Source organism: Pinus tabuliformis, chromosome 4_1 (assembly GCF_031772625.1).
Source record: "Pinus tabuliformis cultivar Carrire ecotype Pingquan chromosome 4_1, CPIR1, whole genome shotgun sequence".
Lineage (NCBI taxonomy): Eukaryota > Viridiplantae > Streptophyta > Pinopsida > Pinales > Pinaceae > Pinus > Pinus tabuliformis.
This window is the reverse complement of record NC_142303.1, coordinates 588,234,241-588,306,329: the sequence shown is the minus strand read 5'-3', so window position 1 is coordinate 588,306,329 and position 72,089 is coordinate 588,234,241. Positions and strand designations below refer to the sequence as shown.

The window sequence follows — 72,089 nt, the reverse complement described above, 5'->3', positions numbered from 1 at the left end:
ATTCCCATAAATCCCATCCAGAAGAGAACAGAAGCTTCGGCGACGAATGGTTCTGCTATCCCGCAGAAAAAAGGGAAAGAAATAAGCGATCCTCTAGCAGGCCAATCATTATCAGCAAGCAAAATAGACCAGCCATCAAATGCACCAAGAGATAGAGGTGAAAAAAGAGATAATCCAGCCAAAGAAGGTGAGAAGGTTTCAACTTTTAGTTTGGAGAATGAGATTGCAAAGTTGAAGGTGTCTCTTCCCTTGACGGAAATCATGAAGAACAGCACTTACCGAGGCCAAATCTCCAAGATGCTGAATTTCGATCCGATGCTAGACACGGTGAATGTAGAAGATGATTAGCCGGAGCTGATCTTTGGGCCCGCTTTGAATGGTGAGTCTCCCGAGAGTGACGTTCCTCCGTTCTATATCAGTTTGCGGTTACATGAATATGTGCTACACAATGCCATGTTTGATTCGGGAGCTTCACATAATTTGATGCCCAAAGCGATTATGGAGAAGTTGGGACTTGACCTCACAAGGAAGTATCATGATTTGTATTCGTTTGATTCCAGCCGGGTGAAATGTATTGGTTTGATCAAGGACTTGGTGGTGAGTCTAGATCAAATTCCAGCAAAGAATGTTTTGATGGACGTGGTGGTGGCGGATATTCCTCCGCGATTTGGCATGTTGCTTTCGAGGTCATGGGGAGCCAAGCTCAAAGGTACACTTCAGCTCGATTTTTCCTATGCTACAATTCCCGTTTTTGGTCAGATGAGGAAGTTGTATCGGGAACAAAAGATGAAATACATGATCACTAGTAAGGAAAAGCCCGTCAATCATCCTGTAAATTATGTACAAACAGATTTAGAATCTTTTGTTTTGTTTGCGGATAATTTCAATGAGATAGATAGTCAGTTAGTTCAAGCAGAAGATATACCAGCTATTACAGAGAATTTTAGAGAAGTTTTGAGAAAGGAAAGTGAAGAAAGGTTTGCTGTCATAAAGCCAACAGCTGAAATAAATGGGCAGCAAACAGAGAATGCATCGACATCACATTTTCAGCACTTAGAAGACGATGAGGATGGTCTTTGGACCATGGATTTTGATGGCGCGGTGGGCAGCGATGGTGCTGGTATAGGTGTGTGGATTCGAAGCCCATTTTCAGTCCAAAACCAAGTCCCTAGCAAGGTACGGGTATGTTCATATAAATTGGCATTTGATTGTTCAAATAATGAGGCGGAATACGAGGCTCTTATTGCTGGTCTGAAACTCCTTCAGAAGTTGAAGGCAAAGAAGATAACAGTATATGGCGACTCCGAGTTGGTTATAAAGCAAGTGAAAGGTGAATTTCAGGCCAAACATCCTCGTATGCGAGCATATCGGAATGATGTCCTAGATATCTTAAAACTGTTTTCAGAACATACTTTGACATGTATACCCCGGATTCAAAATGGTGTTGCGGATGCATTGGCTAAGGCAGCAAGTAATCTGAAAATACCCATGAATTCTAGCAATATGTTTGAGATATATGTGAAGCATCGTTCTACAGTTCCAGATAATCAAAGGTGTTGGCAAGTTTTCCAAGATGACGAAGAAATCAAAGATTTTCTGCAAATTGAGGGTAAATTTGAAGACATCTCAATAGACAGGGAAGCTGAAGGAGTAAATCAGATGGATGTGTTGCAGCTCAAGGACAATTACATTCCTAAATGGTTAATTCCTTTGGAAGAATTGTTCGATCAAGATGATGTGGCCCACAAACCAACTTTGAGGCCAACAGAAGAAGGTGTCGAAGAAATGAATCTCGGGACAGCTGAGAATCCAAAGATGGTGAAGCTATCAAAAGCATTGTCACCCAAGGTAAAGAAAGAATATATCGGATTTTTGTCTTCGTTTTCTAATGTTTTTGCATGGGACTATTCAGATTTGAAAACTTATGACACAAGTATCATTCAGCATACCATTCCCATAAAGCCAAATCAAAAGCCTTTCCGACAAAAGTTGAGAAGAATTAATCCTAAATTGCTGCCATTGATCGAGAAGGAGGTCAACAGGTTATATAAGTCTGGAATCATAGTGCCAATCCGATTTTCTGATTGGATTTCCAACTTGGTGCCCGTGAGAAAGAAGACCGGCGAGATTCGCTTGTGTATAGACTTTAGAAATCTGAATAAGGTGTCACTAAAGGACAATTATCCGCTGCCCAAAATGGATCATATATTGCAGCGGGTAGTTGGGGCATCAAGGATGTCATTGCTTGATGGTTATTCCGGGTATAATCAGATTTTGGTACATGAAGATGACCGTGACAAGACTGCATTTACTACTCCATGGGGTACATTTCATTATGCCAAGATGCCGTTTGGATTGAAGAACGTTGGTGCCACATTTCAGCGGGCAATGGACATGGCCTTTGCTAATGAGAAAGATGTCTTTTTGGTCGTTTATCTTGATGATTTGACTGTGTTTTCTAAATCTGATGAAGAGCATTTGTTTCATTTGACTAAGGTGTTTCAAAAGTGCAGAAAGTATGGTATCTCGTTGAATCCGAAGAAGAGCCTTTTTGCTATGAGCGAAGGCAAGCTGCTGGGCCATATTATTTCTAAAGATGGCATTCGTATCGATCCTGCACGGGTGGAAGCAATTCAGCGATTAGAGCAGCCCCGAAGCAAGAAGGAGATTCAGTCCTTCAATGGAAAATTGAATTTTCTGCGTCGCTTTATTGCCAATCTTGCCGAACATCTTAGAGAAATAACCAACATGCTAAAAAAGGACAGCGAGCTCAAATGGACCGAAGAGGCGGTAAAGTCTTTCAACTTGGTAAAGTTAATTTTATCTTCAGCCCCAACTTTGATCAACCCAGATTATACACAAGATTTTATTTTATTTTCATTTGCTTCTGAGCATACGTTGGCAGTCGTGTTGATGCAAAAGAGAGATGGAGTCGAGAGGCCCATAGCTTTCTTCAGCCGCATCATAAGGGATGGAGCGCTGAATTATAATATCATTGAGAAGAAAGCATTGGCGTTGATAAACACTTTGAAATATTTCCGGGTATACATACTGAATTCTCATATTTTGGCATATGTTCCCAATGCAGCTGTTAAGGATGTTTTAGTACAAACGGAACCGGAAGGAAGAAGGGGTAAGTGGATCGCTGCACTATTAGAGTATGATGTGGAAATTAAGCCTACCAAGTTGATCAAGGGTCAGGGACTTGCTAAGTTGATGGCTGAAACAAATCTTCATGTCTTAGACATCAATTTGATTGTTGCCTTATCCGATGAAGACGAAGAGAATTCAGCTCTACAGGTATCAGATATCTTTGTTTCTTCTTCTTGGTATGCTGATATTGTATATGTGCTTCAAAATGTGTCTTCACCCCCTGGGATACCTAGAAGCAAAGGTAGAACATTGAAGTTAAAGGCTACCAAATTTTGTATCATTAAATCTGCACTTTATTGGAAAGACCCCGGTGGCATATTGCTGAATTGTTTAGTCGAAGATGAAGCTAAGACAGTAGTAGAGGATTTTCATAAAGGTGATTGTGGGGGTCACTTGTTTTGGAAGACCACAGCCAATAAGATCTTAAGAGCTGGTTTCTATTGGCCTTCTTTAATTTCTGATGTATATAAAGCAGTCAAGAGTTGTCATGAATGTCACATTTTTCAAGGAAAGCAGAAATTACAGTCGTTGCCTCTCAAGCCCATTGAAATCAACGCACCATTTCAGCAATGGGGCTTGGATTTTATTGGCGAAATCCACCCAGCATCTTCCGGGCAGCATCGATGGATCTTAACCGCCACAGATTACTTCACGAAGTGGATTGAAGCCATTCCCACTCGGTAGGCCACGAACTCGGTAATTATTTATTTTCTTGAGAATAACATATTGTCACGTTTCGGTTGTCCACATAAGTTGATTACAGATAATGCAGCAGCCTTTAAGTCGAAGAAAATGGTTGATTTTTGCTACAAATATAACATCAGCTTGGGGCATTCGACCGCTTACCATCTGCAAGGAAATGGGCTGGCCGAATCTTCGAACAAATCTCTGGTGAACATCATAAAGAAATTTTTGGAAATCAAAAAGTTAGTAAATGCATTATGGGTTGATCGGGTAAGTCAAAAGAAGTCAATTGGTATGTCACCCTTTGAACTGGTTTACGGGATAGATGCAGTGTTTCCTACTTCTCTTAGTATTCCGGTAGCAAAGTTGCTCCAAGAAGCTGGTGGCGAGGAGGATCCTATGCAATGGCGGATTAGTCAAATGATTCATTTACAGCAGACACGAGAGGAGGTTCTTCAAAATTCCCTTAAGTTGCAGGAGCGCATAAAGAAAATCTATGACAAAAAGGCCAAACCAGATGATTTTCAGATAGATGATGTTGTTTTGAGATGGGATGCCCGAAATGAAGACAAAGGGAAACATGGAAAATTCGACAACTTGTGGAAAGGTCCCTACAAAATTGCAGCATACCGTGGTCCAAATGCTTTTCTTCTCAAAGAAATGAATAGTGATGATTGTCTTGGTGGGTCGGTAAATGGCTGGCTGCTCAAAAGGTATCATGATTGAGCATTTTCTGCTCTAATCACTCTCATTGTAATTACCATTTTACTTTCATTCTGCAGCAAGTGTGAACTGATCTTCCATCTTTAGTCTGGGGCCCGCGGTGAAGGCTATATTTCTGAAGATGGTGATTAGTTGGTGTGAGTTTTTCAGGTTGTTTTAGTCAGTCTTTTTTCTGCATAAAGTGAGTTGGTTTGTGTCAAAGTTAGTTCAAATTTCAGTCAATTGTCAAAGTCAATAAAGTTGTCCAACTTTGGGTCACATGTGTAAATATTGACTCCATTGCCCAATGATGATAAAGCACTGGTCTGCTCTCCCAGAGGTCTAAGGTTCTTGGTACCTCCAAGGAGCTACCATCCCCATTGGAGCCAATGTTAGAGTCGGTCTTGTAGCCCTCCATCAGCGATCAAAGCTCTTTGCATTTGCATAAGTAGGTGTCTCATCAGTGTCAATTTTTGCATTCCATTAGGCATGCCATAACCCTGATGGAGGAGATGGTGTCCTTGTCCCCCTCTTGGCATTGCTGGATCAAAGTCATTTCAGTCCTTAATCTCTTTCAAGCTTGTCTTGTCTTGTCTTGAGGTCAAATTCCTAGGTATAGGGTTCTGGTCAAGTTTGTCTTAAGGTCATGTCTATGAAGGTCAATAAGTGCTCAGCAAGCCAGAGGGATGATTTTCAAAGTGTTTCTTCAAAAATTTCTATCTTGTACAGTTAAATTTCACCTTGGATTTAAAACCCCTGTTTTTAAAGCCAAGGTCATTTTTCAAAATTTTGTAAAAAATGGTAAAATTTCAAAAGGCTTCAAAGGACAGCATGTAACCTTGGCTCCCTTGCCAAGATCCCTCAGATGTTATCCCTGCAAAAAGTATCGCGCAAAAACATCAAATTAGTCAATTTCAGGACAAAAGGAAACCAAGAAAAAGTCAAGTTTATAAAGTGTCAAAGGAAAACATTATAAAGTGGGTTTGGGCATGAAATTAATTCAAATCAAAGTTATAAAAGCCCAATCTCCCTCCATCGACCCTCATTGTGCATCCAAGTCGTTGAGCAAGAGCTTGCAAGTGATTTCGAGCTGAGTTTGTGAGCTTGACAGGCGCGCGACCCGTCAGACCAGGTGCGTGACCCGTCAGAGGCGCGTGACCCGTCAAGTGCCTTCCAGCAGTGTTAATTTCTAATAGGCGTGACCCGTCAGTGGCGCGTGACCCGTTGGGTGAGGTGCGCGACCAGTCAGCGCCCTCCTTATAAAATCGCCTGCAAATTCATCCAAGGAGCCAACAAAATCACCAAATTGCCTAAGGTAGGCCCTCCAACTTATAAATTGCTGCTTGTTATGGTTAAAGACATCATGAATACATTTTTAAAGATCTCATTGTGCAAGAGAAAAAACTCTATGTGGCTGTGGTTTAAAATTGTAAAATATGCCTAGGGTATTATGATGTTTTAGGGTATTCCCTTGTAATCATTTTTCCCCATTTCCCATTTCATTTTCCTTGTCTTCCTATGTAAATTTCCCTTTTAAATTTGTAAAGAAAAACTAAAACCTACCCCTCTTCCCTAAAAAATAAAAAATCAAGCCCTAATCCTACCTCTCATAATACCCATGTAAGCAAATGTATATAATGATGCATATGCAATGATTTTGCAATGTTTTTTCCCTAAAATCCCTGTTTTATATATTTACTCCCATTTTCCCTTTAACAGTATCCCTCCCCTAACATTCCCCTCGTGCTCCTTGTCCCCTTGAAACAGCATATAGATCAGCATTTTGCAAGGCAGAAACAGCAGTACATTTTGGCCACTTTGCTCCTTAAACAATGTCAGAAACTGAAACCTATGAGCAGAGTGATGACCAGGCATCAGCTTCAGAGACTGAGGTACAGAGGAGGCCTCATAAGGGTGGAAAGGGTGGTCATCATAAGAGAGAGGAGCCCACTTCCTTGACAGATTTACAGGCTTGTCCTATGGCAGTTTCATGTTTCTAGTATATGTCTTGTTATGAGTTTTGTGAGAGGATCTCTCGGATTCAGCATCACAAAGAGTTGGCTCGCTTATTTGTTTTACATTTGCATGATGGACATGTCAACCTTGCCGGGGTGGACTTTACATTGACACCCGAGATGATTTCACAGGCCACAGGGATACCTAATGTCGGAGAGGTATGGAATAAGCGCAAGGTGTTGGACAGTGTTCATTTTGAGCCTTTCGTTAGACCAGCACTCATGAGACACTTGACAGGAGTGTTTCCCTTCAGATTTCTCAGGAATGAGTATGCTCCCATGATGAGGCTCATCATGCTCTATTTTACCTGTGAGGGCAGATTTTCACAGGTATATTCGTACCATATTCACCTCTTGATGCACTTCACACGGGTACGGATGATGAACATCCATGTTTTCTTCTATCAGAACATTGAGAGGATGGTGTCCATGATGCAGAGGAAGAGCCCGGCACAGCAGTATAGGAGCCTTTACCATTATGGTTTGATTCAGCTTGTGGTATTACATCAGTTTGCTCAGCAGGGCATCTCATGGGAGGAGTTCATCTCTCGTGAGCTTTTCACAGCACCACCACCGCCACATCCTGAGGTTATTCACGAGGAGGGAGGACCATCACAGCAGCATGACATCCCCGTCACTAGACATGTTAGCTCCTCACCTTTGGTTACTTATCAGAGAGGCCAGAGGACCTTATTTGCAGCAGCTCGGCGAGTACTTTCTCCACAGCATGTGGAAGGGGTCTCGCCTTCTTCATCGGCTCAGCGAGTGTTATCTCCACATCAGGTGGAAGGGGCCTCGCTTTCTTCAGCAGCACAGGTACCAGGGAGGGGCAAACAACCCAAGATTGATGAGGGACCATCAGGTGTTCCAGATATAGAGCTTATTGATCTTGATGTCAGTTCTCCTAGCCGAGAATCAAAGGAGATCATTCAGCACCTTAGAGCTGAAAATGATGCATTGCAGAGGAGATTAGAGGGGGCACAATGGACAATCTCATACCTGGAGCAGCGCAACAAGCAGTTGGAGGATGAGCAATGAGTTGTGGAGGATTCGTGGAGACTGTATCTTGAATAGGAGAAGACCTGGTGATCTATTGCCCGCTGAGCGAGAGTCCATGCTTATCCAGCTCAATTCTCACTTGGAGAGGTTGTTGGCTAAGGCCAACCAAGATAAGAAATTGTTGAGAAACATGAAGAACCATTATTGGGCGAGGATGCACGTGTGCAAGGCAAAGATGAAGATGTTCCAAAGGCGGTTGGCCAAGGCACAAAAAAGGAGAAAGAGGCCTGATCCCCTCCACATCTTGGCCGAAGCTTCCTTAAAGGAGCAAGGCACCAAATAGCTCAGCCACATCACAAATACTAAGAAATTTTGAACATTTTGGGTCAATTTTGGTTTTTCAGGCAATTTACAGGTTTTGTCCATTAACGGGTCTCACCCCCCGCGCGACCCTTCACCTTGGCAACTCCATTTTGAAAAAACTCAGCATTTCCAGATTTTTCATGAGAAGTTACATATGCTCATCCATGGACAAGAGATTTTATGAAGTTTTGGGCCTCCAGAAAGTCAAAAAACAAGCAAAAATTGACTTTCTGGCACATTTTTGAGACACAGAAAGCAGTCTTGGAAGATTGCAATTTTGGAGGGGCAAATGACCACCAAATTCAGAAATTCCAGTTGGGTTGGAAATTAGACTCACAGACCTTTCCAACAAGCCTACTCTTGCTCAATTTGGCCACCTGGAAGTGCCCCAAATGTGCCCTCAAAGGCGCGCGACCCGTCAGGCAGAGGCGCGCGACCTATCAGGCAATTTTCTCAAAATTTCATTGTACAGCTCAGAAAAACGCAGATTTGACCCAGTTTGACTTTTTGGAGTGGATTGTTATCCTCCTTGATGTAAATAATGTAATTTCTTGATACTTTTACACTTATGTATCTCTTCTAGAAGATTCATTCATGAAATAGGTGAAAATTAAATGAATGAATTGGTTTCCTAGCTTATAGAGGCAAGTTGTTTTGACTGCCTAGTTTTCAGTGCTTAGTTTAGAAGTGGTTGAAACAGCTCCTAGGATAGTGAGCTTGACCCCTAGAGGCAGGGAAATATGTTAGATGATCTATATTATGTACTTTCTTTCTCATTTTCATGGTTGGACTCTTGAGGGAGAAACTATCATTGTATTATTCACTGTATCTCTACAATTTTTGGCTAAGGAAGACCAGGGTTTTGCAGTCCTTTTTTGGATTCTTGTGGTTACATGTATTGATGGTGTGTTTCTCTATGTACTTTTAAGTGTGTTATGTGAATCATTTCCTTTCTTTTCCTTCTGCACATTAAGCAAACGAAGTGTTAAAGTAAGAATTCATGACTGTCATGCTCTGCTTTTAAGTTTGTTTAATTTCAATGTTTTCTACTGTTTAAGGAGAATTCAAAGTTATTGTTTGCTCTCCTTAGCTCCTCACCTGTCATTCCTGACCATCCACCTCAATCAAAGGCATCAATACTGTCTCCTACCTCGCCCCAAAGAACCCCCTGCAGAAACTGTGTCCAATCCCCGCACCCAAAATTGCCATCCCCTCAATTTGCCACCGAAAACCCTAAAAACCCCAAATCAGCCTTTTTGATCAGTTTACTAGCCTAAAATCAGTGTTACCCTATTGGTCATCTCACCAATTGAAGATATTTATCGATATAGACCGGAGAGAGCCCTCTCCTGCCCCGTAGGGCTAGCTATGAGGCTAAGTGGTTTGATGTTGCCTTGAGGTTTACCTTTCTCAGCCTGAGGTGAAATTTCAAGCGCTAACAGTTGGGATGATGTCATGGTTGGGTTGTAGGTCATAGTTTGATTGGGTGTTCGGTCAAAATCATTGTAAATCATATTATATCGTGGATCGTTGTCCCTAGTACAGGAATCCACACTCTTGTCTCATTTTAGATTATAGGGTGGCAGGGAGGTTCTAGGCTGGTGCATGAAGTCACCTACAGGTTGGAGTTTGTGAACACTTCAGGGTGGTAGGTTGGTCTAGGATGTTGGGACATCCATTCAGTTGACTACTAAAGAAACCATGGCGTTGGGGCATCCTTCCAGTGGGAGCTGGAGAAGAATGTTTTTATAGAATTCTAGGAAGTTGTTGCTTTCATTTTAGTTGGGGCTGAAGATTAAAGAATTTATTAGAAAAGTGTTCAGTGGTTTTTGACCTAGAGGGGATTTTCCACCTAAAATTCTTGTGTCTACTGTGTTCTTTTATTTACTATTATTACTGCATAAACATTAACAATAATTGAAGATTAACTAATGCTCTGAAAAGATTTAAAAGTGCTCATTTCTAAGGAATATTGATTCATCCCCCCCCTTAGTATTTCCAAAAACTACTCCTTGTTGACCTTTCAATCCTCCTACTTTTAACTCTTGGGCTCTATAACATAAGTAATGATTCAACTGAAGAACATAACAACTCGATATGATCTATTGATCAAGCCTTCCTTGGCTAGATCTAGACTTCCTTGCTGCTCTCCCCTTGGATCCTGCCCAATCTGGCGTACTGGAGTGTCATGCTCATCCTCCTCCTGAGGATAATGTTGTAAACATAGCGAATTCATCCTCCAACCTGGCCGACAAATCCTTTATTTGTGCCGAAGTTGTTCTCTACATCCCTTTCTTGGCCTTCTTCTTCTTTGGACACTGGCTGGCATAATGACCAAGCTCACCACATCCGAAGCACTTGACCTTCAATAGGTCCTTCTTCTTTTCTCACTTAGAGTCGTCTCCCTAGCTAGGATTGTTGTTTGCTTTTCCCTTCCCTGCAAGAGTGACGTTCTCCTCCACATTCTCTACCTTCGGTCCCTTACCATTTTTGCTCGTAGTACCATCGACGAGACTAAGCCTCAACTCCTCCTGAGTGAAGTCACTCCGTAGGCATTCCCAATCTAGTAGCTTATCCCGTCCAGTAATCACTTGAATGAACTTTCTCCATTCCTTGGTAAACCCATTTAGAGTTGTATGCATTAGTTTGAACTTCATCCTCTATTGGCTTCTCTCCAATTGTTGCAAGTTCATCTCTGACAACTGAAATTTTGGTGAGATAGGGCATTACATTCTCACCCTTCTGCATCTTGACCATCCTTAACTTCTCCTTGAGTATCATCTTCTAACTCTCAAAAGGATCTTGGTACAACTCATCAATGGCGGCCCGCATCGCCTTTGTTGTCGTCTTTTCTGTGATATCTAGGACGATATGATCTCGTACTCTATTGAGGACCATCCTCTTAGCCTTGGCCATGTCCTTCCTGTAATCATGTAACAAGATAGGATCAGTATAGCTACAATTGTTGTCACAAACTCCTTTAGGTCGTGCTCATCCAATATGAATAGCATCTTATGTTAGTTTTTTATAGCATTAGATGTTCTCTAGCCATGAAAATTGGTGGAAAGGCTAAGGCACATGTGTTCTAAAGAACCTAGAATCTGTTTGGTGAAATTCCACCCGAATTGTATTTTATTAAAATAATTAATATTTTTAATATGGCTCCTAAGTCTAAACTTAGTAAAATTAGAGTATTAATGGGTATTTATCAAAATATGGGTGAGAATGATCTAGAAGGCGAATCAAGTCAAGTTTTTATCTTAGCCATTGATTAGAGACTTAATCTCGGTCATTGAAGTCTCAACAAGAAAAGTATAAGGAGGCTTGGGGTTCATTTGGAAACACACGTGGAGAGAACGAATTGATTTGGAGTTCGATTTTTGGGGCTAGGAAGCTGAGAATTCGAATTAGCTGATCATTCTACAGTAGAGGGAAAGGGATATTTCGGGAGTATTGATAGAGAGACACTAATGGAGGCAGCGCAACAGCTAGAAGGACTGACGCTGAGCTAATCTGGGCCCACGCAATCCTGACGCAGAACCATAAGGGCAAATGCAAAAGCAAACGCTGCCCTCCACGCAAAAAGTCAGAACAGATGGGAAGGTTGAAGCAGAAGGTAGAAGATACAATGCAGACACTGATGCAAAGATTGTAAGGCTGACACAGGGCCAGCACAGAGATAGTCGAGGTTAACCAGTTCTACTGCCGGATCAGTGGGAATATGCCAGGTGAAGTGAGGTAAAACTCACTCAGTTTTCTGCCATTGTATTTTCTCTATCATTGGATTGCCGGGAGGGCATCCAACATTATATTCAGAATTACTATTTAATAATAGAAAACCCTAATAGTTGCTGCACCAATTTTCCCACATTGGCTTTTTCCAAGGACATTTGTCCAAAAAATATTGTGTCACTTGTGTGGATTTTTCTCTATTGTTATGTTCTTTTTTTGGGCAAATTAATTAATTAAGTGAAGGTTGCAGTTGTATTAGCTTCAATATTTGTTGTAGGAAGCAGTAGATAATTTATTTGTCATTAACAAATAGGAGAATTTTAATCAGTTGCCCTAGTAAGTAGATAGTGTGAGGATTCTCTAATTTTCAAATGAAATCAAAGCATTGATTTTGAAATAGGAAGAGTAGATCCAACGCTGAGTAGAGAGGCCAATAGCTGCATTTGGCAGCAAGTCGAATCCCCTTGAAGGGATTGTGTTAGGCCCCTATACTACTAGTGTAACCCCTTATTGTTATTAGTACAACCCCCTTATTATATTGTTGTACCCATATAGTCCCCATATTGTTACTATTGTGCCCCATAGAAGCCCACAATTGTTATTATTGTGCCCTTACATTATTATTGTTATGTCGGCTCTGATTATATTATGACCCCTTAGACTCCTATATATAGAAAGGAGGTCTTTTCATTTGTATCATCCAAAAATTGTTCATTTGTGTAATGTAAAGGAGGTTTTCCCCTCGAAGAGGCTTATTTCTAAGGCGTTGATCTATCTTTTCTATCTTTTTGTGAGCTAGTTTCATAACATTTGGTATCAGAGCTTTGGATTCTAGGGTTTCGCTGCTCCAAATAGGTCATCGTGGCATTTTCACTATAACTTTTTTCTTGCGACATTTCAAAAGTGAAAAAAAAAAGCCCATTTGTGAAGAAATCGCACTGAACCTTGGGTCCGAATTTCAGAGCTTTTTGTGCTATATTTGCAGAGATATGATCTGAGGAAGTTGGTCTTTTTGCAGACTCCTGAATTACATTCCAAACAAGTGACCTAGGGAAATTGTCATAACTTTCTATCTGAGCATCAGATTGAAATTCCGTAAGAAGGTACAGAAAGAGGATGGACTATAGTTTCTTGTATATATTTTTTAGAGCCAATCGAAAAAAGGACACGTGGCATGTCATACAAGTTCGCTCTACTGAACTAGTCTATAATCAGGTCACTGTGGGAGATTTGGCATAACTCTTCCTTGGAGAATCCAATTTGGATCAGACTGGTGGCATTGAAAAGAGGACACAAATGGCTACTGCAGGTCGCAATTTCAGAACTGGATGATCTGAAATTACAAAGATACATCATAGGTAATATCGAGCTCCTACAAAGTGAAAAAAGGTGTGTAGATTTTTTTAAATTTTTGCTTAAGCTTGGTTTGAAAATTTATTTTGAAGGAATTCAAAGGGCATAGTAGAGAATTATTATCGATAACTGATGCCCCGAGAAAGAAAATGAAAACACCTAGTAAGCAACCTGAAAGCTCTAGCATGACTTATGAAGAAGAGGAAGAAATGCAACATGATATATCAAAATTACGAGACCAAGTGCAACAAATGTCACTCGCAAAAAGTAACCGAATCTAAGATGGATGGTTTAAATAAAGATGTAGAAGCTAAGATGAATGACATGGAAGCTAAGATGGATGATTTGAAGATAGATTTGAAGACAGATTTGACGAATTTTCTACAAGAAATACTTACTAATGGTGAAAGGGTAGTAAAGGAAACTCATGATGCGAACAAAAGAAATGTTAATCATGATTTCATAGACTCTAATGTTGGATCAAAGACCCACCATATTCCAAAAATCGTTATGAGGAAGTTTGATTGCAAGGATCCCGCAACATGGATATTACAGATGGACCAATTTTTCAATCTCAATAATGTGAAAAACACACAAAAGGTACGTATTGCAACTTTATATTTGGAACCAAATCAGTTTGTATGGTATCAATGGCTTTTCTCTCGTAAACAAATTATCACTTGGGCAATTTTTACGGAATAATTGACAGCACATTATGAGGATACAAAAAGCAACACATTTTTTAGCCAATTGATAAGTCTCAAACAAAATGGTTCAATAATGGAGCACATTGATGAGTTCCAAAATTGAACATAAGGGTAACAAATATTTTAGAGGAGCATAGGATTGATGTGTTCAGAGGGACTTTAAAGGATAATATCCAACATGATGTTCGCCTTTGGGAACCTGATTCATTAGAGAAGGCATTCAGGTTAGCAAGAAAAATGGAAAGCAAAATTATGGCAACCAGGAAGCATAACACTCACAACTATAAAGATGGAAGTGTTGTTTCTCCTAGCCTTCCACAGCCTACAAGGGTTACACCACAACAATTGGAAGAAAAAAGAGAAAAACGGCTTTGTTACAATTGTGATAGCAAATGCGCTAAAGGTCATAAGTGTGCTGAGAAGAAATTATTTTACATAGAGTATGAAGAGGAGGAAGAAAAGGATCAAGAAGCATCAAAAGAAGAGGATATATGCCAGGACCCAACCCCAAAGAAAGAAGAAATGAATCAGACCATATCTTGTAAAGCATTGGCAAGAATTACCAGTCCTCAAACTCTCAAGATAGAAGGACATCTCAAGAAGAAAAAGGTGCAAGAAGTGAAAGATCACATCGAGAAAGAAGAAATGAATCCAACCATATCTTGTAATTCATTGGTCGGAATTACCACTCCTCAAACTATCAAGATATAAGGACATATCAAGAATAAAAATGTTCAAGAAGTGAAAGATCACATCGAGCATCACGAAATGAATCCGATCATATCTTGTAAAGGATTGGAAGAAATTACCACTCCTCAAACTCTAAAGATAGAAGGACATATCAAGAAGAAAAAGGTTCAAGCAATGAAAGATCACATCAAGCATCAACAACAAGTTCTCCAAATTTTAAAGGATAACACCACTTTGGTGCAAAATCGAATGAAACAACAGGTAGATCAGCATCGTTGTGAAAAAAAAATTGAAGTAGGTGATTGGGTATTTTCACTACTACATCTCAAGCAAGCTATTTATGAGAAGGAAATGTTGGCAATACTACATGCACTTAAGAAATTATGACCTTATCGAATGGGAAGACACTTCAACGTAAAAATGGATCATGATAGTCTTAAATAATTTTTAGAACAACTATTATCTTTAGAAGAACAGAAAAAATGTGTCACAAATATGTTGGGTTATGACTTTGACATCATCTATAGAAAATGGAAGCAAAATTTTGTAGCAGATGCACTCTCAAGAAAGGATGAGGATGTGGAAGCATTGTTTTGTGCTATTTCTATTATCCAACCAAATTGGATAAGCAAAGCAAGGGATGAATGGAAGAAGGACGAAGAAGTGTGGCCACTCATTCAAAAGTTGCAGAAGATCCTAATTCAAACAATATTGTCAGAACTTGAAGAGGAAGGAAAAATCATATTGGAACCTGGAGCAGTCACAGAAACAAGAACCCGATAGCTACGAAATCGATCAATTTCAGAGTACCTCATCAAGTGGAAGAACTTACCCACTGAAGATTCCACATGGGAGGACAAGAATATTCTACAGAAGCAACAAGAACTGCTCAAGCATTGAGGATAACACTTTTTGAAGGAGAGGGGCATGTTAGGCCCCTATACTACTAGTGTAAACCCTTATTGTTATTAGTACAACCCCCTTATTATATTTTTGTACCCATGTAGTCCCCATATTGTTACTATTGTGCCCCATAGAAGCCCACTATTGCTATTATTGTGCCCTTACATTATTATTGTTATGTCGGCTCTAATTATATTATGACCCCTTAGACTCCTATATATAGAAAGGAGGTATTTTCATTTGTATCATCCAATAATTGTTCATTTGTGTAATGTAAAGAAGGTCGTCCCCTCGAGAGGCTTATTGCTAAGGCGTTGATCTATCTTTTCTATCTTTTTGTGAGCTGGTTTCATAACATATTCTGCAATCCTTGCCGGGAAGCAAAGATTCCAAGGAAAACTCTCTCTGAGAGAGTCGACAGAGAGGTATGATTTCCATTTCGTGAGCTTGTAGAGGCAGAGGGAGTGATGCAGAACCTCGATGCAGTGCTTGAAGGGCGTAGTTTCTGCCAGGATAGAAATCTGTCGGAAAAGAGCAAAGACACATAAAAGACAAGTTTTCTCCTCAAAGGACTTTTCTAGCCAAAAGTTTGAATTCTTCACTTGTCGGATAGTAGATCAACGTTAATTAGTGATTAGAGGAGTCAATTCGACAGCTTGGGTGAGAAGGCATCACATGGGCTTAGAGATCAGGACAGGTTGGAAGGTGCTTCCAACTATGTCATATGGAAGACCAAAATCTTAGTTATTCTAAAGAAACACGATCTCGAAGCCTACGTCAAGAGTGTTGTGGTTGTTCCTGCTGACAATGATCAGAAGAAGAAGTAAAAGGCCGAGCAGGGGAAGGAGAAGATGTTCATACTCAATGGATTTCAAGATCATGTGGTCTCACACTTGCGGGGCAAAGATATAGCCTGAGAGATGTGGGAAGCTTTGTCTTCTCTGTATGAAGGTTGTTCCAAATAGCGAAAGATGTACCTAGAAAAAGAGTTGCAATGGACATTGATGCAAACGGGAGAAGGAGTTAAATCCCATCTTCAATGTCTTCAGGACACCAGAAACCAACTTGTTGCAGTGGGGTTTACTTAGTCTACAGCAATGAATGAATGGCAAGTCTTCATCCAAAGTATATTGGGCAGGGAAAGACTACCTTCACGGGAGGAGATGTGGGCATCCCTTCAACAGGAGTAATTAAGGAGGGACCTGGTAAAGGTCAACCTCATTGGCAGCAATGGGAGTGGCAAAAAGACCAAGGAGGAGGAGGAGAACACAACTTTAGCATCAAAGGGACAGCAGAAGCAGAAGCGGAAGAAGGACATTTCGAAGGTGAAATGTTTCAGATGTGGTGAGATGGGCCACTGTTGGGACTCAGAAATGTCATATTTTCATCCACCTTTTTCTTCACTATTCCTTACATCTCATCATCCCATTAACCTGTTATCATATCACTTTCATACATACATTTGGGTTTCACCTTCCTATTTTCCATTTTATTCATTTTTGTATTTTAAGTGAATTTATGATTAATTATTAGAAAATGTACATATTTTTATATATATCTCAAGAATATGTGAGTTTTGTGATATGTAGGAAATATGTGAAGAATTAATATCTCCTCCACCATATCAAGGAGATAATTATGCAAGCCTTTTTCTACGGAGAAAATCATGGAGGCATATCTTTTTCTAAGGAGAAAATCATGGAGGCATATCTTATCCTAAGGAGAAAATCATGAAGACATATCTTATCCAAGATATGAGAGAGATTTGTGGGATCATGTTTGAGATATTTGTGCGATGATATCTTGTAATAACGGGAAACTAGTTGAGAGTGCTTGAGAGAATATTGGATATATAATTATGGAAAGGTTATCTTCCTCATGTATATAAGAGAGTGCTCTCTCTTCATTGGAATAGGGAGGAATAATAGAGAATGGAGATTAACTTTGATTCTTTCATGATTTGTAATTTAGTTATTGTAATATAATTTGACATAGTTTTATTGTTATGAGCTCATATCTGTTGTTTGCCATTCACTTCTTCACATGTTGTATTTATTTTCCTTTATGCAATTTCATGCTTTCCTAGTTAGTGTTTCAATGCTTTAATTTGATTTCAGTAATTTAGATTAGATTAGATTAGATTAGTTCCACTTCAGTCCTGCATATATAGTGCATGTGTCTCGTAAGTCTACGGACCTCGGATTGATAAATTAAATAGTTGGGTAAGTACTACAACAGAATTAAACGAACATAGTTCCACCCAATAGCCACTTTGCATCCTAGTGTCCTTTGAAGCAAAGGATAAGGATAAACATGATCCTAAGTCTGCTCTCACAAAAATTGACGAAGATGAGTTTGCCATGAGTGCCCACGTATCTCCAGGAGGGAAATGGGGCGATATTGAATTGTAGTAAGGAGGACTGCATGTGGGAAGGATCCTTGAGGAGTCCACCTCTTGGATCAATTCCTTGCTATGAGAGCTCGAGATTCAATAATAGCGAGATGGACTTAGTGTCAAATGATGCAATGGATTGTTTGGAGGACATATGTAGTAGCTTGAGACCATGAATGATCAGCACAGAGCAAGGTTCGCAGTAGTGCAGATGGCATAGTGCAGAAGTCAGCAACAACGCAGAAGATTCAGAGGGTCAGAAGCAGCAGTCAAATTCCAATATTCATGGTACTATGCTTAACACAGTTAAGTTCAATAATTTTGGATCTTTTTCAGTTTCACCTCTCAGCAATTGAGTTGCAGTATGAATGCAATGTTAACAGTAGCAATGCTAACAGCATAGCATATGCAAAATTTGAGAGGGAGTTGTAGTACAGATGCAATAGTGGCAGTGGCAGTGTCATGGATAGCAGTATAGTAGTGGCAGTAGCATAGTGTTGGTGGAAGCAACAGTTTGGAAAGGAGGTTCTTCAAAGACAAAACAACATGTAGTTGGACATTGTTGCTATAGCACTTTCCTCGCTAAAAGGGCTCCGTGTTATTTTTTGGTAGCATTAGATGTGATCTAGCCATGAAAATTGGTGGAGAGGCTAAGACACATGAGTTCTAAAGAACCCAGAAATTTTTTGGTGAAATCCCACCCAGATTGTATTTTATTAAAATAATTAATATTTTTAACAGAGTTCCTAAGTCTAAACTTAGGAAAATTAAAATATTAATGGATATTAATCAAAATATGGGTGAGAATGATCTACAAGGCGGATCAAGTCAAGTTCTAATCTTAGTCGTTGATTAGAGACTTAATCTCGGCTGTTGAAGTCTTAATGAGAAAATTATAAGAAGGAGGCTTGGGGTTCATTTGAAAACACACACAAAGAGAACGAATTGATCTGGAGTTTGATTTATGGGGCTAGGAAGCTGAGAATTCGAACTAGGTGATCATTCTGTAGCAGAGGGGCACGGATAGTTTAGGAGTATTGACAAAGAGGTGGAGAGACACTAGTGGAGGCAGTGCGGCAGCTAGAAGGACTGACGTTAGGCCAATCTGGGCCCACACAGGCTTGACACAGAGCCAAAATGGCAAGGACAGAAGCAGAAGTTTCTCTAGAAATTCACACTGTAGATCAACAGATTAGGCAATATACTAAAACACAATACAAGATCTAATTCTACAACACTTTGCGGAAGCTTAATAAATTTGAGCACAATCAATGAGAACACATATAATTGAGAATGAGAAGCAATCACACATAACACAAAAGAAATGTCACAGGGAAAGCCTCAGCCTAAAACCCCAACTCTGTATTATCATACAAGTGGAAATATAGTCTAGATTACAAAAAGAATCAGCTCACAAGCTATCACGTTCTCTCTACAATCCCTCTGTTGCTCATAGACAATCAAAGGCCTCTCTCAAACCTTCTCCTCTGCCCTCCAAGCCTCCTATTTCTTTGAGCAATTTTCCTTGGCGTCCAGTGTAGCCACTTGTGTGAATTGGCCTCTTCACACACTCACTAACCTCTTATCTAATTGCGCAATCCTGAAGGAGATAAATCCTTCTCCATGGATGATTTTCCTTTATAGGAAAAATCCATCCAACTAATAGTACATTGTCCCTCCTCTGATCTCAACTGGATCTCTGTCTGAACTGACATGCATGAGTTATTTATGAGAGAATATTCAGTTATCTGAAGTGCAGTAGTTACGTGCATGCAACCATTAACTAACTGAACTTACATTAATTTAAACAAACTATTAAAATCAATCTAACTGGACTTGACTCAGTTAACTAAGTCAACTAATTACAACTCATCCTTATCTCTTTAACTGATGGATAAATTCCTCAATCAATGGAAAAACTGTTGCATGTCCCCACATAGACTTCATGTTTGATTTTCCTTAACTAATTAACTCAAGATGAATTAATTAATTATTTTGCAAACAATTGTTAAGTTCAAATTCGAATTTTACTTCGCTATTTTAGTTTAGGGACTAACTAAAATAGGAATCCATCCCGAAGTTCTAAAAATAGCAATGCTATTTTTAGCACTTCCATTTTTCATTCCCTGTTGCTCAATCCAGCACTGGTACCCAAACTGCTATTTATAGTAATGTTTTTAGCACTTCTATTTTTAGAATTTCTTGTTTCTATTTTCAACACTCCCTCTCAATAAGAAAGGCATTCAACTCGAACCCAATCCTGTACCTTTGGAATGTTCTGCATGCAACACTTCTACCAAGTGTGGTTGCTCCAGCAACTCCAAAAAAAAAGCAAACAAACAAACAAACTCCCCATTGACCTCTTTGTTGGGCTAGAAACATACTCTGATGCTGAATCTCTACCTGCTGCTGACAAGTGCTCCCTCTCTAACCCCTAAGCTACTGCAACACTCCATGCATCTAGCACCGTTGCACACATCTCTGTGCCATCCTGCACTGGTGCAACACTCATGTGCCTCTCACATTGTTGCAGCCTGCTAGCTCTACATAGTCCTGGGACTCCTACACTGTAGCTCTCTCTGCTGCTCCATCCGCATCTGTCTCTACCCAATCAACCAGTCCTGCTACTCCTCATCGTGGCTCCGTAGCAAAGTCGAATCAAAGAGGTTGGGTACCTCAAGGATCCTGCCCCTATTCTAGCCTTCTTGGGATGATCACTCCACATCGCCCCACCTCCTACCTAGAGGTATGGATGCATGTGATCCCTCTACCCACCTGGCTCGAAATTTCCCCCTACTGGAGGTCTCTGCATGAGTAGATGTATCTACTCGATCTCCTCTCAACTTCTCTAGTTTTGGCTACTCCACAACCTCCTGAAGCTGCTTCACCAATCGTGGCTCCTCCACAATCATCTGAGACTTCTTTTGGCGTTGCATGTTGAGAGGTAATGTACTCTCCCTCTCAACCACCAAGTCTCCATCAATTGCCTTGCTCCTCAAGGCTTTGCATGCATCTTGAACCTCAAGAGCATACAGGTTCTTGACCCGTGAACCGATCTGCTTCACATGTCTAGTGATGATGTGTCTAAGGAAAACCTTTCCCTTATTGAAGACTACATCATAGCCTTTGTCTTCCAGCATCGCGATCAACACCAAATTTCTCTTCAGTCCTGGTACATACTTGACATCGATCAAGGTAATGCGAGCTCCATGCTCCCTCTGAAAAACAACTGTGCCTACACCTGAGACACTATACTTTTCATCATTACCCATCATTATGAGTATCTGGAGATCTTTCTCCTCCAAAGTACTAAACAAACTCTTGTCGTCAGTCATGTGGAAAGAAGCTCCACTGTCAAGAAACCAACCACTTCCCACCATGGACGAAACCATGCATGTGAACAGGGTGAAATCCAACTCGAACTGTGAGGCCGGTGCCTCACCTTCTAATCCTTCCACGGATCCCTTCTTGGATTTCCTCAGTGGACAATTTGTAGCAAAATGGCCCACTTCATGACAACGAAAACATCGCACTTCCGATTTGTCAAACTTCTTCCCACCTTGGGAAGAACTGGATTGGGAAAGAGAATCCTTCTCCTTCCCCTTCTTCACCTTACTCGCTAAGGCGTAGTTTTCTTCATCCTCCATGGATGAAGAACCATCTCTGGTGCTTCTTCTTATCTCCTCCTGCATCAGATCCAACCAAAGTCGTTCCCAATCTGGCAGTTTCTCTCTTCCATTAACTGAGTCCTGGTAGCTATACCAGCTCTTAGGAAGACTGAGGAGTGCAAGACTCACCATGTCATCATCAGTTGTCACAATCCCTACACTTCCAAGCTCATCCCTACATGTGGTGATCTTGTTCAGATACGTAGAGATCGTGTCGCCCTTTTCACACTTGATCTTCTAAAGCTTGTCCTTCAGTGCCAGCTCCTCTGATCACTGCTATTTTGATATAGATCTTTCAATGTTTTCCACATTGAAAATGGTGTCTCCTTCCCATGGAGGCTCAAGACAATGTGGTCTTGAACTCCCTCCAGGAGGATTCTTCTTGCTCTAGCCACACGTTTCTTCCATTCCGCCAGTTGAGTAGCATCAGTCGGCTTGGGGACTTCTTGATCAATGAAGTCCTTTAGACTGTTATCCTCTAATATTGCCTCCATGCGATCCTTCCAGGCTATATAATTTGAGCTGCCATCAAGGGCATACTCGAGTCTTAAACCACTAAATGCCATAGGTGAAATATAGATGTGATAAGAACTCGATTTCTATATTCAGGAACCAAACTTTGAACTTCTCCTTTTTGTATACTATTCTTCGCCTTGATCACCTTTGCTTTGATACCATCTAGAAATTCCCACTGTAGATCAACAGATTATGCAATATATTAAAACACAATACAATATATACTTCTACAACACTTTGCGGAAGCTTAATCAATTTGAGCACGATCAATGAGAACACATATAACTGAGAATGAGAAGCAGTCACACATAACGCAGAAGAAATATCACGGGGAAAGACTCAGCCTAAAACCCCAACTCTGTATTATCATACAAGTGGAAATATAGTCCAGATTACAAAAAGAATCAGCTCACAAGCTATCATGTTCTCTCTGCAATCCATTTGCTGCTCATAGACAATCAAAGGCCTCTCTCAAACCTTCTCCTCTGCCCTCCAAGCCTCCTATTTCTTTGCGCAATTTTCCTTGGGGTCCAGTGTAGCCACTTGTGTGAATTGGCCTCTTCACACACTCACTAACCTCTAATCTAACTACGCAATCTTGAAGGATATAAATCCTTCTCCATGGATGAGTTTCCTTTATAGGAAAAATCCATCCAAATGATAGTACATTGTCCCTCCTCTGATATCAACTGGGTCTTTGTCTGAACTGACATGCATGAGTTATTTATGAGAGAATATTCAATTATCTGAAGTGCAGTAGTTACATGCATGCAAGCATTAACTAACTGAACTTACATTAATTTAAACAAATTGTTTAAATCAATCTAACTGGACTTAACTCAATTAACTAAGTCAACTAATTACAACTCATCCTTATCTCTTTAACTGATGGATAAATTCCTCAACCAATGAAGAAACTATTGCATGTCCCCACATAGACTTCATGTTTGATTTTCCTTAACTAATTAACTCAAGACGAATTAATTAATTATTTTACAAACAATTGTTAAGTTCAAATTCGAATTTTACTTCACTATTTTAGTTTAGGGACTAACTAAAATAGGAATCCATCCCGAACTGCTAAAAATAGCAATGTTATTTTTATCACTTCCATTTTTCATTCCCTGTTGCTCAATCCAACACTAGTACCCAAACTGCTATTTATAGTAGTGCTATTTTTAGCATTTCTTGTTGCTATTTTCAACAGTTTCCCTCCATGTAGAAACCAGAACTGTCGGGGAACTTTCGAAACAATCGGGAAGATTGACGTAGAAGGTAGAAGAGACAACGCAGAGACTAACGTAGAGCCTGTAAGACTGACGTAGGGCCAGCGCAGAGACTAACGTAGATCCTGTAAAGTTGACACAAGGTCTATGCAGGGCCAGCGCAGAGATAACCGAGGTTAACCAGTTCTGCTGCCGGATCAACTGGAATCTGTCGAGTGAAGTGAGCTAAAACTCGCTCAGTTTTTCCACCATTGTGTTTTCTTTGCCACTGGATTGCTAGGAGGGCATCCAACATTGTCTTCAGAATCACTTATTAATAATATAAAACCCTCAAATTTGTTGCACCAGTTTTCCTGCATTAGGTTTTTCTAGGGACTATTTTGTCCAAAAATAATTGTGTCCTATGTATCTTGTTTTTTTCTTAGTTTTTTGTTTCATGTAATCAAATTTAAAGTAGTGTAAGCTGCAGAAGTAATTTACTTCAGTATTCAGAAAATAACTTGATAATGTATATTAAAATCAAGAGAAGTAAATTCAGTTTTTGCTACGGTAGGAGTTCCTTGGACTAGGAATTTTCACATCTTAGCTTTCCAGATGCCAAAGTTGGAGGCTCCAACCAACCTGTCCTTATCTCTTATTCCTATGTGAACATCTCCTCTAAAAAATGCAAAACTCAATAAACTGGAGAACTAATGAACTGGGAAATCTCTTTCTCCTTCTATCAAATTAACTCGACCTTCTTCCTGCAACTCACACTCCTCTATGGAATGTGTTGTTTTGCTCTGGGTAACTCGCACTTGCCTCTGAAAACTCTTCCAGAAACTCACCTGTTGCTTCTTCGGGGCAACTTTCTCTACCTTCTGAAAATATTCCTACACTGGCACACACTATTGACCATGAAACATGCATTAGCTCTACTGACAAGCTCGCACTGGCAAATCGCTTTGCCTACTATGGCCTTCTCTTGTTGAAAATTTTGGCCTCCTTCCTTGTTATTGGGATGTTGGAAACCCTTTGATAATTTTTTGGAAATTCCTTCTCTAAAAACTCTGTGGTTTTTGTTCCTTACCTTGCATTGATCTGCTACTGCAAAACCCTTATGCTGCAAATCTAAGCACTAGATTTGCTCTGTGAATCTATAATATGCTCACCAGAAACCCTTTCTGACAACCTCAATGCATGTAAGATTCCTAAATAGGAAATAACAGTGAATATCAAATACATGCACTAAGCTACAACAAAATAAAAATTCTGATAACATAACAACAATCAGTAAATACAATAATTGGAGCCAAAAATCTGAGCCATCGTATTAATTTGAAAAATATAGGTACATCAATGGTAGAAATGGAACCTAGGCTTGCCACTGCAAGCTATGGAAAAAAACAGGTGTCAATATAATAGTTCCAAGTGCCAGAAGGCTCCCTTATAAAGAATTATGCACTGCCAGGGAAAAATTGTTGTTTGTGGCTGAAATCAACCCTGTGTTTGGGCCCTCAAAAGTGCCCAGAAAATTTGGCCAAATTAACTGAATTCTTCCCACAAGAAACCCACAAGAAACCCAGAAAGGGATTGGGTCGAATCCAAACTGCTGAGGTTACTCCAAGAAATGTGTGTGGCTCTAATTGGCTACTTGAATATGTTGTAAAGAAGAAATTTCTATAAAATGCCCAAAACAATTGGTCAAAAATTATCCTCCTAGCCCACTGCAAATAGTTGTTCCAAACCTCCTTATTTATCCTTGTTCAGCCCCAAAATCTCATGCTCTCTATGATTGTGCAGTAAATGACTAGTGACCCCTGCGCAGGCCCTGAAATAGGCAAATTCGACCCTCCAAAGTGAGACACTCTTAGCCTTGCAAATCACTAAGGAAAAACTTGTCCTCCCTGTGGATAAATCCATTAATTGCTAGCTTCTTTCATTCCCACGAATTTCCTTTTGCGCCCTACGAGAAGCATGCACCAACTGAATAAAAACCTGTGAAAAGGCTCCACAATTGCCCGAAATGAACTCCCCAAATTCTCTCCCAAGGTGACACTCGAAGTCCACCGAAGGAAGAGGCGGAGTTTCCACTTGGAAATCTATTGTGCTCAACAGAACTAGTCGACTTGGTTGAACAACTCAAGCAACTCGGGTTCAGATGTCAATTTTTCAAAAGATGGCAAAATTAGGCCCTTCTCCTCTATTTATAATTTTTGCTCCTCTCCTTCTGGGCTCCACTAGTTTGAGCTCATTTTCCTTCCTTGTCCCTTGGTTTGATTTTCATAAGGGGTTTGAATTCCCATTTTGTGGGTGGCCCCCGCCTCCCACTACCTAATTACTTTTTCTTTTTCTCTAATGTTTGTAGCTTTTTGTCTCCAAAAATTACGTGGGTGTTCCCTCAACCCACTTGTCCTAATTTTTTCATGCTAAAATATTTTCTCAACACCAAAATTGCAAAAAGAGGATTTTACTTAGCAAAATTATTTAATGGGGACATTACAGTCCTCCCCACCCAAAGCTTGCTTGTCCTCGAGCTACTATAATGTTGGATGTTGTAATACCCGTTCTCCCTCCCATGTGGCATCCTCCTCTGGTAGGTCCTTCCATCTGAAAAGAAACTATGTAATGGATATGTTCCTAACCTTCCTCTCTCTCACCTCCAAAATAGCCTCTGTTACCAAAACCAAGCGTCGCATACTATCCAAGGGCGGAAAATTTGTGGCAACTGTCACTTGTTGTCCCAAGGCCTTTTTCAAGCAAGATACATGGAACACATTGTGCACTTTGCTCCCTAGTGGGAGCTCCAGCTCATAAGTGATCCAATTTAAACAGGAATGCAAAAAATTATAGATATAACCATAAATATGGAGATGCAACAGAAATAACACTTCCTTTCATTAATATCAAATAATGAAATATGCTTACAAACATAATGGAAATGAGACTAGCTCGGGCGATGGTAGCTTATCTCTGAGAAGAGATGTGGCGGATACATGCCTCTGAACTGATTTAAAATGAGGCTCAAGGGCCTTTTTATGATTGAACAATAAGAGAAAACCCTAAACAACCAAAACCCTAACTCGAGGAGATGTAACATCAAGAGTCTATGGGCCCCGTTGGGGTTAATTGGGCAGCCAACTTCCCAGGGTCCTAACTTGGTCATATTATCTTCATTTGATGCACATGATACCTCTTTGGAAAGATCTCTCTGAGGACTACGACTGAAATTGTCTAGGCAAATATTGCCAAAAAAAAAAAAAAAACGTCGTTTAGGGCCTCAAAACGGCTCAGGAAGTTGAGGACCTGAAAAACTGCCAAAAATAGTAAATTGTGCTACAATTAAAGAACTGAAAAACTGAAAGAAACAATGGTGGGGGTCCAATTGGAATAGGCGAGTGGCCACCAATATCCACCTGGATCACTCCTCCCCCCTTAGGAAGCAATGGTCTCCATTGCATTGAGTTCCTCCATGAGATGAGGAAACTTCTACTGAACTTGGTCCCTAGTGAGCCATTTTCCTTGGTGCAGGAGTTAGTCGGCTTTGAAAACTCGATACAGTTGGATCTTCTGTTGGTGAGTGTTCTTGATCTGTGTGTCCATGATCCGATCAGTCGCAACTTGTTCCATGCAGTCTGTATTTAACTCTGTTGGTGTGAGTTGTTCTACAATGTCGAATGTGTCTATTAATGGTGGAAAGTATGGTCGAAGGCAATCCACATTGAACAATGGGTGCAGGCCAAGGAATGGAGGAATGGTGAGCTCAAAAGCATTATCTCCCATAGCCTTAGTGATGGTGTATGGCCCATCTCAAAGGGGGTGAATCTTGCAGTGGGGCCCAGCGAGGCACTCCTTTTGCAAATGTAACCAAACTTTGTCACCCACCTGGAACTTGTGTGGCACCTGATGTTGACCATGTCATTGCTTGTACTTAGCATTGGCATTGTCCAATATGTCATGGACCTACTGGAGGATATGTTGAATGTGCTAAATAAATCTATTTTCCTTGTTGACTTCGGACTAGACATGAGCCGAATCTGTTTGAGTCATTGCAAATGGTATGGCCACATTAATGGCACAAATAGCTGGAATCCCAAGCCCACCTGAAAAGGGATGTGGCTAGTCAAGTTGTGGAGAGCCCAGTTGTAGCTATGTTGGACATAGGGGAGGCTCTCATCCCATGTGCGGGGATGCTTTGAGTTGTACATGCGAAGAATGTGTACGATCATCCTGTTGACGACCTTTGTATTGCCATCAGTTTTGGGATGGAAAGTTGTGGACTTAGTGAGCTTCGTGTCCAACATTAACCAGATAATCGACCAAAATGTGTTGAGGAACCTATTGTCCCAATCTGAGATGATAGACTGTGGGATCCCAAAGTGTACCCACACTCGTTCAAAGAAGAGTTTACCATTGGCTTCTATTGTGATACTCTTCTTGCAGGCTGCCATAATGGCCATCTTCGAGAAACTGTAGACGACCACAAAAACACAGTTGTTGTCATGCTTAGTAGAAGGAAGGCTTGACATGTAATCCATGGAGATGGATTCCCAAGGTCAACTATGGGTAGGAATAGGAGTATAGAGACCTTGCTTCTTGATGGTCGGTTTGGCAATGACGCAGGCAGTGCAAGATCTTATGTACTTCCTGACATCCCGTCGAAGATTCGGGCAATAGAAATACTTCTGCGGTACTACCACTGTTTTCTCGACCCCGAAATGCCCAGCGGCCCAACTGTAGTGTGCTTCCCAAATCATCTTCGCACGCTCACTGGAAGTAACACAAAGGTGTCCCAGATGGCATAACAAAGCATCCTAGAGGTGAAAATCTGGAACTTGTTGACCCTCTAAGAGTGTATGGTATGTGTGGCCGAATTCTGGGTCACTTTTGTAGAGAAGTGGCCAATTAGAAGTCTCGTGCCCACAAGAGTTGAGCACGGTGGTTAACGCCATGATCAGTGGTCGACTGAGGCAGTCTACAACATTATTTGTGTTTCCCTTCTTGTACTTGATATTCAAATGGAACTATTGCAAGTATGTGGACCACTTCTTATGGCGATCATTCTGCAACTCCCCTTGCGTCTGTATGAGTTGCAGGGGTCGGTGGTCTGTCTGGATGACTGTTTCCTTGCCCAAAATGTAATGCTTCCATTGTCGGCAGCCCTGCATATTGGAATACATCTCTTTGTCATAAGTGGGATACTTCCGGACTGTGTTTGAAAGTGTCTCACTGTGATATGTCACTGGATTCCCATGTTGAGTAAGGATTTCCCCAATAGCATAGTCAGAGGCATTTGTCTCGATCTCAAATGGTTATTGCAAGTCTGGTAATGTGAGCACTGGTGTGTGCAGTAGAGGCGATGTTTCAACTCTCCAAATGCCTTCTGTTGAGATTAAGACCAAAATAATTTTTCTTTCACTCCTACTTTTATGACTTGACTCAAGAGCCAAGTGATATGAGAGAACCCCAACACGAACCTACGGTAGAAATTGGCAAGACCCAGAAAGTTGCGGAGCTTTGTCAGAGTGGTTGGGGCTGGCCAATCCCGAATGACTTGGATCTTGGCTGGATCCACATGCACCCCTCATTCATCAATAATGTATCCCAAATACTAAACCTGGGTCATGCCAAAAGTGCATTTTTCCAAATTGGCACATAGCTTGTGTTGTCGCGGTGTTTGGAGAACCTATCGAATGTGGTGAAGGTGCTCTTCCCAACTCTGGCTGAATATCAAGATGTCATCCAAGTATACCACTATAAATGAGTTGTTGAATGGCTGCAAGATGTCATCCATCAGCCTCATGAAGATTGTAGGAGCATTTGTCAACCCAAAAGGCATAACCAACCACTCGAAAAGGCCCTCCTTGGCTTTGAAGGTTGTCTTCCACATATCGGAGGGTTCGATTGGTACCTAGTGATATCCAGACTTCAAGTCGATCTTGTTGAAATATTTTGCCCCCTTGACTTGGTCCAAAAGGTCATCAATCAGTGGGATCAAGTACCTATTCTGGACAGTGATCTTGTTCAGCACACGATAGTCAATACAGAGTCTCAAAGTCCCATCCTTCTTCTATACCAACACGATCGGGCTCCCACAGGTCGATGAACTTGGTCGAATGTGACCTTTCTACAAAAGCTCCTGAATTTTCCTCTTACTTTCATCGTTCTCCAAAACCGAGCGCTAACAGATTGGTCTATTGGGTAACGATGCACTTGGGGTCAGATCGATGGGGTGCTTGAACTGACAGTGCAGAGGCACCCCTGCGAGGGAGTTGAAGATGTCTTCGTACTCCTCCACGACCTTATCCATCTGTTGTTGTCATGCGGAGGGGCCCTGTCTGGAGGTAGTGGCCACTGTCTTCTTCTTTCCTTGAGGGCATATCATTAGGAAAACAAATTTCCCAATTTTTGAAATGAGCTTACTACATTATTTTGTAGTAACCAGAGAGATGGCAGTAGTCGATGCCACCTCCAGTATCCTATACAACTTATTTAAAAATGTAACAATAATAGCGCGAGGAATTAACTCATACACAGCATGTCACTTCCACAAGTATGGTTGGCCTAATAATACATCACAAACATCAAGGGGAGCAATGTCACATAATACCTCATCCATGAAGGGCTTGATGATGTATGGAAGGCGGCATTGTTGGCTCAAGCGCCCGTCCTTGGTGAAGCCACCGAATGGTGTACGATTGTGGGTGTGTTGTGGTTGGTAAGACCAACTGCTTCACGACCTCTATTGCAATGAGGTTCTTTTGGCTCCCGCTGTCGACAATGAATTGTAGCGGGGAACCCTTTACCCACATCTAGGAGTGGAAAAGACGCTCCTCCTCCTCTGGATATTTGGGTTCCTCCTTCTGGATATCTGTGGTGGTGACGGTGGCGTTGGGCTCCATATCAATAATCTACTTCCTTTGTCTTTCCCCTTGTCAGGTTCTGACTCAGAGTTGAAACATGCATCTGATTTTGAAGCCTTCAACTTGGCCACCAGTGATTGCTTGGCCCGACACTCACTTGTGTTGTGGGTGGAGCTCTTATGGAACTCACACCACTTTCTCGTGTCCTTCTTCGGCTTCGTAGTGTTGTCCTTTGCTTGTGGCCTTGACGAGTTGTCTTGGGCCATCCTGCCTTGGCTTTGTCCTTTGTTCTGCAGTTTGGAGGCACCTTTTCCTTGCTTCAGATTCATAGATCCAAAGTCTCGCTTCTTCTGTTTAAACTTTTGCTCGATCATGACAGTGTATCGGTACGTCGTGCCAAGCAAGGAGATGTCCAAGAACTCCATCTCTTCCTAGATGTATCTACGTAGGCAGCTGCGGTACTTGAGTACCAAATGTTTCTAAGAATCCTCAATACCCAACTTCGTGTGAAGGGTATGAAAAACATTGGTAAACTCCGGCACATCTTGGTCCCTTCCCTGCTGTAGCGTGGTCCACTTTATGTATTTATCCTTGTAGCTCCCGACAGGGTAGTACTACTCCTTGATGGTGTCCCAAAATGAATTCCAAGTGGGAGCGACTGAAAACAGTGAGGTCGTACTTTCATCCTTCTGCTCACAATAGGTTTCCCACCAGTCCTTGATGTGGGGGCAGCTTTGAGAAGAGCAAAAGTAATATTTTCTCGGTTGGAAAAATCATGAACAAAAAAATATCCTTCTAGCATATTCAACCATTTATCTACAGCATTTGCATCTATTTGGCCCTCAAATATGGGAATGTCAAAGTTTACTTGTACCTTAAAAGGTGTGGAGCCTCTAGAGTGGTTGTTGGATGTGGATGCGCCGCTGGTGGGAAACCGTTGAAGGATCTGGGCAAAGTTATCCATCATCACGTTCCTTTGTTTCTCGAGGGCCTCCTCAAGCAATATTTTGATAGGATCTCCTGCTCCCTCATATTTCTTTTCTTCCCCAATGGGAGGTTGTCGGGATTTATGAGGTTGGTCTTGCAAAGGTTTGACCAGTTCGAGCCCTAACTCCTTATTTCCCTACCTCATTGGGGACATGCAAATAAAAATAGAGAAAGAGCAGACCGCTCTGATACCACTAATTTAGATTTAAACAGGAATGCAACAAATTACAGATATAACCATAAATACATAGATGCATCAGAAATAACACTTCCTTTCATTAATATCAAATAATGAAATATTCTTACAAACAGAATGGAAATGAGACTAGCTCGCGCGATGGTAGCTTATCTCTGAGAAGAGATGTGGTGGCTACATGCCTCTAAACTGAGTTACAGTGAGGCTCAAGGGCCTTTTTATTATTGAATAATAAGATAAAACCCTAAATAACCAAAACCCTAACCTGAGGAGATGTAACACCAAGAGTTTATGGGCCCCATTGGGGTAAGTTGGGCAGCCAACTTCCCAGGGTCGTAACTTGGTCATATTATCTTCGTTTGACACACATGATACCTTATTGGAAAGATCGCTCTAAGTACTACAACTAAAAATGTGATTTTAGTGATATATCTTGGAGGAATATTGCCAAAAAAATGTCGTTTAGGGCCTCAAAACGGCTCCAAAGTTTAGGACCCGAAAAACTACCAAAAATAGTAAATTGTGCTACAATTAAGGAAACTGAAAAATTGAAAGAAACAATGGTGTGGGTCCAAGTGGAATAGGCAGGTGGCCACCAATATCCACCTGGATCAATAAGCTACCTCTCCAACCCACCTAGTCGCTCTGTACAACCCATAAAAACATGGTTTGAGCTTCTTATCTCCCTTCTGCTTCAATGTAGATCGCTTGTACGACTAGAGACGTAGAAAAATTAAGTCCCCAAAATCAAAATGTTTATCAACCCAGTGCCTGTTTGCATACATATTATGTTGGTTTTGTGTTGTCTCTCAAAATAGTACGAGTCCTAGGAGGGGTTTCTATAAAGCAATTATTAGGTCAAGGGACAAAATTGGAGCAATAGCCCATTATCACCTCAGTTAAAGTTCCCCGCTCTTTACAAACTTTCATCGATGGGAGGAGTCCCTGTATTAGGAAAATCACTAGGAGAAATCTATTGATGGTGTGCAGATAGTGATTTCAAGAGCCTGTTTAAAGGGGAGACTCTAATGATGGGGATTGCTTGCTTTAGAAGCAAGATGAATGAATCTCCAAGAAGGGTTAGGGAGACCTGGACCTAGGGATGAGGGGTATTTCTTAATGTGAAGTGCCATAGACCAAAGAATCCTTGTGAAATTTGAGTGACAAGGTTGCAAGGCCACAAAGAATCCTTAGTGGACCCAAACAAGGTCAAGTGTTTGGGATGAAACTTGAAACAAAGGGGCTTGACCAAGTTAGGGAGAAGAAAAGGATCAAGGTGATAAAATTTGACTTTAATGTTTAATGTAATGATCCTTGATGAAGCCACTAACCAAAGGAAAACTAGGGAAATAGTTTTTGAGCTCGGGCTTGGTATATCTTGAGATTCCACCGTCGGAATGGCCTCAAATTTGGAGGACCTCCTAAGGACTCACCAACACAACTCTAGACCAAGTTTCATCAACTTTTGATGGCTACAAAAGGATTCGTTTGATGCCCTAGATGGCCTACTAGGGTTAGGACTTGGAAAGAGAAGAAAGGAGGTGAGAATGATTTTCGTTTTGTGATCACCTAAGACTATACCAGTGCCTAGCCTATTGGGAGAATGGATTCAATATGTTTCAATGTCTATAGATGTTTATACCCAATCAAGGAGTTCCTTAGCAACTTCACATGGCCCTAGAAGCAACAACTAGGTTACTAGAGAAATTTATACTTATTTGATGCTGCAATTGATGACTTATCAAGGAAATTATGAATAATCATATACCCCTCGGACATTCATTCACTATACTTTTCAAAAACATATGAAAAGTCCCTCACAAAGATAAGATCAACAAATTCGCATTTCATTAAGGTAGCTACACCAGCTTCATGAGAGAAAATTTTCCATACATTATACAAGTGTAAGACATGAGAAAGAAACCATGTAAAAGACACTTACAAGTATAGTGAAATTTTCCAATCACCAATAGAGATAAAAATTGAAGCTCCAAGATAAGAGACAAGTCTTTCCAAACATCGAAATGCATCAAGATTCCAATTCATCCATCAATAAGGATATTGAAACTCTCCACAAGAGATACCAATCCAAATCCAAGAGATGATCAAATAAAATGATCATCACACACACACACACACACATATATATCCTTCCTAAGGGGTTCAATTTGCCTAATAAGGCCTAATAATGCCCCAACTAATAACATAATGAGAAAAAATAACATTTCTTGGTGACAAGCCCACCAAGATAGCTCCATAATACAAAAATAAGCCTCCCAAATGGGAAAAATAATAGATACAATAGGTTGAAGACCCATTGTGGAGGCCTAGTGAGTCCAATGTGTGTCAAGATGAATGAATGAGATCCAAACATAGTGATAAAGGGGGTGACCCCTTGATATCCAAGCAAATGACATGTGGTGTCCCCAAGTGGCTATGGGGGCACAAAACATCCTCATGAGTCTCTAAATGGATTGAACAAACCTGGATCCCATCTATGAGGGTTGGAAGAATGATGAAAGCCCTCTCATTGTCTCCCATGATGAGACACATCCTCATATGGGCCTTGGATCAGCTGCCAAGTGTGTGGCACAAGAGTGGAGCTGACTGGGTAAGGTGGTCCAGGTGCATCATCATCATCCAATAGGTGGAACACGAGCAAGAAATGAGTGGAACTGAAGGACCCCATGAAGAGGCAATTTGCTCTCTGCTATGGTGGAGACTCGTGGCTCCCAACGCTCACCCTACAAATGCCAATACAATGGGGCTTAGACCGCGTATATATTATAGGGAGACCAAACCCCAAAGGAAGACCCATCTGCAATCTTGTATAAGATCCAATGCATCCCCTTAGCTTCCAATATAACCAAACATTAGTGCAATTAAGTAAATGAACTTAGAAATCATGGAACCAAGTGGACACTTCATAGTGGCATGCCCTTCCATAAAGAGATTTAGAACATGCAAGTGCCCCCAAGTTCAAGAAGAAGGTTAACCAAGTAATCTATTAGGTGGTTTCAACTTCTAAGGGGGTGACATGTCCATGGTACATCCATCAAATGGTAGGTGGTATGTGAAATAATGGTGGAATGGAGTGGGACATCAAGGGAAGGCTCCAAGCCATATGCCACAGTACAAGGGTAGTTATAATAAGGGAAGCTCACACTTAGGATTATGTTGTAGAAGGGAGAAATCGTCGTACATGAGTTACCCCGACCTTTGTTTTCCCACCCTTATTCATATTCCTTTTGCCTTTTATTGATTTTTTTCTTTTATAATTGCTTGGTGTTCCAAGGGATGAGAGCATGATGTGCAAGATATAGTAGTGAATACCCCATTAAAGTGGGGAAGTTCATCGCCCACTAGGGATTGGAACAATCATGGGTTCCTTAATGACGTAAGGGGTCTATATAAGTGTCCCTAGGAACTAAGGTGATGGCCATAGTGATAGGGCCAAAGCTCATGTTAGGCTTTTGCCCACGTGCTAAATTTGTATTTCCCAGCCATCTTTTGCATTGTGTGGTATGTTTCCTATTGAGAGTGCCCAAATTATGATTTTTCCTTTCTTTTTAGTTGCATCAACCTCCAGGGCATTGCTCCAAGCTCGAACCAAGATATGGACAAGTGGAGGGGAAGTCTAACTCCTTGTGGACCTAGTGGACAAGTGTCGACTCAGATGTGAAATATGGTGATATGGTAAAAGGGGTTACAATAAGTGAAGGGAGAGATGTATATGGTGTCGGGAAGTGGGACTATGCAACAAAAATCATGGTTTCCCATGCAGTGCCACCCCTAAAGCTAGTAGCGAATAAAGGAGATCTCATGGGAATAGGATACAAGGTTAACCATGAAATTGGACAAAGGAGATAGGAGCACAAACCAAGACTACTCTTTCTGCCAAATTCCTCCATTAATTCATGCCCAAAGTGTCCATGATAAGCAAAAAAAGACACCTAACTACACAATGAAAAGCCATACCTTTGGGGTTGGAAGGCCCACCTTCAAACATATGATCATAACAAATGGGCGAGGGAGCATATGGCTATCTCAGGTAGCGGAGATAGTGGAACTTCAAGCTATATGGTGGTTGCGAGGGGCTATTGGCTTTCGATTAAGGACCATATAGGAGAAAATGTTTCTCCTATGGATACTACCCATGGTTGGTGGGTAACATCTGGCTCCAACTGGGACATGATCTCTCAGAAGAGTACACGAGCATACTCGAACATTGTTAGAAAATTATTTATTACGGAGCAATGGAACACATAAAATATTGCAGAAATATAAACACAGAAAACGCATAAAACAAGAGAGACACAGATATACGTGGTTCACCCAGTTTGGGCTACGTCCACCCCGAACAGCCAGTCCTTCCTTTCTATTATCCAGCAAAATAAAGAGACACAACCTACAGCAAATCCGCTGTAATATCCTCTGTTTTCTCTCACAGTCTCAGCTCTCTGTTTCTCGCTCACACAGAATACACATCTATCACACAACCTCAAATACAACACCCTCATACAAAGAGAGGGGTTGCCTTCTAGGGCAAAAAACCCTAAACTAAACATAAGTTCTACCGTCAGATCATCCGCCTAATGAACGGCCCAGATTGACTAGAAATTACTATACTTTTACAAGGCAATTTTACATTTATTTTTGGCTTCGGGGGCGCTGCCCCTGCACCCCCCTACGTGGAGGGGTGTACAAAACTTCCTGGGGTATACATCCGGCTGAAACAAAGACCTCTGAACAATCATGCTCCACACACAACAATCTCCCACTTGGAGAATGATTGTAGCAACTCCACTGCTGCTTCATTTGCTGGACAATGACTCCTCTTTGGACCTGGTTGTTTCTCATCTTCATCGTCATCCTTGAAGACCAATTGAAACTGAGCATGTTCTCAGTTTCTCCCTTGTTACAACTTTTGTTAGCATATCTGCAGGATTCTAGCTAGTGTGTATCTTTTCCAACTTCAACTCTCCATCTTCCAACACTGATCGTATGAAATGATACTTGAGTTGTATGTGTTTAGTCCTGGAATGAAATGCTGAGTTCTTTGCAAGATGAATGGCACTTTGGCTATCACTATATAACGTGCCCATATCATGCTTCTTACCCAACTCACCCATAAACCTTTGTAACCAAATCATTTCTTTACTAGCCTCTATAGCAGCAACATACTCTGCTTCTGTTGTTGAAAGTGCAACAACACTTTGGATTTTTGAAACCCAACTGACAATTGTTCCTCCAACAGTAAATACATATCCTGTAGTGCTCCTCCTGTTATCTCTGTCACCTGCCATATCTGCATCAACATATCCTTGTAGGGAGATGTTTGAACCACCAAATCATAATGCTTGATTTGTGGTACCTTTCAAATATCTGAGAATCCATTTCATTGCCATCCAATGTTCCTTTCCTGGATTGTTCATGTACCTGCTTACAACTCCCACTGCATGTGCAATATCGGGCCTTGTGCAGACCATTGCATACATTAAGCTTCCAACTACTGATGCATATGGAACTTTAGACATATAATCCATGTCTTCTTGGGTCTTTGGGCACATTTCCTTGCTAAGTTTGAAATGGCTAGCAAAAGGTGTACTAACTGGTTTTGCATTGTGCATGTTAAATCTTTTCAACACATTTTGTATGTACTCATTCTGAGACAATGTTAATTTACGATTTTTCCTGTCTCTAGTTATTCTCATACCAAGGATTTGTTTTGCAGCTCCCAAATCCTTCATTGCAAATGAATTTGCCAATTTTCTTTTGAGCACATTTATTTCCTGCATGTTAGATCCTGCAACACGCATGTCATCTACATACAATAACAATATAATATAGCTGCCATCATTTTGCTTTTTCAAATAAACACAATGATCAAAGTGACATCTAGTATAACCTTGTTCAGACATAAACTTGTCAAATTTTAGATACCACTGCCTTGGATCCTGTTTTAAGCCATACAAGCTCTTCTTCAACCTGCACACTATTTTCTCCTTCCCTTTCACCTCATATCCTTATGGTTGCTGCATATATATCTCTTCATCCAAATCCCCATGGAGAAAGGTTGTCTTTACATCTAACTGCTCAAGATGCAAATCTTCAGCTGCTACAAGACTTAAAATAGTTCTGATTGAAGTCATTTTAACAACAGGAGAAAATATTTCATCAAAATCAATACCTTTCTTCTGTACAAACCCCTTCACCACAAGTATGGCTTTATACCTCTGTTTTCCTCCATCTTCTTCCTTCAGCCTGTAAACCCATTTATTCTGCAATGTTGTTTTACCTGTAGGCAACCTGACTAAGTCCCAAGTATGGTTATGTGCTAAGGAGTCCATCTCTTCTTTCATGGCTTGCTCCAACTTCTTCCTGGTTTCTACCTGCACTGCTTCTTCATAACGTTCGGGTTCACCAGAATCAGTCAACAATAAATAATATAATGAAGGAGAGTAAAGTTCAGGGGGTCTACTTATCCTGGTAGATCTTCTAACACCACTTTCGGGTGTTTCGGGTGCCTGTTGCTGTTGTGGTGGTTGTTGTTGTGGTTGTTGATTATTATTATTTTCAGGCACCTTTACTTTTTCAGTGATTTCGTCAAGAACTGCGTATTCCTTGTTTTCTTTTTCTTGCTTATTTTCCTGCAACTGATTCTTATACAAGACCTTTTCATTGAATATTACATCTCTGCTCCTAAAGATTTTGTGATTTTCATAATCATATAAGCGATAACCAAAATCATTAACACCATATCCAATAAAGGTGCATTTCTTTGACTTTGCCTCAAGTTTTGTTCTATTTTCTTTATCAATATGGACAAAGGCCTCACAACCAAAAGGCTTTAAAAAAGAGTAGTTTACCTTTTTACCTGTCCATGCTTCCTCCAGAACACCACCATCCAAGGAACTTGAAGGCCCTTTGTTTATTAGATAAACAGCAGTATCTACAGCATCTGCCCAAAACTGTAAAGGCAATCCTGCATGCAATCTCATGCACCTTGCACGCTCCATGATTGTTTTGTTCATCCTTTCTGACACACCATTTTCTTGTGGTGTTCTTGGAACTGTCTTCTCTCTATGAATTCCATGCTCTGAACAGTACCTATCAAACTCTTTGCTGCAATATTCACCTCCATTGTTTGATATAAGACACTTTAATTTCTTTCCTGTCTCAATCTCAACCAAAGCTTTCCATTTCTTGAAAGTATCAAATACATCAGATTTATTCTTAATACAATAAATCCAAGTTTTTCTAGTTGCATCATCAATAAAAGTAACATAATAACGAGAGCCACCGAGAGATGATACCTGAGCAGGTCCCCATACATCTGTATGCACAAGCTCTAATTTTTCATTCTTCTTTTCTTTCCCAACTCTGAGAAATCCGTCTCTCTTCTATTTTCCATAAATGCAATTCTCACAAAAGTCCAAATCAACATTCTTCAAATCCGGCAACAGATTTCTTGAGTGAAGAATCTTCATCCCCTTTTCACTCATGTGTCCGAGCCTATGATTCCATAATGCTGCATCTGCTCCTTTGGAAGTTAAAGCATTAACAGAGTTAGAAATACCATTGCATAAATACAATGTACCAACCTTTTCGCCTTTTGCTATTACCAGAGCTCCTTTGGTGACCTTCCAAGCTTTATCTGTGAAAGTTGTCACACAACCTTCACCGCCTAACTGCCCTGTTGAAATCAGATTTTTCTTTAGATCTGGAACATGCCTTACCTCCTTTAATAGCCATTGGTTTCCATTCTGCTGTTTGACAAGAACCTTACCCATTCCAACGATTTTACAGGGTTTATCATCACCCAAACGAACTTGTCCAAAATCTCCTTGAACATAGTCATGAAAGTATTTCTTATCAGGTGTGGCATGGAATGAAGCCCCTGAATCTACCACCCAGGAATCAGTAATATTTTCGAAAGAAAGAATCAAAGCATCTTGTAACACCTCACCTGTCACATTTGCTTCATGATTGTTTTCTTGCTGTGCATCTCCTTCTTTTCCCTTCCGAGATCTACAGTCTTTCTTTAGGTGTCCTTTCTTTCCACATTTCCAGCACACTATCCCCGATCTGGACTTGGATCTGCCTTTCCTTGATTTACTGCGATATCCTGAGCTCTTTCCTCTTTCCATTTTTCTTCCTCTAGACTCTACACTCAAAGCATTTCCCGATGTCTCACCGGAGCTTTTCCGTCGCATTTCCTCGCTAAGGATAGCACCGACAACATCATCAAACTTTAAAGTACTAGATCCAGAAACGGAGTTACTAATGGCCATTACCAAACCATTCCAATTTTCTGGTAATGAGCACAAGAATAACAGAGCTCTAACTTCATCATCAAATTTTACCCCTACAGAACTTAACTGACTTGTAACTGTATTAAAATCATTTAAATGGTTTGCAACAGATCCACCTTCCGACATACTCATATTAAATAACCGTTTCATAAGAAATACCTTGTTTGAGGCCGAGGGTTTTTCATATAGTTTCGACAACGTCTTCATCAAACCCTCTGTTGTGGTTTCCTTCGAAATGTTGAAGGCGACTAACGCAGCAAGGCACAACCGTATTGTTCCGAGTGCCTTTCTATCGAGAAGGTTCCATTCTTCGTCTTTCATACTCGTCGGCATCTTTGTTTTTCCGCCCAATGGTAGGTATAGATCTTTCGGATACAGATAATCTTCCATCTGCATCTTCCACAACGAGAAGTTTTGGCCGTTAAATTTCTCGACCCTAAACTTACCATCTTCCGCCATTGCTCCCATTCGAACCAGGAACCCTTCTTTCCTGTGAGTTTATCAGCCAAATAGAACTTCGGCTCTGATACCAGTTGTTAGAAAATTATTTATTACGGAGCAATGGAACACATAAAATATTGCAGAAATATAACACAAAAAAACATAAAACAAGAGAGACACAGATATACGTGGTTCACCCAGTTTGGGCTACGTCCACCCCGAACAGCCAGTCCTTCCTTTCTATTATCCAGCAAAATAAAGAGACACAACCTACACCAAATCCACTGTAATATCCTCTGTTTTCTCTCACAGTCTCAGCTCTCTGTTTCTCGCTCACACAGAATACACATCTATCACACAGCCTCAAATACAATACCCTCATACAAAGAGAGGGGTTGCCTTCTAGGGCAAAAAACCCTAAACTAAACATAATTTCTACCGTCAGATCATCCGCCTAATGAACGGCCCAGATTGACTAGAAATTACTATACTTTTACAAGGCAATTTTACATTTATTTTTGGCTTCGGGGGTGCTGCTCCTGAACCCCCGCCGGGGGACCGCTGGCCCCCAGACCCCCAAGCCAAGGGGGATGGGCCCCCCAAACCCCCGCAGGGGGGACAAGTCCCTCCGGCACCCCCCCGCGTGGAGGGGTGTACAAAACTTCCTGGGGTATACATCCGGCTGAAACAAAGACCTCTGAACAATCATGCTCCACACACAACAAACATGGAGGTCATGAGAACACCAACAATCTCTTGGGACCACAGAGTTGTTACACGAACATATCAAAGACCAAGCACACATGGAATTATGTTTTTGTGGTTTCTTATAATCACCCATGCTTAATATTAAGCCATAAAATCAACAAGAAATAAAATTTAATCTAAATGCAACTAATCTAGCATGTTAATATCATATGATGTTAGTTCTAATGAAAAAAACAAACATGAAAATAATCCTACTCTAACATGCATATTATATCATGTAAGTACTAAGTATAATCATAGACGTAATGTAACCAAAATATTATCCAGTCAATATGAGAACACTTGCCTCTCATCTTGCCCATACAACAAATCCAAAAGCAAAGATAAAAAGCATTATATGTAGGATCATGAGGGCAAGAGGTAGGAAAATAAGAGGTCCAAACATCATGGAAAGACATTATCTGTGAAGGGAAAGACACTGGCTTGTATAAATAGTTCCTCTCTTGCTGTCAAAGAATGGATGATTGGACAATAGATGTTATAAATTCCCTATCAAGACCTTTTCTATTGATGTCATGCACTATATGTATGGCGAGGTCATGACGGGGAGGAAAAGGGGAGGGATGAATACAATAAGATGGTTGTTTCATGTGATGATCATAATGAAAAGGGGCAACCACCATGTGCTCATAATCTTGAAAGGATGGTTGGGAAGAATCAACATACCTAGTGAACTTTTTTTCCTCGATACCATTCTCAGAAGGGGAAAAAGGTTCATCACTATTAGTGGTAGTGCAAGAAGGTTAGAGGAAAGGGTCCACATGTGACTCAACAACATTCCCAGGATCATGAGGAAAGACAAGGGTCCTATTGATATCATCATCGTTGGTGTCGTAGATAGGGTCCTTGTCAAAATGATAGCAATTGATCCCCCATTTCCCTTCTTCAATATGTAAGTAACCATCAATGTCAACATCCAAAGGGCCAATGGGGTCATCTTTCTCGAGGTTCTTGATATGTGCAATGTTAGGGAGACAATTCTTAGAGAAGATGGGGCTATATTTATCTATGCTTCCTAAGGGACTCCTTTCTTCATGATCTTTTTTATCACTTTCCTTATGTTGATCAGATAAGAGAGATCGTTCTTGGTCTTTGTCCCCTTTACCACCTTCACTGCTAATATCATCTATATGGTTTGGAAAGGCGTCTTTTCTTCATTCTCTTCAGTAGTGCTAGGATCACTTTCCTTGCTTTGACAACCATCCCACCTTTCAATAAAAATCTCCTCAAATTGATCAAAGACAAAGATGCTTCCTGGATGCAATTTACTATACCAATCCCAAGCGCTTCCCTTAAGCGTTAATGCAAAGAGGATCATAACAACATCATCTATAACTAGTTGGTCCACAACAATTTCATTATAAAATCTGAAAGTAATTTCCCATAGAAATTCATCTACATGATTTTGGGCACTAGAGACATTACTTCCATCAAATTTAGGCAACCACTCTTGATGCTTGTCAAGCAACTGATAGATGGATCAGGGTATGTATCAAAGTTCAATGGTTTTAATGAAGTGGACTTATGATAATCCATGGAATTCTGAATTCCCTGCTCATGTCATTTCTCATAGAGCCCTTTCTTCATTTGAGGAGGATCTTCATGAAACGTATAAAAATCTATCAATGAAGACTTCAATTGATGGAATACTTTTAGGTTCACAACCATAATGTAACCAAGAAACATTATCCTTAGGGGAGTGTATGAATATATTGATAAAGGAATCTTGGTGAAGGACTCAACTTGTTGGGTGTGTTACCGCTCAAACTAGCAGGGGCCCTAGGTGGGGATCCTATAGAGCAACTACTAGGTCAAGGGGCAACAATGGAGTGATAGCCCAATGTCACCTCAACTAAGGGTCCTTTCTCTTTACATACTTTCATCATTGGGAGGAGATTCGTATAAGAGGAATCACAATGATGAATGGATCAATGATCGAATAAGGAGTGATTCCTAAAGCCTATTCACAAGAGAGACTCAATTAAATAGCTTACTTGCTTGAGAAGCAAGGTGATGGGCTCTCTAAGAAGGGCTATGAGGATACCTTGGCCTAGGGTTGGAGGATATGCCTTGGCAAGGGGCTCCCTAGACTTAAGGATCCTTATGGAGAAATGGATTTTATGTAATCCTTGCGGAATTTGAGTTACAAAGTTGTGGGACCACAAAGAACCCGGGTGGACCCAAACTTGGTCAAGGGTATGGAGTTGATCGACCAAAGAGGGGCTTGACCTAATTATGGAAGATAATAGGATAAAAGGATTAATTTTTTTTTGAAATTTGAATGAAATTATCCAAATGAGGACACTAACCCAAAATCAACCTAGTGAGGAAAATGATCCTCGAGCTAGGGCTTGCATTATCTCAGTATTCCACCGTCGGATTGTGCTCAAATTTGGAGGACCCCTTGAGAAGACCCCAACACAGTTTTGGACCAATTTTCAAGGTTTTTGGATGGCTACAATATATTTCACTTGATTCCCTAGGTGACCCTCTAGGGTTAGGTCTAAAATTTGGAAAAGTGAAGAAAATAGGGGTAAATTTGACCACTAAAGGAATACGAGGATTAATGCCTTACTGCTTGGGCTTAATGGAGTCAAGATACACATAGATAGAGAATTTTCGTGAGCTAAGGAGCCCTAATTGATCTTTGATACCCTCTCCAAGGCCTACAACTAGGTCAATACGAATTTATACTTAAATTTTCCAAAGAGATGAAGTTTCGAGGCTTAAAACCTATTAGGTGCCTCTAGGAACATTCACCCACTCTCTTCAAGTACAACACATGTATTAAATCACTTATTCAAGGTTCCCATAATAATTTGCATTTACTTTAACCCATACAAGAATAATGATAACCATAACATGCAGTAAACCAATAAATAACAAGAATAATATCAAAATTCAACTTACATGAGAGAGAGAATATCGATTCATCAACTTTGCATTACAAAGAAGCTAGAAAGAAAATAGTGAAAATTCAAACATCATAGTGCATCTAGAAACCTCCAACTAGTTTACCCAACAAAAAGTGTGAAAATCTCCTGAGAGATACCAATCCAATCCAAGTGATGATGAGTTACAAATGAGACCTCACTTATATTTTTATGAGCCTCTAATACTTCAATTGGTCTAATTCACCTAAAAAACTCCTAAAAGTATCTCTAATGTGCAAAATAACACCCTAATTGGTGACAAACCCGCCAAATAGCTCCATAACATGAAAAATAAGCCTCTCAAGGGGGTAGAATAATCAATATAATGAGTCGTTGGGCCATTGAAAAGTCCTAATGAAGTCCAAAGAGTGCCATGGTGAGAGAATGGACTCTGTTAGCGCTTGAGATTTCACCCTAGGCTGAGGAAGGTAAACCTTCAAGGCAACATCAAACCATTACACCTCGTAGCTAGCCCTACGAGGAAGGAGAAGGCTCTCTCCGGTCAGACTCAAGGTTTTTTCTCAATGGGGTGAGCTGACCAATTAGGATCAAAGATATTAGGCTAGTAAACTGATGAGGAGGATTGATTTAAAGTTTTTGGGGTTTTTAATGACGGGGTTTTTCTGGGCTGCATGGGCAAAATCACAGCTTGAACAGAGAAATATAATGACTACACAGATTATCAACTGAGGCAAGGTAGGCAAGCAATTTAACACCAAATCTAGATTTTAAATGGGATGGCAAGACTGGTGAGGAGCTAAGGAGGGCAAATAATACTTTGAATCCTCCTTAAACAGAAGAAAACATTGAATTGAACAAACTTATAGGCAGAGCATATAATACTATGAATTCTACCTAAACACTTCATTTGCTCAATTAGAAATGATCATGAGGTGAAATGGAACACAACAGATTACATATGAAACACAAGAAACACTTATGATAAATTAACATACCACAGGAATCTCAGGAGAGCTGTGAAATTTCATTAAAAATCTCTGTCATAGACTGTACAATGAAGCTCAGTTTCTCCTCCAGCTCTTAGCACTCAGAAAACTCTCCTCCCTGACTAACTCTCTCTTTTTTTTTTTAATACAATAAATAAACTATTTTAGAAAAAAGAACAGATCGACCCCCAAAAACAGGGGCACTGTTTGAACTGCAATTTACAATAATAGAAAGGGGGATTACATTCTATCCTAAAACAGAACCCTGTCCCTAAAAATCCTCTGATCATTGGCTAATTAAAAGATGAATGCTGGGGCGCAGATCTCCACAGGATCAGAACTGAAGACATCAGTAAAGGGTCGGTTGCTATATTTGGACCCATCACTTCAGTGACAAGCTGTCCATTGCTTGTATGCAGAGCGATACCAACCAATCAATTGGATGCAGAGCTATGCCAACCAATAACTGCAAGGAACTCGGACGGACCCTTTGGATCCCATTCGGCACGAAAGCAAGCCAAGTGACCATTAAAATCATGGCTATCGATGATCTCATGGCTTGTACAGCGCAAATCACCAAAGATAGAATCCTATACACGTATCCGGTTAGCTTGGCGGGCAGTTATGATTTTACTGCCAGTTGTTGGCGAAAAATAAGCAGAGTATCTGGGCCGAAATCGGAAATGCCATATTCCAAATGCTATCACTCCAGCTAGCAGAGTCTTTATGCGGAAATAGTTAACCTTGCTGCAGCGCGTACTCGACATTTGGTGTAGTTAGATCCCCTGCGCACATGCTTTTACGATTTATCTCTTCCAATGCAGATGTTCATTCCGATTCCGAGGATGAGGACGACCAGTGCGAGGATCCATCATTTGAATTGCCCCAAGGTCAAATATCTGACGATGATGAAAGCGGAGAAACAAGCAATGGTGTATTGGAAGATCCAGATGTGCAAACATCAGCTCTCCGAAAGCATGGGCTGAGAGTAACAGGTCGAAGGTCAGATCTTCGTGAACGAATTCAGGAGGAACTTGCGCCATTTCTGGGGTGATACAAATTTCCCGAATTGTAGCTATAAAGAATAATCTGATGTCATCTTGTTCCTTAACACCAATAACATCCAGAAGCACCATGATATTTTCCTCGTCATCAATCATAATATTGAACTCATTGAAATCACAGCGGATGAGACCGTGTTCTGCCAGTCGAACAATTAGGCCAATTATAATATTAAATGTTTGTTTTGGATGTTGCAGCTGCTTAACTTGGACCCTGGAACAAGAAACATCAGAACACAATGTCGATTACAGTCTATTGCATTAGGAACTGGAAAACAGTGTTTTACAAGGGCCTTCATAAAGGCAAATTCTTTAAGAGCGGCAAGTCTTGATAGGTAGAGCCAATTATAGCTGTTTCGATGTCTCAAATAGTCACGCTTAGATTTAACAGCTCTAAACGATGTCCGACCCAATCTGTGCAATTTCATTGCCAATGTTCTACCATCTTCTGTGGCAACCTCGAAAATATCTGATTCTTTCCCAACACCTATTCGACGACCAACACCTACAATCATGTCGTGGTTTGCCAATGTCTTTATTGCAAGAAAGTCATATCCCAAAATGCGATTCAAGAAACGACCAACATCATCTCCTTTCTTTGCATTGAAGCTATGTGCTGTATTCAGTTCTGCTACTCATTTCTTGAAAGGCTGGAAGATTTATAGTATGCACTTAGTGCTGTAGACATAACCATTTGGTAAAACCAAAGGTGGCTTATCTTCATCCATTAGTTCTTTTGAAATGTAGCACACAAGCTTAGAATGGATATGCTTTGAGAAAGGTAAATCTGAAGCCAGATTCCTGAAGCTTTCCTGTGACAGTGGAGGTTCACCCCATTCATGAGCTTTCTTTTCAAGTTCCTCAAAACCTACCTCTCCATCCTCAATCAGAGCTCCTAGTTTTGAATTGAAGGTTTCATAACGTTTTGCAACAAGCTCTGACATTCTTCCATCCTGCAACAGCTTAGCCGCATTTCTCAAGCCCCGTGCAAGAGTGTCCATGCCCGATATATGAGCAATGAATAGATCTTCCACATCTACACTCTCTCTCCGCAATTTTGCATCAAAGTTGAACCCACCAGGTGCAAGCCCACCATTCTTTATAACAGTCAACATGATTAAAGTTGCTTCTCCAATATCCGTAGGAAATTGATCAGTATCCCAGCCTGTTTGGGCATCTCCAGTGTTTGCATCAATGTTTCCAAGCATCCCATAAATCCGTGCTATTTCCAGCTCGTGATGACAGCTGTGCCCAGAGAGGGTTGCATGATTGCACTCAACATTTAATTTAAATTCTCCTGCAAGCCCATATCTTTGTAGGAAGCCCATAGTTGTTGCAGCATCCCAATCATACTGGTGTTTTGTAGGTTCCTGTGGCTTAGGCTCAATTAGAAGGGTCCCATTGAAGCCAATGGTTTTCTTCCAGTTCACCGCTGCTTGAAGAAATTTGGCCATATGGTCAAGCTCCTTCTTTAGATCAGTATTCAAGAGAGTTTGGTAACCTTCTCTTCCACCCCAGAAGACAAAGTTTTCTCCTCCTAATTCATGTGTTACCTCCATGGCTTTCTTTACTTGAGCTGCAGCATATGCATAAACACGTACATCTGGATTCGTAGCAGCTCCATGCATGTAACGAGGATGCATGAACAACTGTGCAGTTCCCCACAAAGTATGAATGCCAGTTTCCTCCTGAAGCTGCTTTGCAAGAGCCACAACTGCATCCAGATTGGCATTAGACTCTATGAGTGTTTTATTGCCTTCTGTATTAAAGGATCCGGAACTATATCAACCACAAGTATCTATTGTATGTTATACCCATATGACCCCATTGCTTTTTCAAGCTCTTTTAACACAACTTTGGCAACATCGCCCTTTTGCTCAAATAATTCATCCAAATTCATCTTTGGAACATTTGCTCGAACCACATCAAACACATAAGCTTGATTTTGTTCTTGAGGATTTTGCAGCTCATAAAATGCATCGGCAGCATTCAAGGGTGTCGTTGTAGATAACCTCTGTGCCATGATAATTGAAACCATATGAAGATAAAACTCGACCAAATTCATCAACAGTAGAGTCCGATGTAAGCTTTGTTTTCTTTGTGCTTTTACAGAGGTAGGAGCTTGAAGTCGCTGCCAGTTGAAGAGCTGAAGAACAAATTACATAATCTAAAAAGCAACATTTAAATGATTTCTTCTTGAAAACAGGGTTTTGAAGAAGAATCAATCTCTGACATGAGACGGAGTCTAACATCGGCTCCATTTGGGATGGCAGCTGCCGCTCCCTGGAGGTGCCAAGAACCGCAGAACTTTGGGAGAGCAGACAGTGCCTCCACCCATTGGGCAATGGGGTCATCATCGACACAACTGAAACTGAACTCAAACTGAAAATAACTTAACAATCTTGAAGCAAACTAAAACAAGATGCTGCCTTTATGGCTGCTTATTTATTTACAAAACCTACTCTAATCTGCTGTACAAACACTAGATCAGGTAATGCTAAAATGCCAAATTAACCATTCAAGTAAACCTGAGAATGACGTAGCTCGAGAATGCTTCCGCCAGGACATAGATGCAGTTGCTGGCAGCCCTTCATGCACGTACTTTGCCTGGTCATGTACAAGGCAGTCTGCTCCATCAATCAAAGTGAAAAATGTGTCCATGTATGTTGCCACTGGATCGCGGAAACCGGACTCTGTTGGCTGTCCCAACTCTGCAATGCAAATTTCCAGCTGCACATTGTCAATGTATACATCTATAGGCAAGTCTATTATTGCTTGTTGTGGAGGAAGGATTTCCAAGAACCTTTTAGGGTCTTGGAAATCATATGACTGAATCTGCTCATCGAGACACTGAATCTCGTTTTCAACTCTTTCAACAACCAACTCACAAAATCTAGTTTTGCCTTCAAGATGAAGCTTCGGAGATTTCAAACATTGAAGGAAAATACTGAAAAATTCTTCATTAATTTCAATATCTACTAACCACTCTCTAACTCCGTTTAGAGCTTCACAAAGTGCAGGGTCTGCCACATACCCTACCATTGCATGAACGGATCAGCAAGCGTTGGAATGTCTGGATCGAGTTGGAGTCGCCAGGTGAATGATTCAGCCTGCATATGTATCTGACTGCTGTCCACCATCAGCATCAGATCTGAAATTTGATTGCATGTACCGGGACAAAACAATCAACAAGTTGAATGTTCTCCCCAGTATGGTCGCCACTATGTTAGCGCTTGAGATTTCACCCTAGGCTGAGGAAGGTAAACCTTCAAGGCAACATCAAACCATTACACCTCGTAGCTAGCCCTACGAGGAAGGAGAAGGCTCTCTCCGATCAGACTCAAGGTTTTTTTTTTTCTCAATGGGGTGAGCTGACCAATTAGGATCAAAGATATTAGGCTAGTAAACTGATGAGGAGGATTGATTTAAAGTTTTTGGGGTTTTTAATGACGGGGTTTTTCTGGGCTGCATGGGCAAAATCACAGCTTGAAAAGAGAAATATAATGACTACACAGATTATCAACTGAGGCAAGGTAGGCAAGCAATTTAACACCAAATCTAGATTTTAAATGGGATGGCAAGACTGGTGAGGAGCTAAGGAGGGCAAATAATACTTTGAATCCTCCTTAAATAGAAGAAAACATTGAATTGAACAAACTTATAGGCAGAGCATATAATACTATGAATTCTACCTAAACACTTCATTTGCTCAATTAGAAATGATCATGAGGTGAAATGGAACACAACAGATTACATATGAAACACAAGAAACACTTATGCTAAATTAACATACCACAGGAATCTCAGAAGATCTGTGAAATTTCATTAAAAATCTCTGTCATAGACTGTACAATGAAGCTCAGTTTCTCCTCCAGCTCTCAGCACTCAGAAAACTCTCCTCCCTGACTAACTCTCTCTTTTTCTTTTTAATACAATAAATAAACTATTTTAGAAAAAAGAACAGATCGACCCCCAAAAACAGGGGCGCTGTTTGAACTGCAATTTACAATAATAGAAAGGGGGGTTACATTCTATCCTAAAACAGAACCCTGTCCCTAAAAATCCTCTGATCATTGGCTAATTAAAAGATGAATGCTGGAGCGCAGATCTCCACAGGATCAGAACTGAAGACATCAGTAAAGGGTCGGTTGCTATATTTGGACCCATCACTTCAGTGACAAGCTGTCCATTGCTTGTATGCAGAGCGATACCAACCAATCAATTGGATGCAGAGCTATGCCAACCAATAACTGCAAGGCACGCGGACGGAGCCTTTGGATCCCATTCGGGACGAAAGCAAGCCAAGTGACCATTAAAATCATGGCTATCGATGATCTCATGGCTTGTACAGCGCAAATCACCAAAGATAGAATCCTATACACGTATCTGGTTAGCTTGGCGGGCAGCTATGATTTTACTGCCAGTTGTTGGCGAAAAATAAGCAGAGTATCTGGGCCGAAATCGGAAATGCCATATTCCAATTGCTATCACTCCAGCTAGCAGAGTCTTTATGCGGAAATAGTTAACCTTGCTGCAGCGCGTACTCGACATTTGGTGTAGTTAGATCCCCTGCGCACAGGCTTTTACGATTTATCTCTTCCAATGCAGATGTTCATTCCGATTCCGAGGATGAGGACGACCAGTGCGAGGATCCATCATTTGAATTGCCCCAAGGTCAAATATCCGACGATGATGAAAGCGGAGAAACAAGCGATGGTGTATTGGAAGATCCAGATGTGCAAACATCAGCTCTCCGAAAGCATGGGCTGAGAGTAACAGGTCGAAGGTCAGATCTTCGTGAACGAATTCAGGAGGAACTTGCGCCATTTCTGGGGTGATACAAATTGCCCGAATTGCAGCTATAAAGAATAATCTGATGTCATCTTGTTCCTTAACACCAATAACATCCAGAAGCACCATGATATTTTCCTCGTCATCAATCATAATATTGAACTCATTGAAATCACAACGGATGAGACCGTGTTCTACCAGTCGAACAATTAGGCCAATTATAATATTAAATGTTTGTTTTGGATGTTGCAGCTGCTTAACTTGGACCCTGGAACAAGAGACATCAGAACACAATGTCGATTACAGTCTACTGCATTAGGAACTGGAAAACCGTGTTCTTCAAGGGCCTTCATAAAGGCAAATTCTTTAAGAGCGGCAAGTCTTGAAAGGTAGAGCCAATTATAGCTGTTTCGATGTCTCAAATAGTCACGCTTAGATTTAACAGCTCTAAACGATGTCCGACCCAATCTGTGCAATTTCATTGCCAATGTTCTACCATCTTCTGTGGCAACCTCGAAAAAATCTGATTCTTTCCCAACACCTATTCGACGACCAACACCTACAATCATGCCGCGGTTTGCCAATGTCTTTATTGCAAGAAAGTCATATCCCAAAATGCGATTCAAGAAACGACCAACATCATCTCCTTTCTTTGCATTGAAGCTATGTGCTGTATGCAGTTCTGCTACTCATTTCTTGAAAGGCTGGAAGATTTATAGTATGCACTTAGTGCTGTAGACATAACCATTTGGTAAAACCAAAGGTGGCTTATCTTCATCCATTAGTTCTTTTGAAATGTAGCACACAAGCTTAGAATGGATATGCTTTGAGAAAGGTAAATCTGAAGCCAGATTCCTGAAGCTTTCCTGTGACAGTGGAGGTTCACCCCATTCATGAGCTTTCTTTTCAAGTTCCTCAAAACCTACCTCTCCATCCTCAATCAGAGCTCCTAGTTTTGAATTGAAGGTTTCATAACGTTTTGCAACAAGCTCTGACATTCTTCCATCCTGCAACAGCTTAGCCGCATTTCTCAAGCCCCGTGCAAGAGTGTCCACGCCCGATATATGAGCAATGAATAGATCTTCCACATCTACACTCTCTCTCCGCAATTTTGCATCAAAGTTGAACCCACCAGGTGCAAGCCCACCATTCTTTATAACAGTCAACATGATTAAAGTTGCTTCTCCAATATCCGTAGGAAATTGATCAGTATCCCAACCTGTTTAGGCATCTCCAGTGTTTGCATCAATGTTTCCAAGCATCCCATAAATCCGTGCTATTTCCAGCTCGTGATGACAGCTGTGCCCAGAGAGGGTTGCATGATTGTACTCAACATTTAATTTAAATTCTCCTGCAAGCCCATATCTTTGTAGGAAGCCCATTGTTGTTGCAGCATCCCAATCATACTGGTGTTTTGTAGGTTCCTGTGGCTTAGGCTCAATTAGAAGGGTCCCATTGAAGCCAATGGTTTTCTTCCAGTTCACCGCTGCTTGAAGAAATTTGGCCATATGGTCAAGCTCCTTCTAGATCAGTATTCAAGAGAGTTTGGTAACCTTCTCTTCCACCCCAAAAGACAAAGTTTTCTCCTCCTAATTCATGTGTTACCTCCATGGCTTTCTTTACTTGAGCTGCAGCATATGCATAAACACGTACATCTGGATTCGTAGCAGCTCCATGCATGTAACAAGGATGCATGAACAACTGTGCAGTTCCCCACAAAGTATGAATGCCAGTTTCCTCCTGAAGCTGCTTTGCAAGAGCCACAACTGCATCCAGATTGGCATTAGACTCTATGAGTGTTTTATTGCCTTCTGTATTAAAGGATCCGGAACTATATCAACCACAAGTATCTATTGTATGTTATACCCATATGACCCCATTGCTTTTTCAAGCTCTTCTAACAAAAATTTGGCAACATCGCCCTTTTGCTCAAATAATTCATCCAAATTCATCTTTGGAACATTTGCTCGAACCACATCAAACACATAAGCTTGATTTTGTTCTTGAGGATTTTGCAACTCATAAAATGCATCGGCAGCATTCAAGGGTGTCGCTGTAGAGAACCTCTGTGCCATGATAATTGAAACCATATGAAGATAAAACTCGACCAAATTCATCAACAGTAGAGTCTTATGTATGCTTTGTTTTCTTTGTGCTTTTACAGAGGTAGGAGCTTGAAGTCGCTGCCAGTTGAAGAGCTGAAGAACAAATTACATAATCTAAAAAGCAACATTTAAATGATTTCTTCTTCAAAACAGGGTTTTGAAGAAGAATCAATCTCTGACATGAGACGGAGTCTAACAGACTCCAAACATAGTGGACAAGGGGTTGGCCCCTTGTTTTCCAAGCAAGTCACGTGGTGCTCCCAAGTGAGTGTGGGGGCACAAGGACATGCTCATGGGTCTCCAAGTGGATCAATAATGCTTGAAAACCATCTATAAGGGCTAGGATGATGCTATAATCCCTCCCATTGTCTCCTGCAATGAGACACATCCTCATCTGAACCCTAGAAACTCTGCCAAGTGTATGGGACAAGTGTGGAGCTAGTTGGGCATGGCAGTCCAGGTGCATCGTCCTCATCCAAAAGGTGGAAAATGAGAAATAACTGAATGATGTTAGGGTCCATGAAGTAATCTTTGCCATGGTGGAGGCCCATGGTTCTCAACGCTCAGCCTACAAGTGCCAATGTGGCTCTCTAGAGGGCTTGGACCCCCGTATAAGGAGACCAAACGCCAAATGGAGACCCACCTACAATCCTACGTAAGATCCAATGTGTCCCCTTGCCCTCCAATACAACAAATCATTAGAATAATCAAGTAAAAGAGCTTACAAATCATGGAATCAATGGGATACTTCATTGTGGCACGACCTCCCATAGTGGGCTTTGGCATGTACAAGTGTCTCCAAGCTTAATAAGGGGGTTAACCAAGGACCCTATTAGGTGGTTTCAACCTTTAAAGAGGATGACAGTCCATGGTACATCTCTAAGGTGGTAGGTGGGAAGTGATATAGTCATGGAACAGAGTGAGTATCAAGGGAATGCTCTAGGCCACATGTCATGGTACAAGGGTAGATATTTTAAGGGAAGCCCACATTTGGGTATATGAGTATATAAGGGAGCAAATTGTGGTACATGAGTTACCTGACCTTTGTTTTTCCACCCTTCTTCATATGCCTTTTTCCTTTAGTTGATTTTTTTCATAACTACTCGAGGCTCCACGGGATGAGAGCATGATGTGTAGGATATAGCAGTAGGTGCCCCCTTTTAAGGTGGGGAATTCATTGCCCACCAAGGATTGGGACAATCATGGGTTCCTTAATTTGAAGGGGGGCTCATCTATGGCCCATAGGAACCAAGGTGATGGCCATAAATAAGGGGTAGAGCTCATGTTTGGCTTTTGCCCACGTGCTAAATTTGTATGTCCCGACAATCTTTTGCATTTTGTGGTATATTTCCTGTTGAGAGTGGTCAAATTATGCTTTTTCTTTTCTCTTTAGCTGCATCAACCTTTGGGGCATTGTTCCATGCCTAACCCAACGTGTGGACAAGGGGAGGAGGAGGCTAACCCTATGTGGACCTAGTGGACACATGCAGACCTAGATGGGAAAATGATGAAATGGGCTAGAATGAGTAGAAAGGAGTGATGTATATGGTGTTGGGAAGTGGGACCACACAACCAAAATCAAGATTTTAAATGTAGTGCCAACCCTAAACCTAATGGCCAGTAAAGGAGATCCCATGGGACTAGGATACAAGGGTCACCATCAAATCGAGTAGAGAAGACAAGAGTATAGACCTAGCCCACTCTTTCTGCTAAATCCCCCCGCCAATCCATGCCCAAAAGTATCCATTATAAGTAAGGAAAATTACTCAACTATACCAATGAAAAGGCATACCTTCAGGGTTGGGCGACCCACCTTGAAACATACGATCATAATAGATGGGTGAGGGACCACAAGGCCGGCTCAGGTGGCGAAGATAATGGCACATCGAGCTATCTGGTGGTTGCAAGGGGCTACCAACTAAGGATCATCTAGGAGAAAAAATTTCTCCTATGCATATTACCCACATGTGGTGGGTAACATCTAGCTCCAAATGGGACATGAGCTCATGGAAAGGTGTCAAAGCTACTCGAACGGGAGTTCGTGAGAACACCTGAAATCTCTTAGCATCGTAGACCTGTTACATGCACATATCAAAGACCAAGCACACGGGGCATCATGTTTTTGTGGTGTCTTATGATCACCCATGCTTAGTATTAGGCTATAAAAATCAACTAATAAATAAAATAAAATTTCAAATGCAATTTTAATCTAAATGCAACTAATCTAACATGAAAATATCATATGCTGTTAGTTCTAATGAGAAAAATCAACATATAATGCATCCTATCCAACATGCATATTACATCGTGCAAGTACTAAGTGTAATCATAGAGCCAATGCAACCAAGACATCACTAGATCAATATAGAAACATTTTTGTCAATGATTACTTATGCAACAAATCAAAGAGAAAGGACAAGAACAATAATATGGAAGGTCACCAAGGTGGGAGGTGGGAAAGTAGAATGCCCATACATGGGCGATTATGGGAGAAGAGGGAACAAAGGGATGTAATCTACTACACGAGATCCTCTCTTCTAACCAAAAGATAGAGATGTCAACAATTAGGCTCATAAACTTTTTTATGGATGACAACCTCGGTCATATCACCCTCATCACAGTCTTTGTTATTTATGTCATGCTTTACGACCATCATAGAGTCATGATTAGTGGGAAAGGGAGACCCATGAGATACAGAGGCACAACACGCAGGTGACCCAAGATGATCACACTTAGGATATATGGAATATTTATTGTTATTAGTGATAATGTAAGAAAGGTTGAGGAAAGGGTCCACATGGGATGCTACTACAACCCTAGAATTTTGAGGAAAAACAAGGGTCCTATGGATATCTTTTGTCATCGGTGTCATAGATAGGGTCCTTGTCGAAATGGACCTCCCACTTCCCTTCTTGAATAAGTAAGTAATCATTGATATCAATGTTTGAAGGGGCTATGGGATCACCTTCTCCAAGGTCTTCAAAGGGTAGATCATCAAAGATAGTATCCTTAGAAAAGGTAGGGCTAACCTTAACTTCACCCTCTACAAACTCACCCCCCCCACATCACATGTGATTTTGGAATTATCGTCATGCCTATTTTCGTCATGTGGACCCAGGGATGACCCTCTTTCTTGCTTATCTTCTAGATCCCCAAGGTTATGATGATGCTCAATGAAAGCTTCCTCTTGAATTTTTAATGCAGGGCACACTGAAAAATGTCTAAGAAAGCCTTCAAAGAACTCCTCGGTAGATGAGATGCTCTTTGATCCCTGATTATGCAACCATGAGTTATGACCACGGAGAGATCTCATGAACAATAGCATATGGACATCGTCATGAACCACATTTTCCTTTGAAGTACGTGAAATAAATCTTTCTACATGAATAATAACGGAGAGTTGATCACCATCAAACATGGGTACCCCACATACCATCCTTCATGTGACATGATTAGAGTGCCCAAGGATGCTAGTGATGTCCAAGGCTGGAAAATCATCAAAGAAAGACATCCTATTGAGATATGCATGTAAGTTATGTAGGAGTCGCCAGGGTGAATTTAAAGATGCCTTGAGATATGCTTGCTTCACCCTACAAGCATTGACTTTAAATTTCAATGAAGAACTAGGGCTTTGTTCTTCCAATGGAGTCGCCAATAAAAATGGCACACATCTCGTGTCCCCGACAACGATGCCAAAATGTTACCCCTCAAACTAGCAGGGGCCCTAGGAGGGGATCCTATAAAGAAATTACTAGGTCAAATGGAAACAATGGAGCGATAACCCAATGTCACCTCAGCTAAGGATCCCTGCTCTTTACATACTTTCACCGATGGGAGGAGACCCAATATAAGAGGAATCACAATGATGAATGGGTCAATCATTGGATAAGGAGTGATTCCTAAATCCTATTCACAAGAGAGACTCAATTAAATAGATTACTTGCTTGAGAAGCAAGGTGATAGTATCTCTAAGAAGGGCTATGAAGATGCCTTGACCTAGGGTTGGAGGATATGCCTTGGCAAGGGGGTCCCTAGACTCAATGTCACAGGGTTAGTTCAAATTCATGCAGGTTCGGCTAGTTTTTCATGTAGGTTCTCGATTCAATTGTGTGGTTTTGGCCTATTTTTTCTGGTTAAATTCATGCAAGGTTTGGATTACCCACAACATGTTGCATAAGACTACTTGGGATGTGTCGTGCAGATTATCTTTGAAATACACAAGTTTTAAACTCGTGACATGGTTCAGTCGTGCAAGTTCGCATTACCCATGGGCCAACATGCTCAGATGTGTCGTGTAGCTTTGCTTGATATACACGCATCTTTAACTCACGATCTGGTAGACTACCAGGCCCTCATGTAAATTGTAAATGGATTAGTTCAATGTGAGACATACATGCTAGTTCTTTTCGCCCACTCTTTAGTCTTTTCTCCTGACGTTATCATTCCTTCAAAACCATTTTAACCAAAGATATCGATGAATGGATGGGGGATTTGAAACAAATTCAAGGGCCTATTCGAATGGGATTTCCCACCTGGTAATTACCTGGATCCCATGCCCTTCCCAAATCCTGATTCATACAAAGCGAAACGAAAGTTTCAAAATTCAATTCATGCATTACTCGTCTAAAATCGTAGATAGGTTATGGGTCAGCAAGAGAATGGCTAAATTATCATATATAAATAATAAAGTAATATATTTTAAATTATATATAATTATAAGCAAGAGAATGGCTAAATTATCATATATAAATAATAAAGTAATATATTTTAAATTATATATAATTATAAGAATTAATGTCAATATTATTTTTAATTTTATTGATCTTATATATATTATCAATTAATATAGCTTTCATTTATAAAAAATCATAAATATATATATATATATATATGAATTGATGTTAGTATTATTTTAAATTTTATTGACCTTCCATATATTATCAATTAAAGCAACTTCCATTGGTAGAAAATCATAAATAAACTAATATAATATTAAGTTTATAAATATATGTGTGTGTGTGTGTGTGGACGAACCTAATGGTGAACCTTATTCGAACCTCATAGCTGAATTCGAAATTGAATCGAACTTTATCATTGTTGAATACGAACCCAAACCACGTGGCATAGCCTAGACTTAAGGATCCTTATGGATAAATGGATTCTATGTAATCCTTGAGGAATTTGAGTTATAAAGTTGTGGGACCACAAAGAACCCAGGTGGACCCAAACTAGGTCAAGGGTATGGAGTTGATCGACCAAAGAGGGGCTTGATGTAATTAGGGAAGAGAATAGGATCAAAGGACTAATTTGTGAAAATTTCACTACTAAAATTCTATTGCAGCATCTGGAATTACTTCTTCTAATTATTAATTAATTTAGCAGTTTATTGCTACGAAAACAATGAATTAATCACACTGCAGTGTTCACAAATAAAATACCATGGAAATAAAAACGTTGGACACTGAGAAAATACTAGCAGACCCACAATAAAATTGACACCGTTATTTTTGGACAATTGTCCCCGGAAAAACCCAATGTGGGAAAACCAGTGCAACAGTAAGGATTTTTATTATTATGCTACAGTGAAATTTTGATTACAATCTATGGATACCCAACTAGAAATCCAAACAACAAGAAAATCTAGGCAAAATTATCTAAGGGAATTACCCTTCTTCCACAAGCAATCCCGACACAACTTCTCTTCAGATTCTTATCCTCTCAGACCCTCTGTTTTAGCCTCTGCCCAAACCCTATGACGTCTAGCCTCTGAACTGCCTCTGATGAATTCGTTCCCCTATCTCTGTTGGGGAAATCACTAATTAGCATTCTAGACCCTCTGCCCAACCTCTGGAACTGAAAATGAATTCCTCTCCAGCTAAATCGAATTGCTTCTTTGAAGCAACTACGCAATCCTTTGCACTGCCTCACTAGGAATAACTTGGGCCCTTGCTGCTGCTGCTCTAGATCTGGAAAAATTCCTCCAGATCACTGTCTTTGCTTCGATCTCTGGCTCTCCAGCAATTTCTACTGCTCTCTCAAAATCAATCTGCCAAGGAAATCAAACTCTTGGTGTATCTTCTCCAAGTGCCCATTGCCTCCCTCTTATAATCCATTATTAGAGCACCAACGGCCAAGATTAAAACTTGACCAATGCCTAGGATCATCTTGGGGACGATTCGTGTGAGTTTTTATATGACTCGCATCTTGACTTAATTGATTCTAATTAATTAACCAAATTCCCTAAGTTTAGACTTAGGAAATATTTTAAAATCGGTTAATAATCTAATTAAGTCATTTCTAGGTGGAATCGATTTCGGGGTTTTGGAGATGTCATGTATTTTAGCCTCTCCACTAAAATTTGTGGCTAGAACACATCTGATGCTATAGAAACTAACACTCCATCTTAGCGAGGACTATGTTCTCTCTCTAGTGTTACACATCCTGCCACAACACCGTGTCTCTAAATCACCTCTGTCACATTGTTGATGTCTGGTTGCTACTTCCCACCAACTACTTCGCAACTCTGATGTTGCATCTGTGTTGCTGCTGACACTATTATACTACTGCCAACTCTGCATCTGCACTGCAACTCCCTCTCATCTATTGTTGTTGTAATTACAGCTACCGCAACTCAGAAGTATCCAAAATACTAAATCAATTGTGTTCAATATGATGCTTCTGTCTGCCAAGTCTATGATTGCTACTAGCATTTGTGATATCACTGAAGAATCTACGCTACTGCCAACTTTGCACTAAGCCACCTGCTCTGTTATCAACACTACACTATGATCTTTAGCATATGACTACTACTAGTCTGCAACTGTCACTTTGGTATTGATTGCATCAACTGCCACTGATCCATCCTGCTACTGAATATTATGGGCCCCCGTAACCTGGTAATGATCCATGAGGTGGACTCCTCAAGGACCCTGCCCAAATCTTTCTAGCTCTTTGAGGATACAAATCCCAGTCACCCCACCTCACTCTTGGAGGTATGATTGCCATCATCACGAAGTCTTCCTCCAACTTGTCGATCTCAGCTAACACTGCCTACTGGTCCAACTTCTCTGACTTGTCCCTCTTCCTAAGAGGACACTGCGTACTATAGTGACCGAGCTCACCACATCTGAAGCACTTGACCTTTGATAGGTCCTTCTTCTTCCTTCTATGTTCCCCCTACCCCTAACTGAGACCCTTTGATGTGAAGGCGACATTTTCCTCCTTCGTCACCACCTTCAATCCGCTACTACTGCTACCACTGATGGAGCTCTTTAATAAAGCTTGCCTCAAATCCTCCTCCTGCAAGTCTGACCACATCATGTCCCATTCTAGTAGCTTGCCTCTGCCCAATATACATTGAAAAAAAACTTGCCACTCCTTAGACACATTGTTCAGTGCCAATCTCACTAGCTCTGTGGGTTGAGGCGTTGCCCCAACAGTTACAAATTGGTCTCGGACCTCCTGAATCTTGGTAAGGAAGGGATCTATGCCTTCCCCCTTCTGCATCTTGATGCATCTTATCTTTTCGTCCAGGAACATCTTCTGCTGCTCGGAAGTTCCTTGATATAGCATTGAGAGAGCATCCCATATCTCTTTGGTAGTATCCTTGCCAGCTATGTGTGAGAATATATGGTCTCAGACTCTGTCGAGGATCAACTTGTTCGCCTTCGCCATTTCCTTCCTGTATTCTTTTAGTTGAGTTGTATCCTGGGAAACAGCCACAACACTGTCTATATAGAGCTTCAGGCCATATTCATCCAACGGGAAGGACATTCTGGCCTTCTAGATGACAGAGTTGGAGGCACCCTCCAACATATCCTGATCTCTAAGTCTTGTATCGGAAATCTCTAATCAAGTTGAAAACTCCCTCTTTTCCTCCGTTTAGTTGTTGCTCTGCTACTTGCACTCCCTTCTGGAATGCGTAGATCTGCTAGCTACTACTGCCAAATTTCTTGGAAAAATTGAACTTCTGAGACTCAAAGTTCCCTAAGAGAATTTTTCCCTCTATTGTGTGTGGTTTTCTCTTCCACCCAATGTTGATTTTGCTACTACAAACTGCTACAAAACCCTCTACATCCAACCAAGGGATCTGCTCAACGAAAATCTGAGTTGCAGCTGCTCCCTCTGACTGTCAGAATCACTAACCCGTGCAACTCAACTTTTCTGCAACCTTGCAACTGAAAATCAAATTTTTGCCCCAGCAATTCAGCCTACCTATCTGGGTACTGTACTGCCTTTGAAAATTTCAGCCTGTTGTTCTCCCTCTGGGCAGCGAAATTTTCTCCTCCACTCTTGAGCTGCCCGCTAATCACTCACACTCTGATACCATGTGAAAATTTCACCATTGAAATTCTATTGCAGCAACCAAAATTAATTCTTCTAACTATTAATTAATTTAGCAGTTTATTGCTACGGCAACAACGAATTAATCACACTACAATCTTTACAAATAAAAAACTGCGGAAATAATAGTGTTGGAAACGAAGAAAATACGAGCATACACGCACACACAATAACATTGACATCATTATTTTTGGACAATTGTCCTCGGAAAAACCCAATGTGGGAAAACTGTGCAATAGTGAGGGTTTTTATTATTATGCAGCAGTGAAATTTTGAGTATAATCTATGGATGCCCAGCTAGCAATCCAAACAGCAAGAAAATCTGGGCAAAATTTTATGAGGTAATTACCCTTCTTCCACAAGCAATCCCAACACAACTTCTCTTCAAAAACTCGTCCTCCTAGGCCCTCTGCGTTAGCCTCTGCGCTGCTCTGTGCAGACCCTATGACGTATACCCTCTGAACTGCCTCTAATGAAGTTTTATTGCCTATATCTACTGGGGAAATCGCTTCTCCGGCACTCTAGACCCTCTGCCTAGCCTCTGGAACTAAAAACGAATTTCTCTCCTACTAAATCAAATTGCTTATTTGAAGCAATTGTGCAGTCCTCTGTGCTGCCTCACCGGGAATAACTCTACCCCTTGCTCCTACCTCTCTGAATCTAGAAAACTTCCTCCAGATCATCAGCTTTGCCTCTCACTATCTTTGCTTCGATCTTTGTCTCTCCAGCAACTATTGTTGCTCTCTAGAAATCAATCTGCCAAAGAAATCAAATTGTTGGTGTGTCTTCTCCGTGTGCCCATCGACTTCCTCTTATAATCCACTGTTGGAGCACCAACGACCAAGATTAAAACTTAATCAATGGCTAGGAACATCTTGGAGTCAATTCGTGTGAGTTTCTAGATGATTCACAACTTGACTTAATTTTGATTAATTAACCATATTCCCTAAGTTTAGACTTAGGAAATATTTAAAAATCGGTTAATAATCTAATTAAGTCAATTGTAGGTGAAATTTCCAAAAACGATTTATGGGTTTTGGAGTTCTCATCTATTATAGCCTCTCCACCAAATTTCGTGGCTAGAACACATCAGATGCTACCGAAACTAACATAATTTTATTTTGAAATTTGAATGCACTGATCCAAATGAGGACACTAACCCAAAATCATCTTAGTGAGAGAAATGATCCTCAAGCTAGGGCTTGCGATATCTAGGGATTCCACCATAGGATTGTGCTCAAATTTAGAGGACCTATTGATAAGACCCCAACACAATTTGGACCAATTTTCAAGGTGTTTGGATTGCTACAAAAGATTTCACTTGATGCCCTAGGTGACCCTCTAGGGTTAGGTCTAACATTTGGAAAAGTGAAGAAAAAGGGTAAATTTGACCACCAAAAGGATACGAGGATAAATGCCTTATTATTTGGGCTTAATGGAGTCAAGATAAGCATAGATTGAGAATTTTTGTGAGCTAAGGAGCCATAATTGATCTTTGCTAGCCTCTCCAAGGGCAACATCTAGATCAATAGGGATTTATACTTCAAATTTGCCATAGAGATGAAGTTTCGAGGCTTAAAACTTATTAGGTGCCTCTATGAACATTCACCCACTCTCTTCAAGTACAACACATGCATTAAATCACTTATTCAAGGTTCCCAAAAGAATTTCACATTTAATTTGACCCATACAAGAATAATGATAACCATAACATATAGTAAACCAGTAAATCACAAGAATAACATCAAAATTCGACTTACATGAGAGAGAGTATATCCATTCATCGACTTCGCATTAGAAAGAAGCTCCAAAGAAAATAACAAAAATCTAATCATAGTGCATCAAGAAAACTCCAAAAATTTTACCCAATAAAAATTGCGAAAATCTCTAAAGAGATACCAATCTAATCCAAGTAATGATAGTGAAATTTTATCTAATGCAGCTACTGGAAATTATTATTCTAACTCAAAAATTAATTATGCAGTTTATTTGCTATGACAAATAACGAATAAAATAACATCTGCAATATTCACCATAAAAATACTACGGAAAATAAAATAGTGGAAATTGAGAAATTCTAACGCACACAATAAATTTGAAACAATTATTTTTGGAAAATTCTTCACAGAAAAACCCAACTTGGGAAAACCGATGCAGCAAATGAGGTTTTTATTATTAATGTTCAGAAGCAATTCTGAGTATAATAATTTAGATGCTTAGTTGGTAATCTAATATGAAGAAAATACCTGGAAAAAAATATTGTGAGAATTTTTCCTCACCCCACATTTATTTCTGCCTCTTAAATAGCTTCCCCAACCTCTGCGCTGATATTCCTACATCACCCTCTGCGCAGTGCCTACGTTGGCCCTCTGAAGATTTCGGCCTTCCCTCCTTCGACTCTACCGGGAACTTAAAAACTTCCTCCCATAATGCTACTGCTCTCCTCTTCCACTTGCTACTCACCCTCTGGCCCTATCTTCTCTACCGAGTTGCTACTACTGAGAAAAATAGAACTTCCTGGGCAACTGAGTATCTGCACTAAATGATCTCCACCACGAGATCGAATTTCTTTTATAATCCATTATTGAAGCACCAACGACCAAGATTAAAACTTAATCAATGGCTAGGATAATTTTTGGGTCGATCCATGTGATTTTCTAGATGATTCACGCCTTATCTCAATTAATACTGATTAATTAACCATATTCCCTAAGTTTAGACTTAGGAAATATTTAAAAGTCGGTTAATAATCTAAATTGAGATACTTCTAGGATTTTAGAAACGATTTTTGTGTTTTTTAGATCTCATGTATTCTAGCCTCTCCACAAAATTCCATGGCTAGAACACATCCGATGCTACAAAACCAACACTCCCTCTTAGCGAGGAATGTGTTCTAGTGTTGCTTCTTCCTGTATCAACACTTTGTCTGTGCATCTTCTCCTGTTACACTACTGATGTTTGGTTATTGCTGCCCACCAACTACTGTGCAATTTTGATATATGTTGCATCTATGTTGTTGCTGACCCTGCCATACTGCTGCCAACACTACATCTGCACTACAACTCCCTCTTATCTGTTGTCGCTGCAACTACAACATCTGCAACATCCAAAATAGCTTGTCCCTGCTACTGAAATGATTTCTCCACCATACCCATATGTTCTCTAAAATAAACGAACTTAGCTCTCCCTAGAGCTTTCATGAGTATATTTTCAACTTGTTCTTCTGTGGGAACATACTGTAGTTGGATTGCTGCTCGTTGTACATAATCTCTGATGAAGTGACACTGAATATCAATGTGCTTCGACTTATCATGAAACACTAGATTCTCAGTGATATTTATGCAACTTTGTCTATCACAATAAACATTAGTCGCCTCCATCCTCTGGCTGAACAAACTTACTTGCAACTTCCTAAGCCATATAGCTTCACACATAGTTGTGTTGGTTTCCATATACTCTGCTTCTGCAGAGCTCAATGCTACTGGCTTTTGCTTCCTGATACACAAAGACACCATCCCTGATCCAACATTGAAGCAGTACCCGAAGGTACTATTAGTGTCAGTCTTTACAGCCTTCCTCCAGTGATCAAATGTGCTCTTACATAGTGATTTTGAAGTGTCAAGGTCAAATTTTGTCATTTCAGTGAGTCTTCAAGCAAAATTTGGTCACTAGGCATTAGGTCTAGGGTTTGCCTAAATGTCAGTCCATGTCACTATTCAGCTGAGTCTATCATCATTCATATGGTTGTCATTATCATATCAGTGTCTAATGAGTCATTTTACACCTGGTCCATGCTTCAGTTGCCACCCAGGCAAGGTCATTTCCCTCTCCTAGGGTTTTGAAGCCAATTTCTCTTGGATGGTCAAATCACCGGCAAAACTTGTTTCCTGATGTTCATACACCTTCCCCTATCCTTAAAGTACCTTATCAAACACTTCCCATCCCTTAGATCCGCCAAATTCCTCATTTTTGCACAAACCCTAGTTTCTAGCTACAATCTGGCAATTTTCTAGGTTTGGCCTGTGTTTTGCCTTTTTCGACCCCTTCCCCTCACTCAATCACTGAGATTCCACTTTCCCCTGTTTCCTAACATCCTTCCCCACTCCCAAAAATTTCCCCAAGAATTTAGAAGCCCTCTATCCCCTTCATTCCGCTTCATTTCGACAAAATTCCTTGCTTAACACATCGGGACAAGTCGCACTCAAATGATGTTCCAGAGCAATCAGAGATGAATTTTTCAAAACTGAGAGAGGTTTTTGTCCAAAACATTCTAAGGAAGAAAAACCTCTTTCCATTTTTACACAGGTGTCATGGTTTGAGAGAAATGTCAAAAATACCGGCGAGAACGAAGGTGCTCCAAGGACGGTGGGCCAAAGCACAAAAACGAAGGAAAACGCCCGATCCACTCCAAATTTTGGCCAAAGCCTCTTTGATTGAGCCTGGTACTTGATTGGGGACTCCCAGCCCAAATTTCAAGAAATTTGGAGAAAATTTTGTCATTTGTGAATTTTTTGTGCAATTTACAGGTTTTTCCCAAGAACTGGTCTCACCCCGGGTGAGACCAGTTTGAAGGGCTGCTCGGAATTTTGAAAACTTGGCATTTTTGGAAAGGGAATTCAAAAAGAAAAATTACCAATACTTGGGAGAAGCCTGATTTTGAGTTTTGAGCCTCCAAAAGCTCAAAATACACCTAAAAAATGACTTTCTGCCCACTTTTTGAGTTGCAGAAAGTGACCTTGGGAGAAATGGTTTTTGAGGGGTAAAATCAACACCAAATTCAGAAATTCCACTTGGGATGGAAAGTAGACAGGCCAAGATTTCCAATGAGCCATCTTGCACCTGATTTGGACCAGTGGAACCCACTCAAAAACAGCTGTGAAGGGGCGCGACCAGAACTTCCAGGGGCGCGACCAGAACTTTCAGATTTGCCAGAATTCACATTTTTGGTCAAAAAACACTGTTTTGACTATGGTTGACTATTTTTACTTGTAGATGAAGGATAAATGTAATATTTTCATGGCACTTTGGTAGATTTTATCTTTCTTTACCCTTCTAGAAGCTTCCATGATGTAAAAAGTGAAAAATTAATGCATGGATGAGTTAGCTAAGTAATAGAGGCAAGTTGTTGGGCTGCCTATTTTCTAGTTCTTAGTTTAGAATTAGTTCAAACTGCTCCTAGGAAGCTGAGATCGACCCCTAGAGGTGGGGAAAGAAGTTAGATGGTTTAGATGGTCTATATTATGCTCTCTCCTTCTCATTTTCATGGTTGGACTCTTGTGGGAGAAAGCATTATTGTGTATTGTACATCTACTTCTGCAATTTAAGGAAAGGAAGGCCAGGGTTTTGCAGACTTCATTGTGGATTCTTGTAGATCATTGTGTTGATGGTGTGTCTTCTAATTGTTACTATAAGTTTGTTTATGTGTTACATCTCTCTTTCTTTGCTGCTAATTGAACAAGATAAAGTGATAAAGTTTGAATTCATGCATGCCATGCTCAGCTTTTAATTCTGTTCAATATCTATGTTTTACACTGTTTAAAGAGGATTCAAAGTCCTTGTTTGCCCTCTTTAACCTCCTCTCTTTCTTCCCTGATCACTCATCCAAGCCAAAGGCATCAGCACAAGTTCCTACCTTGCCCCAAAGATCCCCCTGCAAAAACTGTGCTCAATCCCCGCACCCTGAATTGCACTCCCTCCAATTGCCACCAAAAACCCCAAAAATCATTAAATCAACCCCCTTATCAATTTACTAGCCTAAAATCTTTATTCTTAATTGGTTAGCCTAATCATATTGAAAGATCTATCAAATCTGACCCGAGAGAGCCTTCTCATACCTCGTAGGGCTAGCTACGAGGTGAAATGGTTTGATGTAGCCTTGATGATTTACCTTTTCAGCCTGAGGTGAAATCTCAAGCGCTAACATATTGGTGACCATACTGGGGAGAACATATTAATCGTTTGCTCATTGTCGTGTTATTTCATAAGTCTTAGACGGAGCCTGAAGTTACGCCAGAAGCCTTCGAAAACGCTCTTGTTTTACATCAGCGCAAGTAGATAAACGCTGCTTCAGTCTATCTCCGTGGGATTTGTGAACATAGCGCTTCATTGACACTTTACCCCAGTACATGTATCAAGTTCAGATCTGATTGTTGATAGTGGACAACGATCAGACACTTGAAAGGCTGAATCATTCACTTGGCGACTCCTTTCACTGAAGAATCCAGCAACCTATGCTTCATGGTGACTTCATTGCAGATAGATCAGTAGCTGTGAGATTTTCATGATGGACCTAATTGCAAGAAGATATGCTCCCTTGAGCCGAGATCACATTCCAGGTTTTCCAAATAAAATTCCAAAGGTAGATTGGTCAAGGAATCTGCCTATATTTAAAGATGATGGTAAGAAGGATGCTGCTCTACATCTAGTTAGATTTCATATGCATATTCGTAAGTTGAAGGTGGATTTTCCTGAAGATTGCTTGATGAAGATATTCTTGGCCACTCTGGAAGGTAAAGCTCAATCATGGTATGAAAGTTTGCCGCCTGCTTGTATTTACTGTTTGAAGGATTTTCATGTCTTGTTCATTGAAAGATATCAAGCATCTTATCCATCATTAAATTTGGTTCATGACTGTTGCAAGTATGCTTATAGTTTTATTGAAAGCCTTGAGAAGTTTTATGAAGATGATAATTTTATGGAAGTTGAGATCATGGAGGCTTTGTATGAGAATCCATTTCAGCAACATGAAGAGAACCTAGAGGATTCCCATAGAGACGATCATGAAAATTTGCAGCAGGACCAAGATCTTAGTATGGTGGAAAATGAAAAAATTTCGCCTCTTGACAATCAACAGAAATTGCATGAAATGGATCAGCAGTATGAGGAAAATCTGTATACTCCTTCACTTGAAATCAATGAAGACAATCACTGTTTGAGCAGAAGAAAAAAAAAGGGATTATCTCCTTTGTCCGAAGAGGAGATAGATCAGCTCTTGAGAGGTCTTGCTCCAGCTCAAGTTAATGCAGATTTGCAGTGCACACATGGTCAAGAAGATGATGGTGGACCTTCTTCCTCTTCTGAAAAGGATGACAGTCTTGTAAGCAGCATTATAGATCAGCAGGTTGAAATTTGTTATATGGCTGAAGATGGTGAAAGAGAAGAGCTCACTTCAGATCTGCCCGCAGAAGAAGACAGCATGCAAAGCCTGCATGAGGAGGTAATTCAGTCAGTTCATGAAAATCAAGATGAGATCTTCATTCAAGTAAGTGAAACAGTTCCTTTGGATGAATTTATGGTAGATGATAGAACTGTCATTTTTGCACCTCAAGAATCAGCTGAAGTTTCTTTCCTTATGATTGAAGAATGTAATAAGGAAATTGATAATTTGGTTGTGATATCATATGAAGATGACCTACAGCACATTCACACCATAGAAGATCATAGCATTCAGGATTTCCATTCGGATTCTTCATATGTTTCATGTGCTGAAATGTTTTTTCAAGAAGAGATCTGCTCATCCATTTGTTCGGAGTTTTTTGAAGCCCATGAGCATACTTTCACCGTAGCACATGAGGAAGGCAGATCAGAATTTGAAACAAAAGACACCTTGTTCTTTCAGCAGGAGGTGGCAATGGCAAATCTTCATGTTTTTCACGATCCTCTAGCAAGTTTGTTGCAGCCAGCAGTGATAGTGTTTATTGCAGTGTTCAGTGATGAAGGAGATCACGGTCAGCTATGTTTTTGGATGCCCGATTACCTGTTTCTATTGTTGATCATGAGATCAGATTGGGAGAATCAGTCAAGAAGGCGTCTGCTTGATTGGTTGCATTGGCATTATGATATAGTTTGATGGTATTTTGTCTTGTAAGAAACACAGGTGGTTGTCATCATGATTTCAAGTCTTGATGGACTGCTGCCCTTCATAAGCTTTGTAAGTTTTGTTTTAAGTCAAGTCATGAGTCATTTGTGTTTGGTCCATTGAGTAAGTTTTTCAAGTTATTTCAGTTTGCCATCAAGTCGGTTTGAGTCAAGCATCAGTTAAGTTTCAGTCAATTGTCAAAGTCAAATAAAGTTGTTTTTGAGTTGGTCACATGTGAATAAATTGACTCCATTGCCCAATGAATAAAACACTGGTCTGCTCTCCCAAGAGGTCTGAGGTTCTTGGCACCTCCAAGGAGCTACCATCCCCATTGGAGCCAATGTTAGTGTCAGTCTTTACAGCCTTCCTCCAGTGATCAAATGTGCTCTTACATAGTGATTTTGAAGTGTCAAGGTCAAATTTTGTCATTTCAGTGAGTCTTCAAGCAAAATTTGGTCACTAGGCATTAGGTCTAGGGTTTGCCTAAATGTCAGTCCATGTCACTATTCAGCTGAGTCTATCATCATTCATATGGTTGTCATTATCATATCAGTGTCTAATGAGTCATTTTACACCTGGTCCATGCTTCAGTTGCCACCCAGGCAAGGTCATTTCCCTCTCCTAGGGTTTTGAAGCCAATTTCTCTTGGATGGTCAAATCACCGGCAAAACTTGTTTCCTGATGTTCATACACCTTCCCCTATCCTTAAAGTACCTTATCAAACACTTCCCATCCCTTAGATCCGCCAAATTCCTCATTTTTGCACAAACCCTAGTTTCTAGCTACAATCTGGCAATTTTCTAGGTTTGGCCTGTGTTTTGCCTTTTTCGACCCCTTCCCCTCACTCAATCACTGAGATTCCACTTTCCCCTATTTCCTAACATCCTTCCCCACTCCCAAAAATTTCCCCAAGAATTTAGAAGCCCTCTATCCCCTTCATTCCGCTTCATTTCGACAAAATTCCTTGCTTAACACATCGGGACAAGTCGCACTCAAATGATGTTCCAGAGAAATCAGAGATGAATTTTGCAAAACTGAGAGAGGTTTTTGTCCAAAACATTCCAAGGAAGAAAAACCTCTTTCAATTTTTACACAGGTGTCATGGTTTGAGAGAAATGTCAAAAATACCGGCGAGAATGAAGGTGCTCCAAGGACGGTGGGCCAAAGCACAAAAACGAAGGAAAACGCCCGATCCACTCCAAATTTTGGCCAAAGCCTCTTTGATTGAGCCTGGTACTTGATTGGGGACTCCCAGCCCAAATTTCAAGAAATTTGGAGAAAATTTTGTCATTTGTGAATTTTTTGTGCAATTTACAGGTTTTTCCCAAGAACTGGTCTCACCCCGGGTGAGACCAGTTTGAAGGGCTGCTCGGAATTTTGAAAACTTGGCATTTTTGGAAAGGGAATTCAAAAAGAAAAATTAACAATACTTGGGAGAAGCCTGATTTTGAGTTTTGAGCCTCCAAAAGCTCAAAATACACCTAAAAAATGACTTTCTGCCCACTTTTTGAGTTGCAGAAAGTGACCTTGGGAGAAATGGTTTTTGAGGGGTAAAATCAACACCAAATTCAGAAATTCCACTTGGGATGGAAAGTAGACAGGCCAAGCTTTCCAATGAGCCATCTTGCACCTGATTTGGACCAGTGGAACCCACTCAAAAACAGCTGTGAAGGGGCACGACCAGAACTTCCAGGGGCGCGACTAGAACTTCCAGATTTGCCAGAATTCACATTTTTGGTCAAAAAACACTGTTTTGACTATGGTTGACTATTTTTACTTGTAGATGAAGGATAAATGTAATATTTTCATGGCACTTTGGTAGATTTTATCTTTCTTTACCCTTCTAGAAGCTTCCATGATGTAAAAAGTGAAAAATTAATGCATGGATGAGTTAGCTAAGTAATAGAGGCAAGTTGTTGGGCTGCCTATTTTCTAGTTCTTAGTTTAGAATTAGTTCAAACTGCTCCTAGGAAGCTGAGCTCGACCCCTAGAGGTGGGGAAAGAAGTTAGATGGTTTAGATGGTCTATATTATGCTCTCTCCTTCTCATTTTCATGGTTGGACTCTTGTGGGAGAAAGCATTATTGTGTATTGTACATCTACTTCTGCAATTTAAGGAAAGGAAGGCCAGGGTTTTGCAGACTTCATTGTGGATTCTTGTGGATCATTGTGTTGATGGTGTGTCTTCTAATTGTTACTGTAAGTTTGTTTATGTGTTACATCTCTCTTTCTTTGCTGCTAATTGAACAAGATAAAGTGATAAAGTTTGAATTCATGCATGCCATGCTCAGCTTTTAATTCTGTTCAATATCTATGTTTTCCACTGTTTAAAGAGGATTCAAAGTCCTTGTTTGCCCTCTTTAACCTCCTCTCTTTCTTCCCTGATCACTCATCCAAGCCAAAGGCATCAGCACAAGTTCCTACCTTGCCCCAAAGATCCCCCTGCAAAAACTGTGCTCAATCCCCGCACCCTGAATTGCACTCCCTCCAATTGCCACCAAAAACCCCAAAAATCATTAAATCAACCCCCTTATCAATTTACTAGCCTAAAATCTTTATTCTTAATTGGTCAGCCTAATCATATTGAAAGATCTATCAAATCTGACCCGAGAGAGCCTTCTCATACCTCGTAGGGCTAGCTACGAGGTGAAATGGTTTGATGTAGCCTTGATGATTTACCTTTTCAGCCTGAGGTGAAATCTCAAGCGCTAACAGGTACTTTTCCTATCCACTGAACTACTTGCCCAATCTGCATCTGTGTACCCACAAACTCTGACGTCATCATCTCGAGTATATTTCAACCCATACTTGACTGTGTCGCGAATGTACCTTAGAATATGCCTTGTTGTTTCCCAATGGACCCTTTTTGGTTCCACCATGAACTGACTAAGGGTATTGATTACGAAGCAAATATCTGGCCTAGTGTTGACCAGATACATGAGATACCCAATGAGCTGTCTATACAAGGTGGGGTCGACATCCTTGTCATTTGATGCATCTATCTTCTTCAAATTGTTAATCATCGGTGTAGACATGGGTTTGCAATCCTGCATTTTGAACCTCTTCAGAATATCTGTATTGTATCTTCCTTGCCCAAGGAAGATCTCCCCATCCTTCTACCACACCTCCAATCCTAGGAAATAGTGCATCAACCCCAAATCCTTCATGTCCAAATCAGCAGTCAAGTTCCTCTTGCAATCCTTTATGAGCCCTGATGAGACTGTCAAAAATAGATCATCCACATATAAAACTAGAATGTGCGGCTCATCCTCTACCATCAAATAATAAAGGTTGGGATCTGTGTCACTCTTAACGAACCCCATCTGCTACAAGTAGGTGTCAATTCTACCATACCATGCCATAGGAGCCTAATTGAGCTCGTACAGAGCCTTCTTCAATT

General features: G+C 40.6%; 2 pseudogenes; both read right to left on the bottom strand.

Moving 5' to 3' along the window:
* Positions 1-45,338: 45,338 nt before the first annotated feature.
* On the bottom strand, positions 45,339-52,459 carry LOC149177336 (uncharacterized; annotated as a pseudogene).
* Positions 46,253-47,616, bottom strand: LOC149177337 (xylose isomerase pseudogene; annotated as a pseudogene).
* Positions 52,460-72,089: the final 19,630 nt, after the last annotated feature.